Source organism: Calonectris borealis, unplaced genomic scaffold (assembly GCF_964195595.1).
Source record: "Calonectris borealis unplaced genomic scaffold, bCalBor7.hap1.2 HAP1_SCAFFOLD_92, whole genome shotgun sequence".
NCBI classification, from domain to species: domain Eukaryota; kingdom Metazoa; phylum Chordata; class Aves; order Procellariiformes; family Procellariidae; genus Calonectris; species Calonectris borealis.
Genome location: NW_027441485.1, coordinates 47634 through 118388, shown reverse-complemented (window position 1 = coordinate 118388; position 70755 = coordinate 47634). Strand labels below are relative to the sequence as shown.

The window sequence follows — 70755 nt, the reverse complement described above, 5'->3', positions numbered from 1 at the left end:
CCTCTACTTGAACAAGCAAGACCCCTGCCAAATAGCTGAGCTGTGCGCAGTGATAGGCGGCTGCCTGTGACCGACACCTTTTTCTGCTAAAACCAGAGCACGCTTCCCTTGTGAAGAGCCATCGGCAGTACAGAACGGACCTGAGCTCTCCTTGCACCGGCTCCCCAGAGAACGGCGTCTCAGTTCGACTGAAGCGTGCAGCAGCCTGTCGTCATCCCAGCCCCTCGCCCTCGAGCAAGCGGCTGCCTGTAGCAGCGGCAGAACCGCTGCTGCGCAGAGGGGAAAGGAACGGCTTGGCGTCAAGCTCTGCGGGCTGCCTGTGGCCCCTGCGGAGCCGACGACCTCGGCAGCCCATACAAAGGGCGAAGCTAGCAGCCTGAGAAGGAGTCACAGGGTGCTGCAGCTCCTGCCACAACCCTCCTTCCCAGCCTGCTGCTGGAGCACAAGGCACTTGAAAGCAGCAGGAAAGAACAAGGAGGGCAAGATGGCAGGAATAACACGGAGAGCCTAAAGCGTTTAGCCAGCAGGGCTTGCAACTCACCTTGTGCCGTGGTTTAATCCCAGCTGGCAACTCAGCACCACGCAACCGCTCACTCGCTCCCCCCTCAGTGGGAGGGGGGAGAGAATTGGAAGGGCAAAAGTGAAAAAACTCCACTTGTAAGGAAAAGGGGGGAAAAAAACCCCAAACAACAGAGCGAAAAACCCCAGACAGACAAGCGGTACAAATGAAAACAACGGCTCACCGCCAACCGCCCGATGCCCAGCCAGCCGCAGCCCAGCAGCGGCCCCCCCGCCAACCGCTCCCCGAGTTTTATTTCCTGACGTCACAGGGTCTGGAACATCCCCTGGGTCCGCCGGGGTCAGCTCTCCCAGCGGTGCCCCCTCCCAGGCCCTCGCGCACCCCCAGCCCGCTCGCCGGCAGGGCGGGGCGAGGAGCAGCACAGCCCCCGGCGCCGTGCAAGTGCTGCGCAGCGGGAACTCACGCAGCCCCGCGTCACCGACGCCGTTTGCAGCACAAACCCAAAACGCAGGAGGAGGGAGAGCGGGGTGGGAGTGGGGTGCGGGGGAGCGGGAGGGGGGTGCCAGAGTTTGGGCGGGGGGCAACAGGCAGGTTGGCGGGGCAGGCAGCACCCCAGGGGTCCGGGGCAGAGGGGTTACGGGGAGGCAGTGCGGAACACGGGGGGTGGGAGGAGGGAGAGGAGAGAGGAGGGCAGTGCGGGCACGAGGTAGGAGGGCAGGGGATACGGGGGGCGCGTCACGGGGAAAACCTCGCACGGGAAAGGCGGGGCGGACACCGGGAGGGGCGGGGGGGGACATGCGTGGGGGTGACCTACGCCAGGGGGTCCACCCGGGACCACCCACAGCAGAAAACTCACCTGGGATGACCCGCAACAGATAATCCGTTCCCGATGACTGACCCTCGCTGGATAACCACGAGCGATGCCCCTCAAGTGGCTGGTGTTTCACCCCAAATCTTCCCCAAATCGGGGGGTTTTTTGCTTTTCCATAATATCAAAATTGGGGTTTTTTCCTTTTCCAAAACATTCCACCATTTGGAGGTTTTTCAACGCTTTTTCACAACAAAAATTGGTGGTTTTTGCTTTTTTGTTTTGTGCGTGAAAATGGGGTTTTTTTTGCTTTCCGGCTGCCCAAATCCAGGCGGATTTGGCTTTCCCGGGAGCTCCAAGTTGGGTATTTTTCCCCCAAAATTGCGGGCTTTTTTTTCCCCACCCCTTGCAGGCCCCGAATTAGGGGTTTTGTGGTATTTTTAGGCCATGGCGGCAGGTCCCGCTCTGCGTGCGCAGCCCTGCAGGGGAAAGTCCCTGTTGGGGGAACTGGCCCCCAATCAGGATGGGAACAGGCGGAAAAGGAGAACAGGGAAGAGGCAGCTTTTGAAAGCGCTTTTATATCTTCAATAGAGAGGTGTTTCGGGGCGGGGTGTGTGTGTGTGTGTGTGTGTGTGTGTGTGTGTCGAATTTTAAAATCCTTTCTGTAAACAGGGTTTCTTTGCATTTTAAAAACCTTATTATCAGAGACATTTACACTTAATGTATTTACACATATCTCTCTATATATATTTAGTGAATATATTTATGTTTCACTTATACCCCCCTATTTCCCACTTCTTATATATAATACCTGCTCAGACTATGGATCTGTTGACTTACATATTTTGAACACTTAAATGTCTTTATAGACTTCTCTATTTACACTTACATATATTTACACCTATATCTTTATAGACTTAGGTTTTAGACTTAGATGTCTATTTACACTTGTACATAATCTCTTAGATTACATATAATGTCTATGTAGACTCTCTATGTAACACGTAGTAAGTGTAGATAGCGGTATCTATTCAGACCTTTTTCTATTTTAAATTCCTTCATGTATAAAATGTATCATCCTTTTTGCATTTGGAAGTTCTTTATTTTTTAATTTATACAGACGTGAGTTATTTTTGTATCTTAAAACCCTATATACATCTTTCGAATTTTTTTATACTCTAAAATCCTTTATATAATAGGGCAGATATAGGTCCTTATTTTGAAATCCTTTTGTACGTATAAATTAATATTATTTTTCAATATACGTAACAAGGAGAGATTTTTTTCTATTTCGAGGCCTCACAGATATATTTACAGTTTTTAAAAATTTTTGAACCCCCCCCCATGAATTTTCAGGCAATTTGGGCTGTGACCCCCTTGGGGGGGGGGGGGGGACACGGACCCCCATGACCCCCCATTCCCCACTCACCTGCTCCTCCACGGCATCATCACCCCCGTGGTGATGCTGGGGTGCCCCAAATGACATCATCACCCCTCCAGGCCCCCCAACCCCCCCTTTTTATTCACCCCCCCAAAAAGACACAAAACGAGGGAAACGGCCCCAACCGGCAGCTCGTTACTTTAATAATGCCGTTTACGTATGTACGCACGCACCCCCGCCAAAAAGGGGGGCTCTGCTAGAAAGGTAAAGGAGGGGCGGCCCCCCCAAACGCTTGCAGCCCCCCCCAGCCCCCGTCCCGCAGGCTGCCAGCCGGCCCCTCACCCTCAGCACGCCCAACGACCGGCAGGCAAACCTGGGCCGGGGGTCTCTCCTGAGCACCACGGGACGCTCACAGCGAGGCATCTGAAAAACAAAAATCCCAACGGATATTTCAGCACGTTAAAAAAACAGCACCGAAGGCAGCAGAGGAATTCGGTCAGGGCAAGGGAGAGGGTAGCAGTCGAGCTAAAGGAGGGTGCCAGGCAAACGGGTCAGCTCGAAATACAACGCCGCCTTTAAAAGCTCGAGCGATTCGAACGCTTAAAATCCGCGTGAAGACTAATTGACACAATTCTGAACACGTTCTTCGCAGAGAAGTAAACGCTCTCGCTGGTGTCGGAAAACGCCTCGTCCCTTCCTTACAGCACCGCTGCAGGGAGATAACCCCGTGAGGCTGCAGGACAAGGGCGCGCCGTAATCAGCATCTACGCTCACGGATCCACCGCCGCAGCTCCAGCCCTTGCGCTGCTGCTGCTGCTGCTGCGCATCTCGCTCGCTTGGCCGATAAAGCTGAAAGTGAAGCGTAAAACTTTGAAGAGTAAAATGAAAAAGAAAGAACAAATCTCAGCAATTCATTTTATGCTAAAAAGGCGTGCGCACGCTTACATACGTACAATGAGAAGACTCGTACTATAAAAATATTTGATTTTCCTTTTGCGTTCATTGAAATTGCGTAGCTGTGAATTCATACCGTTAAATTATCTACCTCCAAGCTACACAGCTATCGTTTGACCAGGGGTTTTGCGTGTATGACATGACTAGGAGGGACGCCTGGCCAGCTGCGCCGAGACCGATGCTACCGAACTGCCAGGGAAACGCGCCGTCGAAAGCGAGACAGAAATAAAGTGCTTCAGAGCACTCTGCCAAAAGATCGGGAAAAAAGCCCCTAACGTTCAGTTGCCTCTCTTTTTAAACGCTTAGAGCAACTACCCAACTGCTTAAGCACACCTAATAAATTATACGCTACAGCTATTTGGCAGTTGCAGTTTAAACAACGCAAGTCAGTTTGGAAATTAGACAATTTTAACTTTCTTTTTAAAATTTCATTTATGATAGAAAAATCAGTGAGATAAGAGATCTCCCATACGGTTTTACTTTTTGGGGGGGGGGGGGGGGGGGGGAGGGGGGGCAGGCGGTGGGGAATATCAAATCCCCGGTGCTGCAATACATCAGGCTACCAAAAAGGACTGGCAGGTTTGCTAACGCTGTTGGCTGTACCCAAGCGTGCGGAGGAACGCGTCTTTACGATCTCTCGACCGTTACACCCGAGAACCAAAGATCAGCCATACGTCGACTATTGGAAGATGTGCTGCGCTTGGGTCCTTGCAAGGAAATCGACTTAACTCCTTTTTTTTTTTCCAGAGAGAGTGAAAAGTCTCCTTGCGGATGACTTCTACTGCCAAGCACGTCATCTCTGAAGATCCATTCTGATGGGAAGTTTGTAAAAGGCAACTCCTTTGAATGAAAAAGATTTCCATTCTGGAAAATCTCTTTCCACCCGAAGTCAAAATTACGCGCTGCAGGTTAGGAAAAAGGACATTAGAGAATCAGTAACTCACCGAAAACACATCAGGACTCTCTGTCGCTAGTTACGAGGCTGCTACCGCTTCTCGGGAAAGCCTGGAAAACACACCGAAGCGACGCCGATTTGTCCCGTGTTGTCCACGCCTCTTCTTTAACCTTGATTGCTTTTAGCACAGATGCCAGTATCTCAGTAAGGTTTTCGAGTGCTCCTGTAAGGTATTTTAAACACTGACTGACTGAAAAAGCATAAAGCTTTTATCGTGAAAACAAAGCCTGTTTCTCCCGAACGTCCGAACTCTTACAAACAGTTCCTTTCCTCTTCTAGTCCAACATTATTTTCACAGCACCCTTTAATAGCAAGCGCACAGAAACAGAAGACTCTGCTTTCAGGAAGAGAAAATAGACGAAGGAAAGCAAGCCTTGAATAGGCGTACCACGCTCCAGAACAGACCTTTATTTTTAGTATTTGTGTTAAAATATTTCATGTTAAAAAAATCAGATAGAAGGAGAGCTGCCACATTCTTCGTGTTAACTGTAAAGTCCACACTACAAGCACCTTAGGAAAAATGCAGACACACATCACAGGCATACCTTGTACTTGCAGACCACTATGGATCCTTTCCATCCGTCTCGTACTTTCACGGCAGTTGACATTCTGCTGAGAGGAAAGGAAAAAAAAAAAAAAAAAAAACACGTTTAGCACAAAGCTTCCTTTTCTGTGAAGACTACAACTGAGTGGAGGAGAAAGTATTTTGCATCATCTTTGGTGCAGTTGTTGAGACAGGCCACTAGAGCTTCTGCATGTTTTAGACAACCGTGCCTTTTCTTTTGGCTCATCGGCAGCTTTAGAACTCACTTGCCTAGAGACGCGCAGGTGACAGGCACAGACACCTACGTACGTTTTCTCAAGCCTAAGTAGAGCCGCGATTTCCTCACCCGATACGTCCCAAGTTGAGTATTTTTGTTAAAGAGTACGGCAACCCGTCTGTCCTCGCGAACTCGCTGCAAGAGAGGAATCCTTTTTTCCAGGCCGTTTCTCCAAACGGTTGAGATCTTTGAAAACTGCAGTTGTGCCACCAAACCTGCTCAGGGTCCCTCCCAAGCTTCGACCATCGTTAGATTTAACAGGCACACGCTCTATTCCGTCTTCCAACAGCAAAAATACATAACGCCCCCAGACCCCTAGCGCAACCCTACGGACGTCCACACACACCTCGCTGTTTTGATGAGGAGCCACTGAGCACCCCTGCGAGCACAGCAGGATCATGCGCAAGACCAGCGTCCTGGTTTCGGCTGGGATAGAGTTAATTCTCTTCCTGGTAACTGGTATAGCGCTGTGTTTTAGATTTAGGACGAGAAAAACGTGGATAACACGCTGATGTTTTAGTTGTGGCTAAGTAGCGCTTACGCTAGTCGGGGACTTTTCAGCTTCTCATGCCCTGCCAGCGAGAAGCTGGGAGGGACCTTAGCCAGGACAGATGACCCAAACCGGCCAAAGGGACAGTCCGTACCATATGACGTCACGCTCAGTACATAAGCTGGGGGAGTTGGCCGGGCGGCGGCGACTGCCGCTCGGGGACCGGCTGGGCATCAGTCGGCGGGCGGTGAGCAATCGCATTGTGCGCCGCTTATTTTGTATATTCTTTTATCGTTACGATTGTTTCCCCTTCCTGTTCTGTCCCATTAAACTGTCTTTACTTCACCCCACGCACTTCACTTTTTTTTCCGATTCTCTCCCCCACCCCACTTTGGGGGCAGGGGGAGCGAGCGAGCAGCTGCGTGGTGTTTAGCTGCCTGCCGGGTTAAACCACAACAACCAGCTTCACCTACGCCGATTTCAGCGAATGCAGCTTCTGAAGCTTTAAACTGAAAACCGTATCTTGACACTTTGCCGCGGCAGAAACGATCCGTAACTAGAACTCTACAAAAACGCAGTAACGCACATTGCAAACCCACAGCAGCGACAGCTTCAGAAATATTTCTACCGGGAACAAGGGAGAAAAACAATACAGTTTCATCTCACGCACAGGAAAGCAGCAGGCAGAGAAAAGGGTCGGCATTCGTAGCCCTTGCAGAACGCAGGCATTCTCCTTCCATTCCTAAACCCGCCTCTTAGGTCGAAATATCACAACACTACTACGGCAATATCGAGAGCAGGGAACAGCAGCCCTGCCGCTGGATGTGCTACTGACTGATGCTATTTACGTAGCAGGACACCTAGACAGAGGGGCACGTTTTTCCACACACAACCCTGAACTTCCTGAAAATTTATGTTTACCAAAACGAGCCATTTGGAACACATTGCCAAACAATGTTTGGCAATAAAACTTTGATGTGTTTGACACACACAAATTTGGGGTAACTCGCTACTTGCTTCCTGCTGTTGTTGTTCTTCCTTCAGAAATTCTACTTGTAGCCAAGTTATTCGCTACCGGTTCAAGCATTTACCTTCCAGGTATTACCAGCACATCTACACAGGCGAGGAACTAAATCGCTCTTCTAAAACTACCCGAGTGAAAATTACAGCCACGAAAGAGGAGTGACAGAGAAGAAAAGGAGAGGTCAGGCAGCAAGAGAGCTCTGCAGGCTGCCACCAGTCAACATCGCACTCTTTTTAAAAAAAAAACAAACACAAACCAAAAAATAACACAAACACAAAAAGCCCACAAAAACCAACAACAAAACAAAACCTTGACGTTGTACCTTTTTTTTCTTTTGGAGCTCGTCCCTGTCTCAGCAGATTGTCTCGTCAGAGCATGAAATGCAGGTGATCCGTATCCCGATGACATCTGCACGCGATGAACACGTGTTCAGAAATAGTCCAGATCTGTAAGACCGGTGTCATTTGTGTGGTTTTAATAATCATAACTCCGTTTTATTGACCGATGCATTTGCGAGGAAACTAAGTAACTTTTAAACGTAGCCTCTCCTTGGGGAGAAAAATGCGTTAGGGAGTGAAAAAAATGATGATTCAGAGCTCCCAACCATGACGGAGCAGCGGGGAAATTAACGAAAGTGAAGGCCAACAGCAGCAACACGAAGCGACATTTGGCTTTAATTCTGATCACGTACTTAAGCGGCTCTCCAAGTCTATGCCTCGAGCCTATGAATGACTAGCCCTTTTTTGGAAGGACCAACTTTTTTCCTTAAAAGTCCTAGACTGAAGACTCCACTGAACAGAACGTGGATTGAGCCACAGGACAACGTGCCGTCAACACTCTCAGGAAAAAAAAAATATCAAGTAAAAATCAAGTTTAAATATCAGTTTCCATCGTGTCTCATTCATTCCGTTTCTAGTGATACCTGGGTGCTCCAAAATTCACTCTCCTGACACCACGTAGTACTACAAATTGAGTTATGCCTATAAAAATAAAAGGCTATTTCCAACCTGCCCATAAAATCAGTAAGAACAAACAGAAGAGAAACACTTGAACTTAAAGAAGGACACAGGCAGCTCTTAATTTTTCGTAGATGAAAGCTCATTCTTTTCCCTGAAAGGAAAACACTCGTAACTACCCAGGGTTAGTTACGCTAACGAGGGTACGTAGGCACGCTCTGTTCACAGCAATTGTTCATCAGCTTTTCTGCACCAGCAGCAAATTTGCCTTTTCCCTGGGTTTGACGTGGAGCACCTGCAGCGACCTTGAACGCGCCAATGTTTCTCCCGGCTCCCCCGGCCCCACACGTGCCATCACCTGAGCAGCAAGCGGCGTCAACCACGCAGGATTTTCTTCACGTGACGCAGAAGGTGACGCTGGGAAAAGAGGAGGCACAAAATGAACCTGTTTGTCACACCCAGCCAACGGCGAAAACCCAGGGAAGGATTCTGCCGTGCGGGGCCGGGCTGTGCACCCCGGGAGCTCCAGCCGGCCGGTTTCGCTCCCCTTTGCCGGGTACCGGGGAGACACCGCCGCCTCGTGCTGCCGCCTGCCCCCCGGGGGACCTCGCTTCAGCCCTCGGGAACGGGACCGGGAGAGACCCTCCACGCAAAGAGAGCGGATCCACGCGTGGCGTGGATTTAATCCCTGAGGGAAGAGGCCAGGCTCCCCGCTAGCAGAAGGACAACTCGCCTCCCTGCCGCTCGGAGCGCCTTGCCGGGGACAGCCCTGCCTGCGCCTGGCTGCTCTTCAGCCGTGCTGGGAGTGCAGTCTGGCCGACGGATGCTCCGGCAAACAGACACTGCAGCGAATCGCAGCTCCCGCTCGTTACAGCTGCTGGTAATTTTGCCCCTGGCTAAGGCATGCCCCAGACAGCGGACACCCCGTCTCGTTCCAGCTCCTGCTTGCGACGGTTCTGGCTAATTGAAGCTCCAGCTCTGCACCGTTGATTTCAGCTCCTTCTCCTTACAAGCTCCAGCTATTTGCAACAGCCTGGGCTTTTGACAAGGTCGTAAACCAATCGCCGTCAAAACTCGACTATTAGGATTAAATATCATAGTTGGACATTGTATAAACATTAATTAGTTTGTACGACTAATCAGTTAATAACTATTCGAAGCAGTCGACAAGCAAGAGCTGGACTCGAAGAGGGCGTGCGGGGTCTGAAAAGCAGAGACCACCTCTTCCCCCCAGAGACCACCGCAGACGTTGAGTTGGGCCTGGTGCGTGCCGGCCTCCCGCACTTCGGGGTCCAGCAGGACCAGAGCCCCTCCCCCCGGGGAGGGTCCACGCACCCTGCCCACCCCCTGCTTTCCCCCGCAGCCCCCAATGCCCTCCCAGCCCCCCGCACAAACGGCCAAACCGGCTTCTGCTTTGGGCCCCCAAACCAGCTCACTTGGCACCCATTTCTGAGCCCAAAAACCCAGCTGCTGCGCCTGTTCTCAAGGCCCAAAGATGCCCCCGGGGAGGGCAAGCGCTTGTGTGATGCTTCTGGCAGAAACGGGGCTGAAAGGTCCGATCCCGGTGCCGGGGGAGCAGAGGCGAGCTGGCTGGGACCAGCTTTTGCTCCTGGAACGACCCCAAGTCCCTGCTCCGAGGGCTTCCCCTTGGGGCCCTGGGGTGGACCTGTCCCTCCCCTTCAAATGCTCCAGCAGTTTCGGGAGCAGAAGGCCGTTTCTAAGCCCTCTCTCCAGCAGCTCCTCCCTCGACTCGGCCCGTGAAGCCCCCAGGCTCGAGCACCTCGCTGGGGCGGGCGGCCTCCATTGCCTACAGGCTGCCCGTCTGCCTGCAGGGAGGGCTGGGGGGTGCCCGGCCCCACGGGGCGACAGTGGGGACTCGCAGGGAGGGTCTGTTTGCACACAGCGCCCACCCCGCCCCCCCGCCCCGGCCCCACTGCGCGGCGCCCCTAGGGCACGCAGCCCCGCCCCCCAGCCCCACTCCCCAGATGCTCACAGCCCCTCCTCCGCCTGGAGCCCCCCCAGACCCCGTCCCCGGAGCCTGCAGGACCGCCCCCCCCCCCGCCACAGCCCCACTCCTCGGCTCCCCGGGCCCGCGGCCCCTCACACTCACGCTGCGCCGCCGCCTCGGTGCAGAGCCCGCCGCGCGCCCCGTTGAAATACCCTCCGCAGCCAATCAGCGCGCGGCTCCACCGGACCGCCCGCGCGGGGCACGCCGGGAGTTGTAGTCCCCGCCCCGGGACCGCGCATGCGCACGGCGCCTCGTGCAGCCCGGCTGGCTGTACATCGACACCCGTACAATGGAGGTGATCGTGCACCGACCCTGGTGCAACCCTTGTGCCCCCCATGCTCGCAGCCCCTCCCCGGTGTTTGCAAGCGCCTCCCAGCCCCAGGACCCCCGGTGCTCACAGCACCCGACCACACCATTTTCCAGCCCCGTGGGAGCCCCAAGCCCCACTCTCAAGCCCCGCCAGGACCCACAGCCCCACTCCCCAGCTCCTTGGGGGACTGCAGCCCCCGCCCCCAGCCCCACTCCCCAGCCCCCCTAGGACGAACAGCCCCCCCTCCCCGGCCCCCTCCGGGACGCACAGCCCCCCCCAGCCCCCCTCCCCGGCCCCCCCGGGACGCACAGCCCCCCCCCAGCCCCCCTCCGGGACGCACAGCCCCCCCCAGCCCCCCTCCCCGGCCCCCTCCGGGACGCACAGCCCCCCCCCCGGCCCCCTCCGGGACGCACAGCCCCCCCCCCGGCCCCCCTCCCCGGCCCCCTCCGGGACGCACAGCCCCCCCCCCGGCCCCCCTCCCCGGCCCCCTCCGGGACGCACAGCCCCCCCCGGCCCCCCCCCCCGGCCCCCTCCGGGACGCACAGCCCCCCCCGGCCCCCCTCCCCGGTCCCCCCGAGACGCACAGCCCCCCTCCTCAGTCCCCCGGGGGGTCCCCAGCCTCCCGCCAGCCCGCCGTGCCCGCGGCACCTCAGACTGCCGCCGCCGCCGCCGCCGCCGCCGCCGCCGCCGCCGCCGCCGCCGCCGCCGCCGCCGCCGCCGCCGCCGCCGCCGCCGCCGCCGCCGCCGCCGCCTGGGTGCAGAGCCCGCCGCGCGCCCCGTTGAAATATCCTCCGCAGCCAATCAGCGCGCGGCTCCTCCGGGCCGCCCGCGGGGGGCACGCCGGGAGTTGTAGTCCCCGCCCCGGAAGTGCGCATGCGCACGGCGCCTTGTGCACTGCGGGTGCCTGCGCAGGGACCTCCCTGCAACGGTGGGGATTGTGCAGGGACCTTTGCGCAGCGGGGGGTCGGTGTGTGGAGACACCCATGCAATGGGGGGGGCAGTGCAGGAAGACCCTTATGCAATTGGTTGGTGTGCAGGGGACCCTCGTGCAATGGCGGGCAGGTGCACGGGGACCCTTGTGCGATGGTGGGGAATGTGCAGGACCCTCGTGTGACAGTGGTGGTTATTTTTCTCGGCAGTACCCTTGGGTTCGGGAGCAAAACAGCCGGTGCCTGAAACCACTGGGGTGTTTTGACTGCTGCTGAGCAGCCTCGAGGCCGCCTCTGGTTCCCACATGGCTCCCATGGTGCGCGTGGACCCTCCTGCAACGGGTGCAGGTGTGCAAGGAGGGTGATCCGGGGTAGGGGTCCCTCTCTGGAGGCACCCAGCTCGAGCTGGCACCTAAGAACTAATCAAGGAGTAATGAGGAACCTTCTCTTGCACCTGACGTTAACCAGCGGGATCCCAGGGTCAGACCCTGTTACGGTGATTGGACCCTGGGGAGGTGGCAGAGGGTGCCCTGGACAGGTTGGGGGGGTTCCCTGGGGAGGAGGGGAGCCCCCACCCCCCTGACTGTGGGCACTCCCCCCAAGGAGCAGAGCATGGTGCAAGACTTTAGGGAGGATGAGGGCTAGCAGGTCCCCGAGATGGCAGTGCCGGCTCTTCCCAGTGTCTCCCCAGTGCTGGAGGGGGTGTGCGTGTGTGTGTCTCATGACCATGGGGATGGGGGGGGGGGGCGGCCTCAGGATGGGGCAGGGGGGGAATCCTGGGGTCCGGGAGGGACCCTGGGAGTGGGGTAGGTAGGGGGACATTGGGGGACAGAGGTGTTTCTCGGGAGATTGAGGACACCATGTGGGGAGTTGAGACTGGGAGGGATGACCCTGGGGAGGTGGGGGGCACCGCGGGGAGAAGGGATCCCACCCCCGACACCTGCAGCCACCCCCAGGGGCAGCTGGGACCCCGACCCACTGGGGGACCAGGATGGGAACGATGGGGACTCACTCATGGATACTGCACAGGTAATAAAATAGTTCATGCTGCACCCTGTTGTAGGGTCTCTGGGGTGCCCTGGGCGCCGAGTCCCCATGACAGCCGGCCCTTCCCGGGGGTCCCCAGGCTGCCGGGTTCCTCTGGCCCCAGCCGGCGGGAGCTGTGTCCTCCCAGCCGCTGGCCACGCAATGGCAGCACCGACCCACGGCCACGCGGAGACAGGGCTGGGGACAGGGCCGGGGTTGCCTGCGCTCCACCTGGGTCTGCAGGGCTCGGGCAGGGGGGACCCGGCATCCTGCAGCTCCGCTCCCACCCTGGGGACCCCAAACACCCCCGGGGGTGCGTCGCTGTCCCTGTCGCTGGTGGCAACCGGCATGGGGGGAAGGTGACAGTGAGGGTCCCCGCCAGTGGCCCGGAGTTCGTCACCGCTGGGGGGACAGGGGACAAGCAGGGCCAGCACCGAGGAGCGACGGCAGCACAGCCTACTCTCTGGGGGTCCCCACCCCCTGTCCCCAGGGGTCCCCTCCGTCCCCGTGGTTTATTGGGGGAACACAGAGCCCAACGACCAGCCGCAGGGACAGGGGACGGGGAGCTGCCCCAGGGATGGGGACAGCACCGGGACACGCCGATACTCTTGGGGGTGCTGGCATGCGGGGGGGGGGGCACCCTAACCATTGCCGCCCGGGATGACGAATGCACCGGGATGAGGGAGGCACCGGGATGGGGACGGCGCATGGAGGGGCCAGAGCCGGCGCGCGAACGCCGGGCTGCAGGACCACGCTTCGGCTTCGGGGCGGCAGCAGCGAAGGCGGCGGCGGCGGCGGCGCTGCTGCGCGCCTGAGCGGTGCCGGCGCTGCAGTACCGCGATTCGGCCACGGGGCGGCAGCAGCGAGCAGCCGCCGGGCGGCGCGTGCACGGGGGCGGCACCGGCGCTGCAGGTCCGCGCTTTGCAGGCCCAGCGCCCGCCGGCACCGCGCACGTGGGGCGGCAGCGGCGTTTCCTTACCGGGACGAACCAACGAACGCGGCGGCATCACCCCGCAGGCACCACAGTACGGCATTGCCGTTACCGGCGGACGGCAGCGCGGAGAAAGGGGGCGCCACCGCGCATGCGCGGCTCAAGAGCTGCAGTACCCAGTTTTGGTCGCTCGGTGGCAGCAGCGAACAAAGGAGAGCGCGCCACTGCGCATGCGCGGCTGAAGCACTGCAGTACCGAATTCTGGTCGCTCGGTGGCAGCAGCGAGCAAAGAAAGGCGCGCCACTGCGCATGCGCGGCTCAAGAGCTGCAGTACCGAATTCTGGTCGCTCGGTGGCAGCAGCGAGCAAAGGAGAGCGCGCCACCGCGCATGCGCCGCTCAAGAGCCGCAGTACCCAGCTTTGGTCGCTCGGTGGCAGCAGCGAGCAAAGGAGAGCGCGCCACCGCGCATGCGCAGCTGAAGAGCTGCAATACCGAATTCTGGTCGCTCGGTGGCAGCAGCGAGCAAAGAAAGGCGCGCCACTGCGCATGCGCGGCTCAAGAGCTGCAGTACCCAGTTTTGGTCACAGGGTGGCAGCAGCGAGCAAATAAAAGCGCGCCACCGCGCATGCGCGGCTCAAGAGCTGCAGTACCCAGCTTTGATCGCTCGGTGGCAGCAGCGAGCAGAGGAGAGCGCCCCACCGCGCATGCGCGGCTCAAGAGCTGCAGTACCCAATTCCGCCCGCCGGGTGCCACCGTCGCCTCACCGGCCCTTTCCCCTTCTCTCCGCCCAGTTCGTACCATCGAAAGACGGTAACTGCTTACTGGCGGTACTGGGCTTAGATTTCCCTGCCCTTTTCCCACTCGCGGCCCGGGCACTAATCTTCATCGCCTCTGTACCAAAAAGCACCCCGTGGCTCCAGCATTTCAGTCCTTTCCCTTTGGCCGCTTTACAAGTCCCGTGGTGGTTTCTGCCCGTGCCCCCCAGCCCATTACCCGGGGAGGAGAAGCAGCACAGGGAACCTGTGGAACAGGTTTCTTTCTAACCCGGAGGAAGCCCCAGGGATCGCTGTCTCGGTCTGCAGGTGGCATCGGGGTTGTGGGAGTGACAGCGGCGACTCAACAGATGCTGGAGAGAGATTTAAAAAAAATAAGGCCACACGGGTGACACCCTGAGAGCAGGGGAGGGGCAGCTATGTCCATCAGGAAACCGCGCTTCTGAGCAGACCCGGTGCCAGTGGCTGACCTGCAAACAACGAGCGATACGCTGGTGGTCCTGGGGCTGTGTTGCGGTGTTTGCACCTTTCCTCGCCTCTGTGCTATCAGCACTCTGCTCTCCTCATCCTGCACACGCGCAGGGCTTGCCACTTGGAGGAGAGACACTGCACGACGTCACTTACCACCCTGCCCTCCAGCGTGCAAAGGAATTAGAAATGAGGCAGGGAAAGCCAAGAGGCCTGCTGGTGTATTAGGCGTCCTCAGCAGTTGACCGTAGAGCCCGGCAGGTTCCATCCTTGCTCTGTGCTTTTGTAGCTTGAACCCCCGATTGTTTTGCCATCGAGACTGCAAGGCGAGGAATACGCCTCTACTTGAACAAGCAAGACCCCTGCCAAATAGCTGAGCTGTGCGCAGTGATAGGCGGCTGCCTGTGACCGACACCTTTTTCTGCTAAAACCAGAGCACGCTTCCCTTGTGAAGAGCCATCGGCAGTACAGAACGGACCTGAGCTCTCCTTGCACCGGCTCCTCAGAGAACGGCGTCTCAGTTCGACTGAAGCGTGCAGCAGCCTGTCGTCATCCCAGCCCCTCGCCCTCGAGCAAGCGGCTGCCTGTAGCAGCGGCAGAACCGCTGCTGCGCAGAGGGGAAAGGAACGGCTTGGCGTCAAGCTCTGCGGGCTGCCTGTGGCCCCTGCGGAGCCGACGACCTCGGCAGCCCATACAAAGGGCGAAGCTAGCAGCCTGAGAAGGAGTCACAGGGTGCTGCAGCTCCTGCCACAACCCTCCTTCCCAGCCTGCTGCTGGAGCACAAGGCACTTGAAAGCAGCAGGAAAGAACAAGGATGGCAAGATGGCAGGAATAACACGGAGAGCCTAAAGCGTTTAGCCAGCAGGGCTTGCAACTCACCTTGTGCCGTGGTTTAATCCCAGCTGGCAACTCAGCACCACACAACCGCTCACTCGCTCCCCCCTCAGTGGGAGGGGGGAGAGAATTGGAAGGGCAAAAGTGAAAAAACTCCACTTGTAAGGAAAAGGGGGGAAAAAACCCCCAAACAACAGAGCGAAAAACCCCAGACAGACAAGCGGTACAAATGAAAACAACGGCTCACCGCCAACCGCCCGATGCCCAGCCAGCCGCAGCCCAGCAGCGGCCCCCCCGCCAACCGCCCCCCGAGTTTTATTTCCTGACGTCACAGGGTCTGGAACATCCCCTGGGTCCGCCGGGGTCAGCTCTCCCAGCGGTGCCCCCTCCCAGGCCCTCGCGCACCCCCAGCCCGCTCGCCGGCAGGGCGGGGCGAGGAGCAGCACAGCCCCCGGCGCCGTGCAAGCGCTGCGCAGCGGGAACTCACGCAGCCCCGCGTCACCGACGCCGTTTGCAGCACAAACCCAAAACGCAGGAGGAGGGAGAGCGGGGTGGGAGTGGGGTGCGGGGGAGCGGGAGGGGGGTGCCAGAGTTTGGGCGGGGGGCAACGGGCAGGTTGGCGGGGCAGGCAGCACCCCAGGGGTCCGGGGCAGAGGGGTTACGGGGAGGCAGTGCGGAACACGGGGGGTGGGAGGAGGGAGAGGAGAGAGGAGGGCAGTGCGGGCACGAGGTAGGAGGGCAGGGGATACGGGGGGCGCGTCACGGGGAAAACCTCGCACGGGAAAGGCGGGGCGGACACCAGGAGGGGCGGGGGGGGACATGCGTGGGGGTGACCTACGCCAGGGGGTCCACCCGGGACCACCCACAGCAGAAAACTCACCTGGGATGACCCGCAACAGATAATCCGTTCCCGATGACTGACCCTCGCTGGATAACCACGAGCGATGCCCCTCAAGTGGCTGGTGTTTCACCCCAAATCTTCCCCAAATCGGGGGGTTTTTTGCTTTTCCATAATATCAAAATTGGGGTTTTTTCCTTTTCCAAAACATTCCACCATTTGGAGGTTTTTCAACGCTTTTTCACAACAAAAATTGGTGGTTTTTGCTTTTTTGTTTTGTGCGTGAAAATGGGGTTTTTTTTGCTTTCCGGCTGCCCAAATCCAGGCGGATTTGGCTTTCCCGGGAGCTCCAAGTTGGGTATTTTTCCCCCAAAATTGCGGGCTTTTTTTTCCCCACCCCTTGCAGGCCCCGAATTAGGGGTTTTGTGGTATTTTTAGGCCATGGCAGCAGGTCCCGCTCTGCGTGCGCAGCCCTGCAGGGGAAAGTCCCTGTTGGGGGAACTGGCCCCCAATCAGGATGGGAACAGGCGGAAAAGGAGAACAGGGAAGAGGCAGCTTTTGAAAGCGCTTTTATATCTTCAATAGAGAGGTGTTTCGGGGCAGGGGGGGTGTGTGTGTGTGTGTGTGTGTGTGTGTGTGTGTGTGTAATTTTAAAATCCTTTCTGTAAACAGGGTTTCTTTGCATTTTAAAAACCTTATTATCAGAGACATTTACACTTAATGTATTTACACATATCTCTCTATATATATTTAGTGAATATATTTATGTTTCACTTATACCCCCCTATTTCCCACTTCTTATATATAATACCTGCTCCGACTATGGATCTGTTGACTTACATATTTTGAACACTTAAATGTCTTTATAGACTTCTCTATTTACACTTACATATATTTACACCTATATCTTTATAGACTTAGGTTTTAGACTTAGATGTCTATTTACACTTGTACATAATCTCTTAGATTACATATAATGTCTATGTAGACTCTCTATGTAACACGTAGTAAGTGTAGATAGCGGTATCTATTCAGACCTTTTTCTATTTTAAATTCCTTCATGTATAAAATGTATCATCCTTTTTGCATTTGGAAGTTCTTTATTTTTTGATTTATAGAGACGTGAGTTACTTTTGTATCTTAAAACCCTATATACATCTTTCGAATTTTTTTATACTCTAAAATCCTTTATATAATAGGGCAGATATAGGTCCTTATTTTGAAATCCTTTTGTACGTATAAATTAATATTATTTTTCAATATATGTAACAAGGAGAGATTTTTTTCTATTTCGAGGCCTCACAGATATATTTACAGTTTTTAAAAATTTTTGAACCCCCCCCCATGAATTTTCAGGCAATTTGGGCTGTGACCCCCTTTGGGGGAGGGGGAGGGGGGGACACGGACCCCCATGACCCCCCATTCCCCACTCACCTGCTCCTCCACGGCATCATCACCCCCGTGGTGATGCTGGGGTGCCCCAAATGACATCATCACCCCTCCAGGCCCCCCAACCCCCCCTTTTTATTCACCCCCCCAAAAAGACACAAAACGAGGGAAACGGCCCCAACCGGCAGCTCGTTACTTTAATAATGCCGTTTACGTATGTACGCACGCACCCCCGCCAAAAAGGGGGGCTCTGCTAGAAAGATAAAGGAGGGGCGGCCCCCCCAAACGCTTGCAGCCCCCCCCAGCCCCCGTCCCGCAGGCTGCCAGCCGGCCCCTCACCCTCAGCACGCCCAACGACCGGCAGGCAAACCTGGGCCGGGGGTCTCTCCTGAGCACCACGGGACGCTCACAGCGAGGCATCTGAAAAACAAAAATCCCAACGGATATTTCAGCACGTTAAAAAAACAGCACCGAAGGCAGCAGAGGAATTCGGTCAGGACAAGGGAGAGGGTAGCAGTCGAGCTAAAGGAGGGTGCCAGGCAAACGGGTCAGCTCGAAATACAACGCCGCCTTTAAAAGCTCGAGCGATTCGAACGCTTAAAATCAGCGTGAAGACTAATTGACACGATTCTGAACACGTTCTTCGCAGAGAAGTAAACGCTCTCGCTGGTGTCGGAAAACGCCTCGTCCCTTCCTTACAGCACCGCTGCCGGGAGATAACCCCGTGAGGCTGCAGGACAAGGGCGCGCCGTAATCAGCATCTACGCTCACAGACCCACCGCCGCAGCTCCAGCCCTTGCGCTGCTGCTGCTGCGCATCTCGCTCGCTTGGCCGATAAAGCTGAAAGTGAAGCGTAAAACTTTGAAGAGTAAAATGAAAAAGAAAGAACAAATCTCAGCAATTCATTTTATGCTAAAAAGGCGTGCGCACGCTTACATACGTACAATGAGAACACTCGTACTATAAAAATATTTGATTTTCCTTTTGCGTTCATTGAAATTGCGTAGCTGTGAATTCATACCGTTAAATTATCTACCTCCAAGCTACACAGCTATCGTTTGACCAGGGGTTTTGCGTGTGTGACATGACTAGGAGGGACGCCTGGCCAGCTGCGCCGAGACCGATGCTACCGAACTGCCGGGGAAACGCGCCGTCGAAAGCGAGACAGAAATAAAGTGCTTCAGAGCACTCTGCCAAAAGATCAGGAAAAAAGCCCCTAACGTTCAGTTGCCTCTCTTTTTAAACGTTTAGAGCAACTACCCAACTGCTTAAGCACACCTAATAAATTATACGCTACAGCTATTTGGCAGTTGCAGTTTAAACAACGCAAGTCAGTTTGGAAATTAGACAATTTTAACTTTCTTTTTAAAATTTCATTTATGATAGAAAAATCAGTGAGATAAGAGATCTCCCATACGGTTTTACTTTTTTTGGGGGGGGGGGGAGGGCAGGCGGTGGGGAATATCAAATCCCCGGTGCTGCAATACATCAGGCTACCAAAAAGGACTGGCAGGTTTGCTAACGCTGTTGGCTGTACCCAAGCGTGCGGAGGAACGCGTCTTTACGATCTCTCGACCGTTACACCCGAGAACCAAAGATCAGCCATACGTCGACTATTGGAAGATGTGCTGCGCTTGGGTCCTTGCAAGGAAATCGACTTAACTCCTTTTTTTTTTTCCAGAGAGAGTGAAAAGTCTCCTTGCGGATGACTTCTACTGCCAAGCACGTCATCTCTGAAGATCCATTCTGATGGGAAGTTTGTAAAAGGCAACTCCTTTGAATGAAAAAGATTTCCATTCTGGAAAATCTCTTTCCAACCGAAGTCAAAATTACGCGCTGCAGGTTAGGAAAAAGGACATTAGAGAATCAGTAACTCACCGAAAACACATCAGGACTCTCTGTCGCTAGTTACGAGGCTGCTACCGCTTCTCGGGAAAGCCTGGAAAACACACCGAAGCGACGCCGATTTGTCCCGTGTTGTCCACGCCTCTTCTTTGACCTTGATTGCTTTTAGCACAGATGCCAGTATCTCAGTAAGGTTTTCGAGTGCTCCTGTAAGGTATTTTAAACACTGACTGACTGAAAAAGCATAAAGCTTTTATCGTGAAAACAAAGCCTGTTTCTCCCGAACGTCCGAACTCTTACAAACGGTTCCTTTCCTCTTCTAGTCCAACATTATTTTCACAGCACCCTTTCACAGCAAGCGCACAGAAACAGAAGACTCTGCTTTCAGGAAGAGAAAATAGACGAAGGAAAGCAAGCCTTGAATAGGCGTACCACGCTCCAGAACAGACCTTTATTTTTAGTATTTGTGTTAAAATATTTCATGTTAAAAAAATCAGATAGAAGGAGAGCTGCCACATTCTTCGTGTTAACTGTAAAGTCCACACTACAAGCACCTTAGGAAAAATGCAGACACACATCACAGGCATACCTTGTACTTGCAGACCACTATGGATCCTTTCCATCCGTCTCGTACTTTCACGGCAGTTGACATTCTGCTGAGAGGAAAGGAAAAAAAAAAAAAAAAACCAAACACGTTTAGCACAAAGCTTCCTTTTCTGTGAAGACTACAACTGAGTGGAGGAGAAAGTATTTTGCATCATCTTTGGTGCAGTTGTTGAGACAGGCCACTAGAGCTTATGCATGTTTTAGACAACCGTGCCTTTTCTTTTGGCTCATCGGCAGCTTTAGTTTCGCTAGAACTCACTTGCCTAGAGACGCGCAGGTGACAGGCACAGACACCTACGTACGTTTTCTCAAGCCTAAGTAGAGCCGCGATTTCCTCACCCGATACGTCCCAAGTTGAGTATTTTTGTTAAAGAGTACGGCAACCCGTCTGTCCTCGCGAACTCGCTGCAAAAGAGGAATCCTTTTTTCCAGGCCGTTTCTCCAAACGGTCGAGATCTTTGAAAAGCGCAGTTGTGCCACCAAACCTGCTCAGGGTCCCTCCCAAGCTTCGACCATCGTTAGATTTAACAGGCACACGCTCTATTCCGTCTTCCAACAGCAAAAATACATAACGCCCCCAGACCCCTAGCGCAACCCTACGGACGTCCACACACACCTCGCTGTTTTGATGAGGAGCCACTGAGCACCCCTGCGAGCACAGCGGGATCATGCGCAAGACCAGCGTCCTGGTTTCGGCTGGGATAGAGTTAATTCTCTTCCTGGTAACTGGTATAGCGCTGTGTTTTAGATTTAGGACGAGAAAAACGTGGATAACGCGCTGATGTTTTAGTTGTGGCTAAGTAGCGCTTACGCTAGTCGGGGACTTTTCAGCTTCTCATGCCCTGCCAGCGAGAAGCTGGGAGGGACCTTAGCCAGGACAGATGACCCAAACCGGCCAAAGGGACAGTCCGTACCATATGACGTCACGCTCAGTACATAAGCTGGGGGAGTTGGCCGGGCGGCGGCGACTGCCGCTCGGGGACCGGCTGGGCATCAGTCGGCGGGCGGTGAGCAATCGCATTGTGCGCCGCTTATTTTGTATATTCTTTTATCGTTACGATTGTTTCCCCTTCCTGTTCTGTCCCATTAAACTGTCTTTACTTCACCCCACGAACTTCACTTTTTTTTCCGATTCTCTCCCCCACCCCACTTTGGGGGCAGGGGGAGCAAGCGAGCAGCTGCGTGGTGTTTAGCTGCCTGCCGGGTTAAACCACAACAACCAGCTTCACCTACGCCGATTTCAGCGAATGCAGCTTCTGAAGCTTTAAACTGAAAACCGTATCTTGACACTTTGCCGCGGCAGAAACGATCCGTAACTAGAACTCTACAAAAACGCAGTAACGCACATTGCAAACCCACAGCAGCGACAGCTTCAGAAATATTTCTACCGGGAACAAGGGAGAAAAACAATACAGTTTCATCTCACGCACAGGAAAGCAGCAGGCAGAGAAAAGGGTCGGCATTCGTAGCCCTTGCAGAACGCAGGCATTCTCCTTCCATTCCTAAACCCGCCTCTTAGGTCGAAATATCACAACACTACTACGGCAATATCGAGAGCAGGGAACAGCAGCCCTGCCGCTGGATGTGCTACTGACTGATGCTATTTACGTAGCAGGACACCTAGACAGAGGGGCACGTTTTTCCACACACAACCCTGAACTTCCTGAAAATTTATGTTTACCAAAACGAGCCATTTGGAACACATTGCCAAACAATGTTTGGCAATAAAACTTTGATGTGTTTGACACACACAAATTTGGGGTAACTCGCTACTTGCTTCCTGCTGTTGTTGTTCTTCCTTCAGAAATTCTACTTGTAGCCAAGTTATTCGCTACCGGTTCAAGCATTTACCTTCCAGGTATTACCAGCACATCTACACAGGCGAGGAACTAAATCGCTCTTCTAAAACTACCCGAGTGAAAATTACAGCCACGAAAGAGGAGTGACAGAGAAGAAAAGGAGAGGTCAGGCAGCAAGAGAGCTCTGCAGGCTGCCACCAGTCAACATCGCACTCTTTTTAAAAAAAAAAAAAAACACAAACCAAAAAATAACACAAACACAAAAAGCCCACAAAAACCAACAACAAAACAAAACCTTGACGTTGTACCTTTTTTTTCTTTTGGAGCTCGTCCCTGTCTCAGCAGATTGTCTCGTCAGAGCATGAAATGCAGGTGATCCGTATCCCGATGACATCTGCACGCGATGAACACGTGTTCAGAAATAGTCCAGATCTGTAAGACCGGTGTCATTTGTGTGGTTTTAATAATCATAACTCCGTTTTATTGACCGATGCATTTGCGAGGAAACTAAGTAACTTTTAAACGTAGCCTCTCCTTGGGGAGAAAAATGCGTTAGGGAGTGAAAAAAATGATGATTCAGAGCTCCCAACCATGACGGAGCAGCGGGGAAATTAACGAAAGTGAAGGCCAACAGCAGCAACACGAAGCGACATTTGGCTTTAATTCTGATCACGTACTTAAGCGGCTCTCCAAGTCTATGCCTCGAGCCTATGAATGACTAGCCCTTTTTCGGAAGGACCAACTTTTTTCCTTAAAAGTCCTAGACTGAAGACTCCACTGAACAGAACGTGGATTGAGCCACAGGACAACGTGCCGTCAACACTCTCAGGAAAAAAAAAATATCAAGTAAAAATCAAGTTTAAATATCAGTTTCCATCGTGTCTCATTCATTCCGTTTCTAGTGATACCTGGGTGCTCCAAAATTCACTCTCCTGACACCACGTAGTACTACAAATTGAGTTATGCCTATAAAAATAAAAGGCTATTTCCAACCTGCCCATAAAATCAGTAAGAACAAACAGAAGAGAAACACTTGAACTTAAAGAAGGACACAGGCAGCTCTTAATTTTTCGTAGATGAAAGCTCATTCTTTTCCCTGAAAGGAAAACACTCGTAACTACCCAGGGTTAGTTACGCTAACGAGGGTACGTAGGCACACTCTGTTCACAGCAATTGTTCATCAGCTTTTCTGCACCGGCAGCAAATTTGCCTTTTCCCTGGGTTTAACGGGGAGCACCTGCAGCGACCTTGAACACGCCAATGTTTCTCCCGGCTCCCCCGGCCCCACACGTGCCATCACCTGAGCAGCAAGCGGCATCAACCACGCAGGATTTTCTTCACGTGACGCAGAAGGTGACGCTGGGAAAAGAGGAGGCACAAAATGAACCTGTTTGTTACACCCAGCCAACGGTGAAAACCCAGGGAAGGATTCTGCCGTGCGGGGCCGGGCTGTGCACCCCGGGAGCTCCAGCCGGCCGGTTTCGCTCCCCTTTGCCGGGTACCGGGGAGACACCGCCGCCTCGTGCTGCCGCCTGCCCCCCGGGGGACCTCGCTTCAGCCCTCGGGAACGGGACCGGGAGAGACCCTCCACGCAAAGAGAGCGGATCCACGCGTGGCGTGGATTTAATCCCCGAGGGAAGAGGCCGGGCTCCCCGCTAGCAGAAGGACAACTCGCCTCCCTGCCGCTCGGAGCGCCTTGCCGGGGACAGCCCTGCCTGCGCCTGGCTGCTCTTCAGCCGTGCTGGGAGTGCAGTCTGGCCGACGGATGCTCCGGCAAACAGACACTGCAGCAAATCGCAGCTCCCGCTCGTTACAGCTGCTGGTAATTTTGCCTCTGGCTAAGGCATGCCCCAGACAGCGGACACCCCGTCTCGTTCCAGCTCCTGCTTGCGACGGTTCTGGCTAATTGAAGCTCCAGCTCTGCACCGTTGATTTCAGCTCCTTCTCCTTACAAGCTCCAGCTATTTGCAACAGCCTGGGCTTTTGACAAGGTCGTAAACCAATCGCCGTCAAAACTCGACTATTAGGATTAAATATCATAGTTGGACATTGTATAAATATCAATTAGTTTGTACGACTAATCAGTTAATAACTATTCGAAGCAGTCGACAAGCAAGAGCTGGACTCGAAGAGGGCGTGCGGGGTCTGAAAAGCAGAGACCACCTCTTCCCCCCAGAGACCACCGCAGACGTTGAGTTGGGCCTGGTGCGTGCCGGCCTCCCGCACTTCAGGGTCCAGCAGGACCAGAGCCCCTCCCCCCGGGGAGGCTCCACGCACCCTGCCCACCCCCTGCTTTCCCCCGCAGCCCCCAATGCCCTCCCAGCCCCCCGCACAAACGGCCAAACCGGCTTCTGCTTTGGGCCCCCAAACCAGCTCACTTGGCACCCATTTCTGAGCCCAAAAACCCAGCTGCTGCGCCTGTTCTCAAGGCCCAAAGATGCCCCCGGGGAGGGCAAGCGCTTGTGTGATGCTTCTGGCAGAAACGGGGCTGAAAGGTCCGATCCCGGTGCCGGGGGAGCAGAGGCGAGCTGGCTGGGACCAGCTTTTGCTCCTGGAACGACCCCAAGTCCCTGCTCCGAGGGCTTCCCCTTGGGGCCCTGGGGTGGACCTGTCCCTCCCCTTCAAATGCTCCAGCAGTTTCGGGGGCAGAAGGCCGTTTCTAAGCCCTCTCTCCAGCAGCTCCTCCCCCTCGACTCGGCCCGTGAAGCCCCCAGGCTCGAGCACCTCGCTGGGGCGGGCGGCCTCCATTGCCTACAGGCTGCCCGTCTGCCTGCAGGGAGGGCTGGGGGGTGCCCGGCCCCACGGGGCGACAGTGGGGACTCGCAGGGAGGGTCTGTTTGCACACAGCGCCCACCCCGCCCCGGCCCCACTGCGCGGCCCCCCTAGGGCACACAGCCCCGCCCCCCAGCCCCACTCCCCAGATGCTCACAGCCCCTCCCCCGCCTGGAGCCCCCCCAGCCCCCGTCCCCGGAGCCTGCAGGACCGCCCCCCCCCCCGCCACAGCCCCACTCCTCGGCTCCCCGGGCCCGCGGCCCCTCACACTCACGCTGCGCCGCCGCCTCGGTGCAGAGCCCGCCGCGCGCCCCGTTGAAATACCCTCCGCAGCCAATCAGCGCGCGGCTCCACCGGACCGCCCGCGCGGGGCACGCCGGGAGTTGTAGTCCCCGCCCCGGGACCGCGCATGCGCACGGCGCCTCGTGCAGCCCGGCTGGCTGTACATCGACACCCGTACAATGGAGGTGATCGTGCACCGACCCTGGTGCAACCCTTGTGCCCCCCATGCTCGCAGCCCCTCCCCGGTGTTTGCAAGCGCCTCCCAGCCCCAGGACCCCCGGTGCTCACAGCACCCGACCACACCATTTTCCAGCCCCGTGGGAGCCCCAAGCCCCACTCTCAAGCCCCGCCAGGACCCACAGCCCCACTCCCCAGCTCCTTGGGGGACTGCAGCCCCCGCCCCCAGCCCCACTCCCCAGCCCCCCTAGGACGAACAGTCCCCCCTCCCCGGCCCCCTCCGGGACGCACAGCCCCCCCCGGCCCCCCTCCCCGGCCCCCTCCGGGACGCACAGCCCCCCCCCGGCCCCCCTCCCCGGCCCCCTCCGGGACGCACAGCCCCCCCCCGGGCCCCCTCCGGGACGCACAGCCCCCCCCCCGGGCCCCCTCCCCGGCCCCCTCCGGGACGTACAGCCCCGCCCCGGCCCCCCTCCGGGACGCACAGCCCCCCCCGGCCCCCTCCGGGACGCACAGCCCCCCCCGGCCCCCCTCCCCGGCCTCCTCCGGGACGCACAGCCCCCCCGGGCCCCCTCCCCGGCCCCCTCCGGGACGCACAGCCCCCCCCGGCCCCCCTCCCCGGTCCCCCCGAAACGCACAGCCCCCCTCCTCAGTCCCCCGGGGGGTCCCCAGCCTCCCGCCAGCCCGCCGTGCCCGCGGCACCTCAGACTGCCGCCGCCGCCGCCGCCGCCGCCGCCGCCGCCGCCGCCGCCGCCGCCGCCGCCGCCGCCGCCGCCGCCGCCGCCGCCGCCGCCGCCTGGGTGCAGAGCCCGCCGCGCGCCCCGTTGAAATATCCTCCGCAGCCAATCAGCGCGCGGCTCCTCCGGGCCGCCCGCGGGGGGCACGCCGGGAGTTGTAGTCCCCGCCCCGGAAGTGCGCATGCGCACGGCGCCTTGTGCACTGCGGGTGCCTGCGCAGGGACCTCCCTGCAACGGTGGGGATTGTGCAGGGACCTTTGCGCAGCGGGGGGTCGGTGTGTGGAGACACCCATGCAATGGGGGGGGCAGTGCAGGAAGACCCTTATGCAATTGGTTGGTGTGCAGGGGACCCTCGTGCAATGGCGGGCAGGTGCCCGGGGACCCTTGTGCGATGGTGGGGATTGTGCAGGACCCTCGTGTGACAGTGGTGGTTATTTTTCTCGGCAGTACCCTTGGGTTCGGGAGCAAAACAGCCGGTGCCTGAAACCACTGGGGTGTTTTGACTGCTGCTGAGCAGCCTCGAGGCCGCCTCTGGTTCCCACATGGCTCCCATGGTGCGCGTGGACCCTCCTGCAACGGGTGCAGGTGTGCAAGGAGGGTGATCCGGGGTAGGGGTCCCTCTCTGGAGGCACCCAGCTCGAGCTGGCACCTAAGAACTAATCAAGGAGTAATGAGGAACCTTCTCTTGCACCTGACGTTAACCAGCGGGATCCCAGGGTCAGACCCTGTTACGGTGATTGGACCCTGGGGAGGTGGCAGAGGGTGCCCTGGACAGGTTGGGGGGGTTCCCTGGGGAGGAGGGGAGCCCCCACCCCCCTGACTGTGGGCACTCCCCCCAAGGAGCAGAGCATGGTGCAAGACTTTAGGGAGGATGAGGGCTAGCAGGTCCCCGAGATGGCAGTGCCGGCTCTTCCCAGTGTCTCCCCAGTGCTGGAGGGGGTGTGCGTGTGTGTGTCTCATGACCATGGGGATGGGGGGGGGGGCGGCCTCAGGATGGGGCAGGGGGGGAATCCTGGGGTCCGGGAGGGACCCTGGGAGTGGGGTAGGTAGGGGGACATTGGGGGACAGAGGTGTTTCTCGGGAGATTGAGGACACCATGTGGGGAGTTGAGACTGGGAGGGATGACCCTGGGGAGGTGGGGGGCACCGCGGGGAGAAGGGATCCCACCCCCGACACCTGCAGCCACCCCCAGGGGCAGCTGGGACCCCGACCCACTGGGGGACCAGGATGGGAACGATGGGGACTCACTCATGGATACTGCACAGGTAATAAAATAGTTCATGCTGCACCCTGTTGTAGGGTCTCTGGGGTGCCCTGGGCGCCGAGTCCCCATGACAGCCGGCCCTTCCCGGGGGTCCCCAGGCTGCCGGGTTCCTCTGGCCCCAGCCGGCGGGAGCTGTGTCCTCCCAGCCGCTGGCCACGCAATGGCAGCACCGACCCACGGCCACGCGGAGACAGGGCTGGGGACAGGGCCGGGGTTGCCTGCGCTCCACCTGGGTCTGCAGGGCTCGGGCAGGGGGGACCCGGCATCCTGCAGCTCCGCTCCCACCCTGGGGACCCCAAACACCCCCGGGGGTGCGTCGCTGTCCCTGTCGCTGGTGGCAACCGGCATGGGGGGAAGGTGACAGTGAGGGTCCCCGCCAGTGGCCCGGAGTTCGTCACCGCTGGGGGGACAGGGGACAAGCAGGGCCAGCACCGAGGAGCGACGGCAGCACAGCCTACTCTCTGGGGGTCCCCACCCCCTGTCCCCAGGGGTCCCCTCCGTCCCCGTGGTTTATTGGGGGAACACAGAGCCCAACGACCAGCCGCAGGGACAGGGGACGGGGAGCTGCCCCAGGGATGGGGACAGCACCGGGACACGCCGATACTCTTGGGGGTGCTGGCATGCGGGGGGGGGGGCACCCTAACCATTGCCGCCCGGGATGACGAATGCACCGGGATGAGGGAGGCACCGGGATGGGGACGGCGCATGGAGGGGCCAGAGCCGGCGCGCGAACGCCGGGCTGCAGGACCACGCTTCGGCTTCGGGGCGGCAGCAGCGAAGGCGGCGGCGGCGGCGGCGCTGCTGCGCGCCTGAGCGGTGCCGGCGCTGCAGTACCGCGATTCGGCCACGGGGCGGCAGCAGCGAGCAGCCGCCGGGCGGCGCGTGCACGGGGGCGGCACCGGCGCTGCAGGTCCGCGCTTTGCAGGCCCAGCGCCCGCCGGCACCGCGCACGTGGGGCGGCAGCGGCGTTTCCTTACCGGGACGAACCAACGAACGCGGCGGCATCACCCCGCAGGCACCACAGTACGGCATTGCCGTTACCGGCGGACGGCAGCGCGGAGAAAGGGGGCGCCACCGCGCATGCGCGGCTCAAGAGCTGCAGTACCCAGTTTTGGTCGCTCGGTGGCAGCAGCGAACAAAGGAGAGCGCGCCACTGCGCATGCGCGGCTGAAGCACTGCAGTACCGAATTCTGGTCGCTCGGTGGCAGCAGCGAGCAAAGAAAGGCGCGCCACTGCGCATGCGCGGCTCAAGAGCTGCAGTACCGAATTCTGGTCGCTCGGTGGCAGCAGCGAGCAAAGGAGAGCGCGCCACCGCGCATGCGCCGCTCAAGAGCCGCAGTACCCAGCTTTGGTCGCTCGGTGGCAGCAGCGAGCAAAGGAGAGCGCGCCACCGCGCATGCGCAGCTGAAGAGCTGCAGTACCGAATTCTGGTCGCTCGGTGGCAGCAGCGAGCAAAGAAAGGCGCGCCACTGCGCATGCGCGGCTCAAGAGCTGCAGTACCCAGTTTTGGTCACAGGGTGGCAGCAGCGAGCAAATAAAAGCGCGCCACCGCGCATGCGCGGCTCAACAGCTGCAGTACCCAGCTTTGATCGCTCGGTGGCAGCAGCGAGCAGAGGAGAGCGCCCCACCGCGCATGCGCGGCTCAAGAGCTGCAGTACCCAATTCCGCCCGCCGGGTGCCACCGTCGCCTCACCGGCCCTTTCCCCTTCTCTCCGCCCAGTTCGTACCATCGAAAGACGGTAACTGCTTACTGGCGGTACTGGGCTTAGATTTCCCTGCCCTTTTCCCACTCGCGGCCCGGGCACTAATCTTCACCGCCTCTGTACCAAAAAGCACCCGGTGGCTCCAGCATTTCAGTCCTTTCCCTTTGGCCGCTTTACAAGTCCCGTGGTGGTTTCTGCCCGTGCCCCCCAGCCCATTACCCGGGGAGGAGAAGCAGCACAGGGAACCTGTGGAACAGGTTTCTTTCTAACCCGGAGGAAGCCCCAGGGATCGCTGTCTCGGTCTGCAGGTGGCATCGGGGTTGTGGGAGTGACAGCGGCGACTCAACAGATGCTGGAGAGAGATTTAAAAAAAATAAGGCCACACGGGTGACACCCTGAGAGCAGGGGAGGGGCAGCTATGTCCATCAGGAAACCGCGCTTCTGAGCAGACCCGGTGCCAGCGGCTGACCTGCAAACAACGAGCGATACGCTGGTGGTCCCGGGGCTGTGTTGCGGTGTTTGCACCTTTCCTCGCCTCTGTGCTATCAGCACTCTGCTCTCCTCATCCTGCACACGCGCAGGGCTTGCCACTTGGAGGAGAGACACTGCACGACGTCACTTACCACCCTGCCCTCCAGCGTGCAAAGGAATTAGAAATGAGGCAGGGAAAGCCAAGAGGCCTGCTGGTGTATTAGGCGTCCTCAGCAGTTGACCGTAGAGCCCGGCAGGTTCCATCCTTGCTCTGTGCTTTTGTAGCTTGAACCCCCGATTGTTTTGCCATCGAGACTGCAAGGCGAGGAATACGCCTCTACTTGAACAAGCAAGACCCCTGCCAAATAGCTGAGCTGTGCGCAGTGATAGGCGGCTGCCTGTGACCGACACCTTTTTCTGCTAAAACCAGAGCACGCTTCCCTTGTGAAGAGCCATCGGCAGTACAGAACGGACCTGAGCTCTCCTTGCACCGGCTCCTCAGAGAACGGCGTCTCAGTTCGACTGAAGCGTGCAGCAGCCTGTCGTCATCCCAGCCCCTCGCCCTCGAGCAAGCGGCTGCCTGTAGCAGCGGCAGAACCGCTGCTGCGCAGAGGGGAAAGGAACGGCTTGGCGTCAAGCTCTGCGGGCTGCCTGTGGCCCCTGCGGAGCCGACGACCTCGGCAGCCCATACAAAGGGCGAAGCTAGCAGCCTGAGAAGGAGTCACAGGGTGCTGCAGCTCCTGCCACAACCCTCCTTCCCAGCCTGCTGCTGGAGCACAAGGCACTTGAAAGCAGCAGGAAAGAACAAGGATGGCAAGATGGCAGGAATAACACGGAGAGCCTAAAGCGTTTAGCCAGCAGGGCTTGCAACTCACCTTGTGCCGTGGTTTAATCCCAGCTGGCAACTCAGCACCACACAACCGCTCACTCGCTCCCCCCTCAGTGGGAGGGGGGAGAGAATTGGAAGGGCAAAAGTGAAAAAACTCCACTTGTAAGGAAAAGGGGGGAAAAAACCCCCAAACAACAGAGCGAAAAACCCCAGACAGACAAGCGGTACAAATGAAAACAACGGCTCACCGCCAACCGCCCGATGCCCAGCCAGCCGCAGCCCAGCAGCGGCCCCCCCGCCAACCGCCCCCCGAGTTTTATTTCCTGACGTCACAGGGTCTGGAACATCCCCTGGGTCCGCCGGGGTCAGCTCTCCCAGCGGTGCCCCCTCCCAGGCCCTCGCGCACCCCCAGCCCGCTCGCCGGCAGGGCGGGGCGAGGAGCAGCACAGCCCCCGGCGCCGTGCAAGCGCTGCGCAGCGGGAACTCACGCAGCCCCGCGTCACCGACGCCGTTTGCAGCACAAACCCAAAACGCAGGAGGAGGGAGAGCGGGGTGGGAGTGGGGTGCGGGGGAGCGGGAGGGGGGTGCCAGAGTTTGGGCGGGGGGCAACGGGCAGGTTGGCGGGGCAGGCAGCACCCCAGGGGTCCGGGGCAGAGGGGTTACGGGGAGGCAGTGCGGAACACGGGGGGTGGGAGGAGGGAGAGGAGAGAGGAGGGCAGTGCGGGCACGAGGTAGGAGGGCAGGGGATACGGGGGGCGCGTCACGGGGAAAACCTCGCACGGGAAAGGCGGGGCGGACACCGGGAGGGGCGGGGGGGGACATGCGTGGGGGTGACCTACGCCAGGGGGTCCACCCGGGACCACCCACAGCAGAAAACTCGCCTGGGATGACCCGCAACAGATAATCCGTTCCCGATGACTGACCCTCGCTGGATAACCACGAGCGATGCCCCTCAAGTGGCTGGTGTTTCACCCCAAATCTTCCCCAAATCGGGGGGTTTTTTGCTTTTCCATAATATCAAAATTGGGGTTTTTTCCTTTTCCAAAACATTCCACCATTTGGAGGTTTTTCAACGCTTTTTCACAACAAAAATTGGTGGTTTTTGCTTTTTCGTTTTGTGCGTGAAAATGGGTTTTTTTTTGCTTTCCGGCTGCCCAAATCCAGGCAGATTTGGCTTTCCCGGGAGCTCCAAGTTGGGTATTTTTCCCCCAAAATTGCGGGCTTTTTTTTCCCCACCCCTTGCAGGCCCCGAATTAGGGGTTTTGTGGTATTTTTAGGCCATGGCGGCAGGTCCCGCTCTGCGTGCGCAGCCCTGCAGGGGAAAGTCCCTGTTGGGGGAACTGGCCCCCAATCAGGATGGGAACAGGCGGAAAAGGAGAACAGGGAAGAGGCAGCTTTTGAAAGCGCTTTTATATCTTCAATAGAGAGGTGTTTCGGGGCGGGGTGTGTGTGTGTGTGTGTGTGTGTGTCGAGTTTTAAAATCCTTTCTGTAAACAGGGTTTCTTTGCATTTTAAAAACCTTATTATCAGAGACATTTACACTTAATGTATTTACACATATCTCTCTCTATATATTTAGTGAATATATTTATGTTTCACTTATACCCCCCTATTTCCCACTTCTTATATATAATACCTGCTCCGACTATGGATCTGTTGACTTACATATTTTGAACACTTAAATGTCTTTATAGACTTCTCTATTTACACTTACATATATTTACACCTATATCTTTATAGACTTAGGTTTTAGACTTAGATGTCTATTTACACTTGTACATAATCTCTTAGATTACATATAATGTCTATGTAGACTCTCTATGTAACACGTAGTAAGTGTAGATAGCGGTATCTATTCAGACCTTTTTCTATTTTAAATTCCTTCATGTATAAAATGTATCATCCTTTTTGCATTTGGAAGTTCTTTATTTTTTGATTTATAGAGACGTGAGTTACTTTTGTATCTTAAAACCCTATATACATCTTTCGAATTTTTTTATACTCTAAAATCCTTTATATAATAGGGCAGATATAGGTCCTTATTTTGAAATCCTTTTGTACGTATAAATTAATATTATTTTTCAATATATGTAACAAGGAGAGATTTTTTTCTATTTCGAGGCCTCACAGATATATTTACAGTTTTTAAAAATTTTTGAACCCCCCCCCATGAATTTTCAGGCAATTTGGGCTGTGACCCCCTTTGGGGGAGGGGGAGGGGGGGACACGGACCCCCATGACCCCCCATTCCCCACTCACCTGCTCCTCCACGGCATCATCACCCCCGTGGTGATGCTGGGGTGCCCCAAATGACATCATCACCCCTCCAGGCCCCCCAACCCCCCCTTTTTATTCACCCCCCCAAAAAGACACAAAACGAGGGAAACGGCCCCAACCGGCAGCTCGTTACTTTAATAATGCCGTTTACGTATGTACGCACGCACCCCCGCCAAAAAGGGGGGCTCTGCTAGAAAGATAAAGGAGGGGCGGCCCCCCCAAACGCTTGCAGCCCCCCCCAGCCCCCGTCCCGCAGGCTGCCAGCCGGCCCCTCACCCTCAGCACGCCCAACGACCGGCAGGCAAACCTGGGCCGGGGGTCTCTCCTGAGCACCACGGGACGCTCACAGCGAGGCATCTGAAAAACAAAAATCCCAACGGATATTTCAGCACGTTAAAAAAACAGCACCGAAGGCAGCAGAGGAATTCGGTCAGGACAAGGGAGAGGGTAGCAGTCGAGCTAAAGGAGGGTGCCAGGCAAACGGGTCAGCTCGAAATACAACGCCGCCTTTAAAAGCTCGAGCGATTCGAACGCTTAAAATCAGCGTGAAGACTAATTGACACGATTCTGAACACGTTCTTCGCAGAGAAGTAAACGCTCTCGCTGGTGTCGGAAAACGCCTCGTCCCTTCCTTACAGCACCGCTGCCGGGAGATAACCCCGTGAGGCTGCAGGACAAGGGCGCGCCGTAATCAGCATCTACGCTCACAGACCCACCGCCGCAGCTCCAGCCCTTGCGCTGCTGCTGCTGCGCATCTCGCTCGCTTGGCCGATAAAGCTGAAAGTGAAGCGTAAAACTTTGAAGAGTAAAATGAAAAAGAAAGAACAAATCTCAGCAATTCATTTTATGCTAAAAAGGCGTGCGCACGCTTACATACGTACAATGAGAACACTCGTACTATAAAAATATTTGATTTTCCTTTTGCGTTCATTGAAATTGCGTAGCTGTGAATTCATACCGTTAAATTATCTACCTCCAAGCTACACAGCTATCGTTTGACCAGGGGTTTTGCGTGTGTGACATGACTAGGAGGGACGCCTGGCCAGCTGCGCCGAGACCGATGCTACCGAACTGCCGGGGAAACGCGCCGTCGAAAGCGAGACAGAAATAAAGTGCTTCAGAGCACTCTGCCAAAAGATCAGGAAAAAAGCCCCTAACGTTCAGTTGCCTCTCTTTTTAAACGTTTAGAGCAACTACCCAACTGCTTAAGCACACCTAATAAATTATACACTACAGCTATTTGGCAGTTGCAGTTTAAACAACGCAAGTCAGTTTGGAAATTAGACAATTTTAACTTTCTTTTTAAAATTTCATTTATGATAGAAAAATCAGTGAGATAAGAGATCTCCCATACGGTTTTACTTTTTTTGGGGGGGGGGGGGAGGGCAGGCGGTGGGGAATATCAAATCCCCGGTGCTGCAATACATCAGGCTACCAAAAAGGACTGGCAGGTTTGCTAACGCTGTTGGCTGTACCCAAGCGTGCGGAGGAACGCGTCTTTACGATCTCTCGACCGTTACACCCGAGAACCAAAGATCAGCCATACGTCGACTATTGGAAGATGTGCTGCGCTTGGGTCCTTGCAAGGAAATCGACTTAACTCCTTTTTTTTTTTCCAGAGAGAGTGAAAAGTCTCCTTGCGGATGACTTCTACTGCCAAGCACGTCATCTCTGAAGATCCATTCTGATGGGAAGTTTGTAAAAGGCAACTCCTTTGAATGAAAAAGATTTCCATTCTGGAAAATCTCTTTCCAACCGAAGTCAAAATTACGCGCTGCAGGTTAGGAAAAAGGACATTAGAGAATCAGTAACTCACCGAAAACACATCAGGACTCTCTGTCGCTAGTTACGAGGCTGCTACCGCTTCTCGGGAAAGCCTGGAAAACACACCGAAGCGACGCCGATTTGTCCCGTGTTGTCCACGCCTCTTCTTTGACCTTGATTGCTTTTAGCACAGATGCCAGTATCTCAGTAAGGTTTTCGAGTGCTCCTGTAAGGTATTTTAAACACTGACTGACTGAAAAAGCATAAAGCTTTTATCGTGAAAACAAAGCCTGTTTCTCCCGAACGTCCGAACTCTTACAAACGGTTCCTTTCCTCTTCTAGTCCAACATTATTTTCACAGCACCCTTTCACAGCAAGCGCACAGAAACAGAAGACTCTGCTTTCAGGAAGAGAAAATAGACGAAGGAAAGCAAGCCTTGAATAGGCGTACCACGCTCCAGAACAGACCTTTATTTTTAGTATTTGTGTTAAAATATTTCATGTTAAAAAAATCAGATAGAAGGAGAGCTGCCACATTCTTCGTGTTAACTGTAAAGTCCACACTACAAGCACCTTAGGAAAAATGCAGACACACATCACAGGCATACCTTGTACTTGCAGACCACTATGGATCCTTTCCATCCGTCTCGTACTTTCACGGCAGTTGACATTCTGCTGAGAGGAAAGGAAAAAAAAAAAAAAAAAAAACCACGTTTAGCACAAAGCTTCCTTTTCTGTGAAGACTACAACTGAGTGGAGGAGAAAGTATTTTGCATCATCTTTGGTGCAGTTGTTGAGACAGGCCACTAGAGCTTATGCATGTTTTAGACAACCGTGCCTTTTCTTTTGGCTCATCGGCAGCTTTAGTTTCGCTAGAACTCACTTGCCTAGAGACGCGCAGGTGACAGGCACAGACACCTACGTACGTTTTCTCAAGCCTAAGTAGAGCCGCGATTTCCTCACCCGATACGTCCCAAGTTGAGTATTTTTGTTAAAGAGTACGGCAACCCGTCTGTCCTCGCGAACTCGCTGCAAAAGAGGAATCCTTTTTTCCAGGCCGTTTCTCCAAACGGTCGAGATCTTTGAAAACTGCAGTTGTGCCACCAAACCTGCTCAGGGTCCCTCCCAAGCTTCGACCATCGTTAGATTTAACAGGCACACGCTCTATTCCGTCTTCCAACAGCAAAAATACATAACGCCCCCAGACCCCTAGCGCAACCCTACGGACGTCCACACACACCTCGCTGTTTTGATGAGGAGCCACTGAGCACCCCTGCGAGCACAGCGGGATCATGCGCAAGACCAGCGTCCTGGTTTCGGCTGGGATAGAGTTAATTCTCTTCCTGGTAACTGGTATAGCGCTGTGTTTTAGATTTAGGACGAGAAAAACGTGGATAACGCGCTGATGTTTTAGTTGTGGCTAAGTAGCGCTTACGCTAGTCGGGGACTTTTCAGCTTCTCATGCCCTGCCAGCGAGAAGCTGGGAGGGACCTTAGCCAGGACAGATGACCCAAACCGGCCAAAGGGACAGTCCGTACCATATGACGTCACGCTCAGTACATAAGCTGGGGGAGTTGGCCGGGCGGCGGCGACTGCCGCTCGGGGACCGGCTGGGCATCAGTCGGCGGGCGGTGAGCAATCGCATTGTGCGCCGCTTATTTTGTATATTCTTTTATCGTTACGATTGTTTCCCCTTCCTGTTCTGTCCCATTAAACTGTCTTTACTTCACCCCACGAACTTCACTTTTTTTTCCGATTCTGTCCCCCACCCCACTTTGGGGGCAGGGGGAGCAAGCGAGCAGCTGCGTGGTGTTTAGCTGCCTGCCGGGTTAAACCACAACAACCAGCTTCACCTACGCCGATTTCAGCGAATGCAGCTTCTGAAGCTTTAAACTGAAAACCGTATCTTGACACTTTGCCGCGGCAGAAACGATCCGTAACTAGAACTCTACAAAAACGCAGTAACGCACATTGCAAACCCACAGCAGCGACAGCTTCAGAAATATTTCTACCGGGAACAAGGGAGAAAAACAATACAGTTTCATCTCACGCACAGGAAAGCAGCAGGCAGAGAAAAGGGTCGGCATTCGTAGCCCTTGCAGAACGCAGGCATTCTCCTTCCATTCCTAAACCCGCCTCTTAGGTCGAAATATCACAACACTACTACGGCAATATCGAGAGCAGGGAACAGCAGCCCTGCCGCTGGATGTGCTACTGACTGATGCTATTTACGTAGCAGGACACCTAGACAGAGGGGCACGTTTTTCCACACACAACCCTGAACTTCCTGAAAATTTATGTTTACCAAAACGAGCCATTTGGAACACATTGCCAAACAATGTTTGGCAATAAAACTTTGATGTGTTTGACACACACAAATTTGGGGTAACTCGCTACTTGCTTCCTGCTGTTGTTGTTCTTCCTTCAGAAATTCTACTTGTAGCCAAGTTATTCGCTACCGGTTCAAGCATTTACCTTCCAGGTATTACCAGCACATCTACACAGGCGAGGAACTAAATCGCTCTTCTAAAACTACCCGAGTGAAAATTACAGCCACGAAAGAGGAGTGACAGAGAAGAAAAGGAGAGGTCAGGCAGCAAGAGAGCTCTGCAGGCTGCCACCAGTCAACATCGCACTCTTTTTAAAAAAAAAAAAAAACACAAACCAAAAAATAACACAAACACAAAAAGCCCACAAAAACCAACAACAAAACAAAACCTTGACGTTGTACCTTTTTTTTCTTTTGGAGCTCGTCCCTGTCTCAGCAGATTGTCTCGTCAGAGCATGAAATGCAGGTGATCCGTATCCCGATGACATCTGCACGCGATGAACACGTGTTCAGAAATAGTCCAGATCTGTAAGACCGGTGTCATTTGTGTGGTTTTAATAATCATAACTCCGTTTTATTGACCGATGCATTTGCGAGGAAACTAAGTAACTTTTAAACGTAGCCTCTCCTTGGGGAGAAAAATGCGTTAGGGAGTGAAAAAAATGATGATTCAGAGCTCCCAACCATGACGGAGCAGCGGGGAAATTAACGAAAGTGAAGGCCAACAGCAGCAACACGAAGCGACATTTGGCTTTAATTCTGATCACGTACTTAAGCGGCTCTCCAAGTCTATGCCTCGAGCCTATGAATGACTAGCCCTTTTTCGGAAGGACCAACTTTTTTCCTTAAAAGTCCTAGACTGAAGACTCCACTGAACAGAACGTGGATTGAGCCACAGGACAACGTGCCGTCAACACTCTCAGGAAAAAAAAAATATCAAGTAAAAATCAAGTTTAAATATCAGTTTCCATCGTGTCTCATTCATTCCGTTTCTAGTGATACCTGGGTGCTCCAAAATTCACTCTCCTGACACCACGTAGTACTACAAATTGAGTTATGCCTATAAAAATAAAAGGCTATTTCCAACCTGCCCATAAAATCAGTAAGAACAAACAGAAGAGAAACACTTGAACTTAAAGAAGGACACAGGCAGCTCTTAATTTTTCGTAGATGAAAGCTCATTCTTTTCCCTGAAAGGAAAACACTCGTAACTACCCAGGGTTAGTTACGCTAACGAGGGTACGTAGGCACGCTCTGTTCACAGCAATTGTTCATCAGCTTTTCTGCACCGGCAGCAAATTTGCCTTTTCCCTGGGTTTAACGGGGAGCACCTGCAGCGACCTTGAACGCGCCAATGTTTCTCCCGGCTCCCCCGGCCCCACACGTGCCATCACCTGAGCAGCAAGCGGCGTCAACCACGCAGGATTTTCTTCACGTGACGCAGAAGGTGACGCTGGGAAAAGAGGAGGCACAAAATGAACCTGTTTGTTACACCCAGCCAACGGTGAAAACCCAGGGAAGGATTCTGCCGTGCGGGGCCGGGCTGTGCACCCCGGGAGCTCCAGCCGGCCGGTTTCGCTCCCCTTTGCCGGGTACCGGGGAGACACCGCCGCCTCGTGCTGCCGCCTGCCCCCCGGGGGACCTCGCTTCAGCCCTCGGGAACGGGACCGGGAGAGACCCTCCACGCAAAGAGAGCGGATCCACGCGTGGCGTGGATTTAATCCCCGAGGGAAGAGGCCGGGCTCCCCGCTAGCAGAAGGACAACTCGCCTCCCTGCCGCTCGGAGCGCCTTGCCGGGGACAGCCCTGCCTGCGCCTGGCTGCTCTTCAGCCGTGCTGGGAGTGCAGTCTGGCCGACGGATGCTCCGGCAAACAGACACTGCAGCGAATCGCAGCTCCCGCTCGTTACAGCTGCTGGTAATTTTGCCTCTGGCTAAGGCATGCCCCAGACAGCGGACACCCCGTCTCGTTCCAGCTCCTGCTTGCGACGGTTCTGGCTAATTGAAGCTCCAGCTCTGCACCGTTGATTTCAGCTCCTTCTCCTTACAAGCTCCAGCTATTTGCAACAGCCTGGGCTTTTGACAAGGTCGTAAACCAATCGCCGTCAAAACTCGACTATTAGGATTAAATATCATAGTTGGACATTGTATAAATATCAATTAGTTTGTACGACTAATCAGTTAATAACTATTCGAAGCAGTCGACAAGCAAGAGCTGGACTCGAAGAGGGCGTGCGGGGTCTGAAAAGCAGAGACCACCTCTTCCCCCCAGAGACCACCGCAGACGTTGAGTTGGGCCTGGTGCGTGCCGGCCTCCCGCACTTCAGGGTCCAGCAGGACCAGAGCCCCTCCCCCCGGGGAGGCTCCACGCACCCTGCCCACCCCCTGCTTTCCCCCGCAGCCCCCAATGCCCTCCCAGCCCCCCGCACAAACGGCCAAACCGGCTTCTGCTTTGGGCCCCCAAACCAGCTCACTTGGCACCCATTTCTGAGCCCAAAAACCCAGCTGCTGCGCCTGTTCTCAAGGCCCAAAGATGCCCCCGGGGAGGGCAAGCGCTTGTGTGATGCTTCTGGCAGAAACGGGGCTGAAAGGTCCGATCCCGGTGCCGGGGGAGCAGAGGCGAGCTGGCTGGGACCAGCTTTTGCTCCTGGAACGACCCCAAGTCCCTGCTCCGAGGGCTTCCCCTTGGGGCCCTGGGGTGGACCTGTCCCTCCCCTTCAAATGCTCCAGCAGTTTCGGGGGCAGAAGGCCGTTTCTAAGCCCTCTCTCCAGCAGCTCCTCCCCCTCGACTCGGCCCGTGAAGCCCCCAGGCTCGAGCACCTCGCTGGGGCGGGCGGCCTCCATTGCCTACAGGCTGCCCGTCTGCCTGCAGGGAGGGCTGGGGGGTGCCCGGCCCCACGGGGCGACAGTGGGGACTCGCAGGGAGGGTCTGTTTGCACACAGCGCCCACCCCGCCCCGGCCCCACTGCGCGGCCCCCCTAGGGCACACAGCCCCGCCCCCCAGCCCCACTCCCCAGATGCTCACAGCCCCTCCCCCGCCTGGAGCCCCCCCAGCCCCCGTCCCCGGAGCCTGCAGGACCGCCCCCCCCCCGCCACAGCCCCACTCCTCGGCTCCCCGGGCCCGCGGCCCCTCACACTCACGCTGCGCCGCCGCCTCGGTGCAGAGCCCGCCGCGCGCCCCGTTGAAATACCCTCCGCAGCCAATCAGCGCGCGGCTCCACCGGACCGCCCGCGCGGGGCACGCCGGGAGTTGTAGTCCCCGCCCCGGGACCGCGCATGCGCACGGCGCCTCGTGCAGCCCGGCTGGCTGTACATCGACACCCGTACAATGGAGGTGATCGTGCACCGACCCTGGTGCAACCCTTGTGCCCCCCATGCTCGCAGCCCCTCCCCGGTGTTTGCAAGCGCCTCCCAGCCCCAGGACCCCCGGTGCTCACAGCACCCGACCACACCATTTTCCAGCCCCGTGGGAGCCCCAAGCCCCACTCTCAAGCCCCGCCAGGACCCACAGCCCCACTCCCCAGCTCCTTGGGGGACTGCAGCCCCCGCCCCCAGCCCCACTCCCCAGCCCCCCTAGGACGAACAGTCCCCCCTCCCCGGCCCCCTCCGGGACGCACAGCCCCCCCCGGCCCCCCTCCCCGGCCCCCCCGGGACGCACAGCCCCCCCCCCCCGGCCCCCTCCGGGACGCACAGCCCCCCCCCGGCCCCCCTCCCCGGCCCCCTCCGGTACGCACAGCCCCCCCCCGGGCCCCCTCCGGGACGCACAGCCCCCCCCCCGGGCCCCCTCCCCGGCCCCCTCCGGGACGTACAGCCCCGCCCCGGCCCCCCTCCGGGACGCACAGCCCCCCCCGGCCCCCTCCGGGACGCACAGCCCCCCCCGGCCCCCCTCCCCGGCCTCCTCCGGGACGCACAGCCCCCCCGGGCCCCCTCCCCGGCCCCCTCCGGGACGCACAGCCCCCCCCGGCCCCCCTCCCCGGTCCCCCCGAAACGCACAGCCCCCCTCCTCAGTCCCCCGGGGGGTCCCCAGCCTCCCGCCAGCCCGCCGTGCCCGCGGCACCTCAGACTGCCGCCGCCGCCGCCGCCGCCGCCGCCGCCGCCGCCGCCGCCGCCGCCGCCGCCGCCGCCGCCGCCGCCGCCGCCGCCGCCGCCGCCGCCGCCGCCGCCGCCGCCGCCGCCTGGGTGCAGAGCCCGCCGCGCGCCCCGTTGAAATATCCTCCGCAGCCAATCAGCGCGCGGCTCCTCCGGGCCGCCCGCGGGGGGCACGCCGGGAGTTGTAGTCCCCGCCCCGGAAGTGCGCATGCGCACGGCGCCTTGTGCACGGCGGGTGCCTGCGCACGGACCCCCCTGCAACGGTGGGGATTGTGCAGGGACCTTTGCGCAGCGGGGGGTCGGTGTGTGGAGACACCCATGCAATGGGGGGGGCAGTGCAGGAAGACCCTTATGCAATTGGTTGGTGTGCAGGGGACCCTCGTGCAATGGCGGGCAGGTCCACGGGGACCCTTGTGCGATGGTGGGGAATGTGCAGGACCCTCGTGTGACAGTGGTGGTTATTTTTCTCGGCAGTACCCTTGGGTTCGGGAGCAAAACAGCCGGTGCCTGAAACCACTGGGGTGTTTTGACTGCTGCTGAGCAGCCTCGAGGCCGCCTCTGGTTCCCACATGGCTCCCATGGTGCGCGTGGACCCTCCTGCAACGGGTGCAGGTGTGCAAGGAGGGTGATCCGGGGTAGGGGTCCCTCTCTGGAGGCACCCAGCTCGAGCTGGCACCTAAGAACTAATCAAGGAGTAATGAGGAACCTTCTCTTGCACCTGACGTTAACCAGCGGGATCCCAGGGTCAGACCCTGTTACGGTGATTGGACCCTGGGGAGGTGGCAGAGGGTGCCCTGGACAGGTTGGGGGGGTTCCCTGGGGAGGAGGGGAGCCCCCACCCCCCTGACTGTGGGCACTCCCCCCAAGGAGCAGAGCATGGTGCAAGACTTTAGGGAGGATGAGGGCTAGCAGGTCCCCGAGATGGCAGTGCCGGCTCTTCCCAGTGTCTCCCCAGTGCGGGAGGGGGTGTGCGTGTGTGTGTCTCATGACCATGGGGATGGGGGGGGGGTGGCCTCAGGATGGGGCAGGGGGGGAATCCTGGGGTCCGGGAGGGACCCTGGGAGTGGGGTAGGTAGGGGGACATTGGGGGACAGAGGTGTTTCTCGGGAGATTGAGGACACCATGTGGGGAGTTGAGATTGGGAGGGATGACCCTGGGGAGGTGGGGGGCACCGCGGGGAGAAGGGATCCCACCCCCGACACCTGCAGCCACCCCCAGGGGCAGCTGGGACCCCGACCCACTGGGGGACCAGGATGGGAACGATGGGGACTCACTCATGGATACTGCACAGGTAATAAAATAGTTCATGCTGCACCCTGTTGTAGGGTCTCTGGGGTGCCCTGGGCCCTGGGCGCCGAGTCCCCATGACAGCCAGCCCTTCCCGGGGGTCCCCAGGCTGCCGGGCTCCTCTGGCCCCAGCCGGCGGGAGCTGTGTCCTCCCAGCCGCTGGCCACGCAATGGCAGCACCGACCCACGGCCACGCGGAGACAGGGCTGGGGACAGGGCCGGGGTTGCCTGCGCTCCACCTGGGTGGGTCTGCAGGGCTCGGGCAGGGGGGACCCGGCATCCTGCAGCTCCGCTCCCACCCTGGGGACCCCAAACACCCCCGGGGGTGCGTCGCTGTCCCTGTCGCTGGTGGCAACCGGCATGGGGGGAAGGTGACAGTGAGGGTCCCCGCCAGTGGCCCGGAGTTCGTCACCGCTGGGGGGACAGGGGACAAGCAGGGCCAGCACCGAGGAGCGACGGCAGCACAGCCTACTCTCTGGGGGTCCCCACCCCCTGTCCCCAGGGGTCCCCTCCGTCCCCGTGGTTTATTGGGGGAACACAGAGCCCAACGACCAGCCGCAGGGACAGGGGACGGGGAGCTGCCCCAGGGATGGGGACAGCACCGGGACACGCCGATACTCTTGGGGGTGCTGGCATGCGGGGGGGGGGGCACCCTAACCATTGCCGCCCGGGATGACGAATGCACCGGGATGAGGGAGGCACCGGGATGGGGACGGCGCATGGAGGGGCCAGAGCCGGCGCGCGAACGCCGGGCTGCAGGACCACGCTTCGGCTTCGGGGCGGCAGCAGCGAAGGCGGCGGCGGCGGCGGCGCTGCTGCGCACCTGAGCGGTGCCGGCGCTGCAGTACCGCGATTCGGCCACGGGGCGGCAGCAGCGAGCAGCCGCCGGGCGGCGCGTGCACGGGGGCGGCACCGGCGCTGCAGGTCCGCGCTTTGCAGGCCCAGCGCCCGCCGGCACCGCGCACGTGGGGCGGCAGCGGCGTTTCCTTACCGGAACGAACCAACGAACGCGGCGGCATCACCCCGCAGGCACCACAGTACGGCATTGCCGTTACCGGCGGACGGCAGCGCGGAGAAAGGGGGCGCCACCGCGCATGCGCGGCTCAAGAGCTGCAGTACCGAATTTTGGTCGCTCGGTGGCAGCAGCGAGCAAAGGAGAGCGCGCTACTGCGCATGCGCGGCTCAAGAGCTGCAGTACCCAATTCTGGTCGCTCGGTGGCAGCGGCGAGCAAAGAAAGGCGCGCCACTGCGCATGCGCGGCTCAAGAGCTGCAGTACCGAATTCTGGTCGCTCGGTGGCAGCAGCGAGCAAAGAAAGGCGCGCTACCGCGCATGCGCGGCTCAAGAGCTGCAGTACCGAATTCTGGTCGCTCGGTGGCAGCAGCGAGCAAAGGAGAGCGCGCCACCGCGCATGCGCAGCTCAAGAGCTGCAGTACCGAATTCTGGTCGCTCGGTGGCAGCAGCGAGCAAAGAAAGGCGCGCCACCGCGCATGCGCGGCTCAAGAGCTGCAGTACCGAATTCTGGTCGCTCGGTGGCAGCAGCGAGAAAAGGAGAGCGCGCCACCGCGCATGCGCGGCTCAAGAGCTGCAGTACCGAATTCTTGTCGCTCGGTGGCAGCAGCGAGCAAAGAAAGGCGCGCCACTACGCATGCGCGGCTCAAGAGCTGCAGTACCCAATTCTGGTCGCTCGGTGGCAGCAGCGAGCAAAGAAAGGCGCGCCACCGCGCATGCGCGGCTCAAGAGCTGCAGTACCCGGCTTTGGTCGCTTGGTGGCAGCAGCGAGCAAAGAAAAGCGCGCCACTGCGCATGCGCGGCTCAACAGCTGCAGTACCGAATTCTGGTCGCTCGGTGGCAGCAGCGAGCAAAGGGGAGCGCGCCACTGCGCATGCGCGGCTCAAGAGCTGCAGTACCCAATTCCGCCCGCCGGGTGCCACCGTCGCCACACCGGCCCTTTCCCCTTGTCTCCGCCCAGTTCGTACCATCGAAAGACGGTAACTGCTTACTGGCGGTACTGGGCTTAGATTTCCCTGCCCTTTTCCCACTCGCGGCCCGGGCACTAATCTTCATCGCCTCTGTACGATGCCACACGGGTGACACCCTGAGAGCAGGGGAGGGGCAGCTATGTCCATCAGGAAACCGCGCTTCTGAGCAGACCCGGTGCCAGTGGCTGACCTGCAAACAACGAGCGATACGCTGGTGGTCCCGGGGCTGTGTTGCGGTGTTTGCACCTTTCCTCGCCTCTGTGCTATCAGCACTCTGCTCTCCTCATCCTGCACACGCGCAGGGCTTGCCACTTGGAGGAGAGACACTGCACGACGTCACTTACCACCCTGCCCTCCAGCGTGCAAAGGAATTAGAAATGAGGCAGGGAAAGCCAAGAGGCCTGCTGGTGTATTAGGCGTCCTCAGCAGTTGACCGTAGAGCCCGGCAGGTTCCATCCTTGCTCTGTGCTTTTGTAGCTTGAACCCCCGATTGTTTTGCCATCGAGACTGCAAGGCGAGGAATACGCCTCTACTTGAACAAGCAAGACCCCTGCCAAATAGCTGAGCTGTGCGCAGTGATAGGCGGCTGCCTGTGACCGACACCTTTTTCTGCTAAAACCAGAGCACGCTTCCCTTGTGAAGAGCCATCGGCAGTACAGAACGGACCTGAGCTCTCCTTGCACCGGCTCCTCAGAGAACGGCGTCTCAGTTCGACTGAAGCGTGCAGCAGCCTGTCGTCATCCCAGCCCCTCGCCCTCGAGCAAGCGGCTGCCTGTAGCAGCGGCAGAACCGCTGCTGCGCAGAGGGGAAAGGAACGGCTTGGCGTCAAGCTCTGCGGGCTGCCTGTGGCCCCTGCGGAGCCGACGACCTCGGCAGCCCATACAAAGGGCGAAGCTAGCAGCCTGAGAAGGAGTCACAGGGTGCTGCAGCTCCTGCCACAACCCTCCTTCCCAGCCTGCTGCTGGAGCACAAGGCACTTGAAAGCAGCAGGAAAGAACAAGGATGGCAAGATGGCAGGAATAACACGGAGAGCCTAAAGCGTTTAGCCAGCAGGGCTTGCAACTCACCTTGTGCCGTGGTTTAATCCCAGCTGGCAACTCAGCACCACACAACCGCTCACTCGCTCCCCCCTCAGTGGGAGGGGGGAGAGAATTGGAAGGGCAAAAGTGAAAAAACTCCACTTGTAAGGAAAAGGGGGGAAAAAACCCCCAAACAACAGAGAGAAAAACCCCAGACAGACAAGCGGTACAAATGAAAACAACGGCTCACCGCCAACCGCCCGATGCCCAGCCAGCCGCAGCCCAGCAGCGGCCCCCCCGCCAACCGCCCCCCGAGTTTTATTTCCTGACGTCACAGGGTCTGGAACATCCCCTGGGTCCGCCGGGGTCAGCTCTCCCAGCGGTGCCCCCTCCCAGGCCCTCGCGCACCCCCAGCCCGCTCGCCGGCAGGGCGGGGCGAGGAGCAGCACAGCCCCCGGCGCCGTGCAAGCGCTGCGCAGCGGGAACTCACGCAGCCCCGCGTCACCGACGCCGTTTGCAGCACAAACCCAAAACGCAGGAGGAGGGAGAGCGGGGTGGGAGTGGGGTGCGGGGGAGCGGGAGGGGGGTGCCAGAGTTTGGGCGGGGGGCAACGGGCAGGTTGGCGGGGCAGGCAGCACCCCAGGGGTCCGGGGCAGAGGGGTTACGGGGAGGCAGTGCGGAACACGGGGGGTGGGAGGAGGGAGAGGAGAGAGGAGGGCAGTGCGGGCACGAGGTAGGAGGGCAGGGGATACGGGGGGCGCGTCACGGGGAAAACCTCGCACGGGAAAGGCGGGGCGGACACCGGGAGGGGCGGGGGGGCACATGCGTGGGGGTGACCTACGCCAGGGGGTCCACCCGGGACCACCCACAGCAGAAAACTCGCCTGGGATGACCCGCAACAGATAATCCGTTCCCGATGACTGACCCTCGCTGGATAACCACGAGCGATGCCCTCAAGTGGCTGGTGTTTCACCCCAAATCTTCCCCAAATCAGGGGGTTTTTTGCTTTTCCATAATATCAAAATTGGGGTTTTTTCCTTTTCCAAAACATTCCACCATTTGGAGGTTTTTCAACGCTTTTTCACAACAAAAATTGGTGGTTTTTGCTTTTTTGTTTTGTGCGTGAAAATGGGGTTTTTTTTGCTTTCCGGCTGCCCAAATCCAGGCGGATTTGGCTTTCCCGGGAGCTCCAAGTTGGGTATTTTTCCCCCAAAATTGCGGGCTTTTTTTTCCCCACCCCTTGCAGGCCCCGAATTAGGGGTTTTGTGGTATTTTTAGGCCATGGCGGCAGGTCCCGCTCTGCGTGCGCAGCCCTGCAGGGGAAAGTCCCTGTTGGGGGAACTGGCCCCCAATCAGGATGGGAACAGGCGGAAAAGGAGAACAGGGAAGAGGCAGCTTTTGAAAGCGCTTTTATATCTTCAATAGAGAGGTGTTTCGGGGCGGGGGTGTGTGTGTGTGTGTGTGTGTGTGTGTGTGTGTGTGTGTCGAGTTTTAAAATCCTTTCTGTAAACAGGGTTTCTTTGCATTTTAAAAACCTTATTATCAGAGACATTTACACTTAATGTATTTACACATATCTCTCTCTATATATTTAGTGAATATATTTATGTTTCACTTATACCCCCCTATTTCCCACTTCTTATATATAATACCTGCTCCGACTATGGATCTGTTGACTTACATATTTTGAACACTTAAATGTCTTTATAGACTTCTCTATTTACACTTACATATATTTACACCTATATCTTTATAGACTTAGGTTTTAGACTTAGATGTCTATTTACACTTGTACATAATCTCTTAGATTACATATAATGTCTATGTAGACTCTCTATGTAACACGTAGTAAGTGTAGATAGCGGTATCTATTCAGACCTTTTTCTATTTTAAATTCCTTCATGTATAAAATGTATCATCCTTTTTGCATTTGGAAGTTCTTTATTTTTTAATTTATAGAGACGTGAGTTACTTTTGTATCTTAAAACCCTATATACATCTTTCGAATTTTTTTATACTCTAAAATCCTTTATATAATAGGGCAGATATAGGTCCTTATTTTGAAATCCTTTTGTACGTATAAATTAATATTATTTTTCAATATATGTAACAAGGAGAGATTTTTTTCTATTTCGAGGCCTCACAGATATATTTACAGTTTTTAAAAATTTTTGAAACCCCCCCCATGAATTTTCAGGCAATTTGGGCTGTGACCCCCTTTGGGGGAGGGGGAGGGGGGGACACGGACCCCCATGACCCCCCATTCCCCACTCACCTGCTCCTCCACGGCATCATCACCCCCGTGGTGATGCTGGGGTGCCCCAAATGACATCATCACCCCTCCAGGCCCCCCAACCCCCCCTTTTTATTCACCCCCCCAAAAAGACACAAAACGAGGGAAACGGCCCCAACCGGCAGCTCGTTACTTTAATAATGCCGTTTACGTATGTACGCACGCACCCCCGCCAAAAAGGGGGGCTCTGCTAGAAAGATAAAGGAGGGGCGGCCCCCCCAAACGCTTGCAGCCCCCCCCAGCCCCCGTCCCGCAGGCTGCCAGCCGGCCCCTCACCCTCAGCACGCCCAACGACCGGCAGGCAAACCTGGGCCGGGGGTCTCTCCTGAGCACCACGGGACGCTCACAGCGAGGCATCTGAAAAACAAAAATCCCAACGGATATTTCAGCACGTTAAAAAAACAGCACCGAAGGCAGCAGAGGAATTCGGTCAGGGCAAGGGAGAGGGTAGCAGTCGAGCTAAAGGAGGGTGCCAGGCAAACGGGTCAGCTCGAAATACAACGCCGCCTTTAAAAGCTCGAGCGATTCGAACGCTTAAAATCAGCGTGAAGACTAATTGACACGATTCTGAACACGTTCTTCGCAGAGAAGTAAACGCTCTCGCTGGTGTCGGAAAACGCCTCGTCCCTTCCTTACAGCACCGCTGCAGGGAGATAACCCCGTGAGGCTGCAGGACAAGGGCGCGCCGTAATCAGCATCTACGCTCACGGATCCACCGCCGCAGCTCCAGCCCTTGCGCTGCTGCTGCTGCTGCTGCGCATCTCGCTCGCTTGGCCGATAAAGCTGAAAGTGAAGCGTAAAACTTTGAAGAGTAAAATGAAAAAGAAAGAACAAATCTCAGCAATTCATTTTATGCTAAAAAGGCGTGCGCACGCTTACATACGTACAATGAGAAGACTCGTACTATAAAAATATTTGATTTTCCTTTTGCGTTCATTGAAATTGCGTAGCTGTGAATTCATACCGTTAAATTATCTACCTCCAAGCTACACAGCTATCGTTTGACCAGGGGTTTTGCGTGTGTGACATGACTAGGAGGGACGCCTGGCCAGCTGCGCCGAGACCGATGCTACCGAACTGCCGGGGAAACGCGCCGTCGAAAGCGAGACAGAAATAAAGTGCTTCAGAGCACTCTGCCAAAAGATCGGGAAAAAAGCCCCTAACGTTCAGTTGGCTCTCTTTTTAAACGCTTAGAGCAACTACCCAACTGCTTAAGCACACCTAATAAATTATACGCTACAGCTATTTGGCAGTTGCAGTTTAAACAACGCAAGTCAGTTTGGAAATTAGACAATTTTAACTTTCTTTTTAAAATTTCATTTATGATAGAAAAATCAGTGAGATAAGAGATCTCCCATACGGTTTTACTTTTTTGGGGGGGGGGGGGGGGGGAGGGGGGGCAGGCGGTGGGGAATATCAAATCCCCGGTGCTGCAATACATCAGGCTACCAAAAAGGACTGGCAGGTTTGCTAACGCTGTTGGCTGTACCCAAGCGTGCGGAGGAACGCGTCTTTACGATCTCTCGACCGTTACACCCGAGAACCAAAGATCAGCCATACGTCGACTATTGGAAGATGTGCTGCGCTTGGGTCCTTGCAAGGAAATCGACTTAACTCCTTTTTTTTTTTCCAGAGAGAGTGAAAAGTCTCCTTGCGGATGACTTCTACTGCCAAGCACGTCATCTCTGAAGATCCATTCTGATGGGAAGTTTGTAAAAGGCAACTCCTTTGAATGAAAAAGATTTCCATTCTGGAAAATCTCTTTCCACCCGAAGTCAAAATTACGCGCTGCAGGTTAGGAAAAAGGACATTAGAGAATCAGTAACTCACCGAAAACACATCAGGACTCTCTGTCGCTAGTTACGAGGCTGCTACCGCTTCTCGGGAAAGCCTGGAAAACACACCGAAGCGACGCCGATTTGTCCCGTGTTGTCCACGCCTCTTCTTTAACCTTGATTGCTTTTAGCACAGATGCCAGTATCTCAGTAAGGTTTTCGAGTGCTCCTGTAAGGTATTTTAAACACTGACTGACTGAAAAAGCATAAAGCTTTTATCGTGAAAACAAAGCCTGTTTCTCCCGAACGTCCGAACTCTTACAAACGGTTCCTTTCCTCTTCTAGTCCAACATTATTTTCACAGCACCCTTTAATAGCAAGCGCACAGAAACAGAAGACTCTGCTTTCAGGAAGAGAAAATAGACGAAGGAAAGCAAGCCTTGAATAGGCGTACCACGCTCCAGAACAGACCTTTATTTTTAGTATTTGTGTTAAAATATTTCATGTTAAAAAAATCAGATAGAAGGAGAGCTGCCACATTCTTCGTGTTAACTGTAAAGTCCACACTACAAGCACCTTAGGAAAAATGCAGACACACATCACAGGCATACCTTGTACTTGCAGACCACTATGGATCCTTTCCATCCGTCTCGTACTTTCACGGCAGTTGACATTCTGCTGAGGGGAAAGGAAAAAAAAAAAAAAAACCAAACACGTTTAGCACAAAGCTTCCTTTTCTGTGAAGACTACAACTGAGTGGAGGAGAAACTATTTTGCATCATCTTTGGTGCAGTTGTTGAGACAGGCCACTAGAGCTTCTGCATGTTTTAGACAACCGTGCCTTTTCTTTTGGCTCATCGGCAGCTTTAGAACTCACTTGCCTAGAGACGCGCAGGTGACAGGCACAGACACCTACGTACGTTTTCTCAAGCCTAAGTAGAGCCGCGATTTCCTCACCCGATACGTCCCAAGTTGAGTATTTTTGTTAAAGAGTACGGCAACCCGTCTGTCCTCGCGAACTCGCTGCAAAAGAGGAATCCTTTTTTCCAGGCCGTTTCTCCAAACGGTCGAGATCTTTGAAAACTGCAGTTGTGCCACCAAACCTGCTCAGGGTCCCTCCCAAGCTTCGACCATCGTTAGATTTAACAGGCACACGCTCTATTCCGTCTTCCAACAGCAAAAATACATAACGCCCCCAGACCCCTAGCGCAACCCTACGGACGTCCACACACACCTCGCTGTTTTGATGAGGAGCCACTGAGCACCCCTGCGAGCACAGCGGGATCATGCGCAAGACCAGCGTCCTGGTTTCGGCTGGGATAGAGTTAATTCTCTTCCTGGTAACTGGTATAGCGCTGTGTTTTAGATTTAGGACGAGAAAAACGTGGATAACGCGCTGATGTTTTAGTTGTGGCTAAGTAGCGCTTACGCTAGTCGGGGACTTTTCAGCTTCTCATGCCCTGCCAGCGAGAAGCTGGGAGGGACCTTAGCCAGGACAGATGACCCAAACCGGCCAAAGGGACAGTCCGTACCATATGACGTCACGCTCAGTACATAAGCTGGGGGAGTTGGCCGGGCGGCGGCGACTGCCGCTCGGGGACCGGCTGGGCATCAGTCGGCGGGCGGTGAGCAATCGCATTGTGCGCCGCTTATTTTGTATATTCTTTTATCGTTACGATTGTTTCCCCTTCCTGTTCTGTCCCATTAAACTGTCTTTACTTCACCCCACGAACTTCACTTTTTTTTCCGATTCTCTCCCCCACCCCACTTTGGGGGCAGGGGGAGCGAGCGAGCAGCTGCGTGGTGTTTAGCTGCCTGCCGGGTTAAACCACAACAACCAGCTTCACCTACGCCGATTTCAGCGAATGCAGCTTCTGAAGCTTTAAACTGAAAACCGTATCTTGACACTTTGCCGCGGCAGAAACGATCCGTAACTAGAACTCTACAAAAACGCAGTAACGCACATTGCAAACCCACAGCAGCGACAGCTTCAGAAATATTTCTACCGGGAACAAGGGAGAAAAACAATACAGTTTCATCTCACGCACAGGAAAGCAGCAGGCAGAGAAAAGGGTCGGCATTCGTAGCCCTTGCAGAACGCAGGCATTCTCCTTCCATTCCTAAACCCGCCTCTTAGGTCGAAATATCACAACACTACTACGGCAATATCGAGAGCAGGGAACAGCAGCCCTGCCGCTGGATGTGCTACTGACTGATGCTATTTACGTAGCAGGACACCTAGACAGAGGGGCACGTTTTTCCACACACAACCCTGAACTTCCTGAAAATTTATGTTTACCAAAACGAGCCATTTGGAACACATTGCCAAACAATGTTTGGCAATAAAACTTTGATGTGTTTGACACACACAAATTTGGGGTAACTCGCTACTTGCTTCCTGCTGTTGTTGTTCTTCCTTCAGAAATTCTACTTGTAGCCAAGTTATTCGCTACCGGTTCAAGCATTTACCTTCCAGGTATTACCAGCACATCTACACAGGCGAGGAACTAAATCGCTCTTCTAAAACTACCCGAGTGAAAATTACAGCCACGAAAGAGGAGTGACAGAGAAGAAAAGGAGAGGTCAGGCAGCAAGAGAGCTCTGCAGGCTGCCACCAGTCAACATCGCACTCTTTTTAAAAAAAAAAAAAAACACAAACCAAAAAATAACACAAACACAAAAAGCCCACAAAAACCAACAACAAAACAAAACCTTGACGTTGTACCTTTTTTTTCTTTTGGAGCTCGTCCCTGTCTCAGCAGATTGTCTCGTCAGAGCATGAAATGCAGGTGATCCGTATCCCGATGACATCTGCACGCGATGAACACGTGTTCAGAAATAGTCCAGATCTGTAAGACCGGTGTCATTTGTGTGGTTTTAATAATCATAACTCCGTTTTATTGACCGATGCATTTGCGAGGAAACTAAGTAACTTTTAAACGTAGCCTCTCCTTGGGGAGAAAAATGCGTTAGGGAGTGAAAAAAATGATGATTCAGAGCTCCCAACCATGACGGAGCAGCGGGGAAATTAACGAAAGTGAAGGCCAACAGCAGCAACACGAAGCGACATTTGGCTTTAATTCTGATCACGTACTTAAGCGGCTCTCCAAGTCTATGCCTCGAGCCTATGAATGACTAGCCCTTTTTCGGAAGGACCAACTTTTTTCCTTAAAAGTCCTAGACTGAAGACTCCACTGAACAGAACGTGGATTGAGCCACAGGACAACGTGCCGTCAACACTCTCAGGAAAAAAAAAATATCAAGTAAAAATCAAGTTTAAATATCAGTTTCCATCGTGTCTCATTCATTCCGTTTCTAGTGATACCTGGGTGCTCCAAAATTCACTCTCCTGACACCACGTAGTACTACAAATTGAGTTATGCCTATAAAAATAAAAGGCTATTTCCAACCTGCCCATAAAATCAGTAAGAACAAACAGAAGAGAAACACTTGAACTTAAAGAAGGACACAGGCAGCTCTTAATTTTTCGTAGATGAAAGCTCATTCTTTTCCCTGAAAGGAAAACACTCGTAACTACCCAGGGTTAGTTACGCTAACGAGGGTACGTAGGCACGCTCTGTTCACAGCAATTGTTCATCAGCTTTTCTGCACCGGCAGCAAATTTGCCTTTTCCCTGGGTTTAACGGGGAGCACCTGCAGCGACCTTGAACGCGCCAATGTTTCTCCCGGCTCCCCCGGCCCCACACGTGCCATCACCTGAGCAGCAAGCGGCGTCAACCACGCAGGATTTTCTTCACGTGACGCAGAAGGTGACGCTGGGAAAAGAGGAGGCACAAAATGAACCTGTTTGTTACACCCAGCCAACGGTGAAAACCCAGGGAAGGATTCTGCCGTGCGGGGCCGGGCTGTGCACCCCGGGAGCTCCAGCCGGCCGGTTTCGCTCCCCTTTGCCGGGTACCGGGGAGACACCGCCGCCTCGTGCTGCCGCCTGCCCCCCGGGGGACCTCGCTTCAGCCCTCGGGAACGGGACCGGGAGAGACCCTCCACGCAAAGAGAGCGGATCCACGCGTGGCGTGGATTTAATCCCCGAGGGAAGAGGCCGGGCTCCCCGCTAGCAGAAGGACAACTCGCCTCCCTGCCGCTCGGAGCGCCTTGCCGGGGACAGCCCTGCCTGCGCCTGGCTGCTCTTCAGCCGTGCTGGGAGTGCAGTCTGGCCGACGGATGCTCCGGCAAACAGACACTGCAGCGAATCGCAGCTCCCGCTCGTTACAGCTGCTGGTAATTTTGCCTCTGGCTAAGGCATGCCCCAGACAGCGGACACCCCGTCTCGTTCCAGCTCCTGCTTGCGACGGTTCTGGCTAATTGAAGCTCCAGCTCTGCACCGTTGATTTCAGCTCCTTCTCCTTACAAGCTCCAGCTATTTGCAACAGCCTGGGCTTTTGACAAGGTCGTAAACCAATCGCCGTCAAAACTCGACTATTAGGATTAAATATCATAGTTGGACATTGTATAAATATCAATTAGTTTGTACGACTAATCAGTTAATAACTATTCGAAGCAGTCGACAAGCAAGAGCTGGACTCGAAGAGGGCGTGCGGGGTCTGAAAAGCAGAGACCACCTCTTCCCCCCAGAGACCACCGCAGACGTTGAGTTGGGCCTGGTGCGTGCCGGCCTCCCGCACTTCAGGGTCCAGCAGGACCAGAGCCCCTCCCCCCGGGGAGGCTCCACGCACCCTGCCCACCCCCTGCTTTCCCCCGCAGCCCCCAATGCCCTCCCAGCCCCCCGCACAAACGGCCAAACCGGCTTCTGCTTTGGGCCCCCAAACCAGCTCACTTGGCACCCATTTCTGAGCCCAAAAACCCAGCTGCTGCGCCTGTTCTCAAGGCCCAAAGATGCCCCCGGGGAGGGCAAGCGCTTGTGTGATGCTTCTGGCAGAAACGGGGCTGAAAGGTCCGATCCCGGTGCCGGGGGAGCAGAGGCGAGCTGGCTGGGACCAGCTTTTGCTCCTGGAACGACCCCAAGTCCCTGCTCCGAGGGCTTCCCCTTGGGGCCCTGGGGTGGACCTGTCCCTCCCCTTCAAATGCTCCAGCAGTTTCGGGGGCAGAAGGCCGTTTCTAAGCCCTCTCTCCAGCAGCTCCTCCCCCTCGACTCGGCCCGTGAAGCCCCCAGGCTCGAGCACCTCGCTGGGGCGGGCGGCCTCCATTGCCTACAGGCTGCCCGTCTGCCTGCAGGGAGGGCTGGGGGGTGCCCGGCCCCACGGGGCGACAGTGGGGACTCGCAGGGAGGGTCTGTTTGCACACAGCGCCCACCCCGCCCCGGCCCCACTGCGCGGCCCCCCTAGGGCACACAGCCCCGCCCCCCAGCCCCACTCCCCAGATGCTCACAGCCCCTCCCCCGCCTGGAGCCCCCCCAGCCCCCGTCCCCGGAGCCTGCAGGACCGCCCCCCCCCCCGCCACAGCCCCACTCCTCGGCTCCCCGGGCCCGCGGCCCCTCACACTCACGCTGCGCCGCCGCCTCGGTGCAGAGCCCGCCGCGCGCCCCGTTGAAATACCCTCCGCAGCCAATCAGCGCGCGGCTCCACCGGACCGCCCGCGCGGGGCACGCCGGGAGTTGTAGTCCCCGCCCCGGGACCGCGCATGCGCACGGCGCCTCGTGCAGCCCGGCTGGCTGTACATCGACACCCGTACAATGGAGGTGATCGTGCACCGACCCTGGTGCAACCCTTGTGCCCCCCATGCTCGCAGCCCCTCCCCGGTGTTTGCAAGCGCCTCCCAGCCCCAGGACCCCCGGTGCTCACAGCACCCGACCACACCATTTTCCAGCCCCGTGGGAGCCCCAAGCCCCACTCTCAAGCCCCGCCAGGACCCACAGCCCCACTCCCCAGCTCCTTGGGGGACTGCAGCCCCCGCCCCCAGCCCCACTCCCCAGCCCCCCTAGGACGAACAGTCCCCCCTCCCCGGCCCCCTCCGGGACGCACAGCCCCCCCCGGCCCCCCTCCCCGGCCCCCCCGGGACGCACAGCCCCCCCCCCCCGGCCCCCTCCGGGACGCACAGCCCCCCCCCGGCCCCCCTCCCCGGCCCCCTCCGGGACGCACAGCCCCCCCCCGGGCCCCCTCCGGGACGCACAGCCCCCCCCCCGGGCCCCCTCCCCGGCCCCCTCCGGGACGTACAGCCCCGCCCCGGCCCCCCTCCGGGACGCACAGCCCCCCCCGGCCCCCTCCGGGACGCACAGCCCCCCCCGGCCCCCCTCCCCGGCCTCCTCCGGGACGCACAGCCCCCCCGGGCCCCCTCCCCGGCCCCCTCCGGGACGCACAGCCCCCCCCGGCCCCCCTCCCCGGTCCCCCCGAAACGCACAGCCCCCCTCCTCAGTCCCCCGGGGGGTCCCCAGCCTCCCGCCAGCCCGCCGTGCCCGCGGCACCTCAGACTGCCGCCGCCGCCGCCGCCGCCGCCGCCGCCGCCGCCGCCGCCGCCGCCGCCGCCGCCGCCGCCGCCGCCGCCGCCGCCGCCGCCGCCGCCTGGGTGCAGAGCCCGCCGCGCGCCCCGTTGAAATATCCTCCGCAGCCAATCAGCGCGCGGCTCCTCCGGGCCGCCCGCGGGGGGCACGCCGGGAGTTGTAGTCCCCGCCCCGGAAGTGCGCATGCGCACGGCGCCTTGTGCACGGCGGGTGCCTGCGCACGGACCCCCCTGCAACGGTGGGGATTGTGCAGGGACCTTTGCGCAGCGGGGGGTCGGTGTGTGGAGACACCCATGCAATGGGGGGGGCAGTGCAGGAAGACCCTTATGCAATTGGTTGGTGTGCAGGGGACCCTCGTGCAATGGCGGGCAGGTGCACGGGGACCCTTGTGCGATGGTGGGGACTGTGCAGGACCCTCGTGTGACAGTGGTGGTTATTTTTCTCGGCAGTACCCTTGGGTTCGGGAGCAAAACAGCCGGTGCCTGAAACCACTGGGGTGTTTTGACTGCTGCTGAGCAGCCTCGAGGCCGCCTCTGGTTCCCACATGGCTCCCATGGTGCGCGTGGACCCTCCTGCAACGGGTGCAGGTGTGCAAGGAGGGTGATCCGGGGTAGGGGTCCCTCTCTGGAGGCACCCAGCTCGAGCTGGCACCTAAGAACTAATCAAGGAGTAATGAGGAACCTTCTCTTGCACCTGACGTTAACCAGCGGGATCCCAGGGTCAGACCCTGTTACGGTGATTGGACCCTGGGGAGGTGGCAGAGGGTGCCCTGGACAGGTTGGGGGGGTTCCCTGGGGAGGAGGGGAGCCCCCACCCCCCTGACTGTGGGCACTCCCCCCAAGGAGCAGAGCATGGTGCAAGACTTTAGGGAGGATGAGGGCTAGCAGGTCCCCGAGATGGCAGTGCCGGCTCTTCCCAGTGTCTCCCCAGTGCGGGAGGGGGTGTGCGTGTGTGTGTCTCATGACCATGGGGATGGGGGGGGGGTGGCCTCAGGATGGGGCAGGGGGGGAATCCTGGGGTCCGGGAGGGACCCTGGGAGTGGGGTAGGTAGGGGGACATTGGGGGACAGAGGTGTTTCTCGGGAGATTGAGGACACCATGTGGGGAGTTGAGATTGGGAGGGATGACCCTGGGGAGGTGGGGGGCACCGCGGGGAGAAGGGATCCCACCCCCGACACCTGCAGCCACCCCCAGGGGCAGCTGGGACCCCGACCCACTGGGGGACCAGGATGGGAACGATGGGGACTCACTCATGGATACTGCACAGGTAATAAAATAGTTCATGCTGCACCCTGTTGTAGGGTCTCTGGGGTGCCCTGGGCCCTGGGCGCCGAGTCCCCATGACAGCCAGCCCTTCCCGGGGGTCCCCAGGCTGCCGGGCTCCTCTGGCCCCAGCCGGCGGGAGCTGTGTCCTCCCAGGCGCTGGCCACGCAATGGCAGCACCGACCCACGGCCACGCGGAGACAGGGCTGGGGACAGGGCCGGGGTTGCCTGCGCTCCACCTGGGTGGGTCTGCAGGGCTCGGGCAGGGGGGACCCGGCATCCTGCAGCTCCGCTCCCACCCTGGGGACCCCAAACACCCCCGGGGGTGCGTCGCTGTCCCTGTCGCTGGTGGCAACCGGCATGGGGGGAAGGTGACAGTGAGGGTCCCCGCCAGTGGCCCGGAGTTCGTCACCGCTGGGGGGACAGGGGACAAGCAGGGCCAGCACCGAGGAGCGACGGCAGCACAGCCTACTCTCTGGGGGTCCCCACCCCCTGTCCCCAGGGGTCCCCTCCGTCCCCGTGGTTTATTGGGGGAACACAGAGCCCAACGACCAGCCGCAGGGACAGGGGACGGGGAGCTGCCCCAGGGATGGGGACAGCACCGGGACACGCCGATACTCTTGGGGGTGCTGGCATGCGGGGGGGGGGGCACCCTAACCATTGCCGCCCGGGATGACGAATGCACCGGGATGAGGGAGGCACCGGGATGGGGACGGCGCATGGAGGGGCCAGAGCCGGCGCGCGAACGCCGGGCTGCAGGACCACGCTTCGGCTTCGGGGCGCCAGCAGCGAAGGCGGCGGCGGCGGCGGCGCTGCTGCGCACCTGAGCGGTGCCGGCGCTGCAGTACCGCGATTCGGCCACGGGGCGGCAGCAGCGAGCAGCCGCCGGGCGGCGCGTGCACGGGGGCGGCACCGGCGCTGCAGGTCCGCGCTTTGCAGGCCCAGCGCCCGCCGGCACCGCGCACGTGGGGCGGCAGCGGCGTTTCCTTACCGGAACGAACCAACGAACGCGGCGGCATCACCCCGCAGGCACCACAGTACGGCATTGCCGTTACCGGCGGACGGCAGCGCGGAGAAAGGGGGCGCCACCGCGCATGCGCGGCTCAAGAGCTGCAGTACCGAATTTTGGTCGCTCGGTGGCAGCAGCGAGCAAAGGAGAGCGCGCTACTGCGCATGCGCGGCTCAAGAGCTGCAGTACCCAATTCTGGTCGCTCGGTGGCAGCGGCGAGCAAAGAAAGGCGCGCCACTGCGCATGCGCGGCTCAAGAGCTGCAGTACCGAATTCTGGTCGCTCGGTGGCAGCAGCGAGCAAAGAAAGGCGCGCTACCGCGCATGCGCGGCTCAAGAGCTGCAGTACCGAATTCTGGTCGCTCGGTGGCAGCAGCGAGCAAAGGAGAGCGCGCCACCGCGCATGCGCGGCTCAAGAGCTGCAGTACCGAATTCTGGTCGCTCGGTGGCAGCAGCGAGCAAAGAATGGCGCGCCACCGCGCATGCGCGGCTCAAGAGCTGCAGTACCGAATTCTGGTCGCTCGGTGGCAGCAGCGAGCAAAGGAGAGCGCGCCACCGCGCATGCGCGGCTCAAGAGCTGCAGTACCGAATTCTGGTCGCTCGGTGGCAGCAGCGAGCAAAGAAAGGCGCGCCACTACGCATGCGCGGCTCAAGAGCTGCAGTACCCAATTCTGGTCGCTCGGTGGCAGCAGCGAGCAAAGAAAGGCGCGCCACCGCGCATGCGCGGCTCAAGAGCTGCAGTACCCGGCTTTGGTCGCTTGGTGGCAGCAGCGAGCAAAGAAAAGCGCGCCACCGCGCATGCGCGGCTCAAGAGCTGCAGTACCGAATTCTGGTCGCTCGGTGGCAGCAGCGAGCAAAGGGGAGCGCGCCACTGCGCATGCGCGGCTCAAGAGCTGCAGTACCCAATTCCGCCCGCCGGGTGCCACCGTCGCCACACCGGCCCTTTCCCCTTGTCTCCGCCCAGTTCGTACCATCGAAAGACGGTAACTGCTTACTGGCGGTACTGGGCTTAGATTTCCCTGCCCTTTTCCCACTCGCGGCCCGGGCACTAATCTTCATCGCCTCTGTAGGATGCCACACGGGTGACACCCTGAGAGCAGGGGAGGGGCAGCTATGTCCATCAGGAAACCGCGCTTCTGAGCAGACCCGGTGCCAGTGGCTGACCTGCAAACAACGAGCGATACGCTGGTGGTCCTGGGGCTGTGTTGCGGTGTTTGCACCTTTCCTCGCCTCTGTGCTATCAGCACTCTGCTCTCCTCATCCTGCACACGCGCAGGGCTTGCCACTTGGAGGAGAGACACTGCACGACGTCACTTACCACCCTGCCCTCCAGCGTGCAAAGGAATTAGAAATGAGGCAGGGAAAGCCAAGAGGCCTGCTGGTGTATTAGGCGTCCTCAGCAGTTGACCGTAGAGCCCGGCAGGTTCCATCCTTGCTCTGTGCTTTTGTAGCTTGAACCCCCGATTGTTTTGCCATCGAGACTGCAAGGCGAGGAATACGCCTCTACTTGAACAAGCAAGACCCCTGCCAAATAGCTGAGCTGTGCGCAGTGATAGGCGGCTGCCTGTGACCGACACCTTTTTCTGCTAAAACCAGAGCACGCTTCCCTTGTGAAGAGCCATCGGCAGTACAGAACGGACCTGAGCTCTCCTTGCACCGGCTCCTCAGAGAACGGCGTCTCAGTTCGACTGAAGCGTGCAGCAGCCTGTCGTCATCCCAGCCCCTCGCCCTCGAGCAAGCGGCTGCCTGTAGCAGCGGCAGAACCGCTGCTGCGCAGAGGGGAAAGGAATGGCTTGGCGTCAAGCTCTGCGGGCTGCCTGTGGCCCCTGCGGAGCCGACGACCTCGGCAGCCCATACAAAGGGCGAAGCTAGCAGCCTGAGAAGGAGTCACAGGGTGCTGCAGCTCCTGCCACAACCCTCCTTCCCAGCCTGCTGCTGGAGCACAAGGCACTTGAAAGCAGCAGGAAAGAACAAGGATGGCAAGATGGCAGGAATAACACGGAGAGCCTAAAGCGTTTAGCCAGCAGGGCTTGCAACTCACCTTGTGCCGTGGTTTAATCCCAGCTGGCAACTCAGCACCACGCAACCGCTCACTCGCTCCCCCCTCAGTGGGAGGGGGGAGAGAATTGGAAGGGCAAAAGTGAAAAAACTCCACTTGTAAGGAAAAGGGGGGAAAAAACCCCCAAACAACAGAGAGAAAAACCCCAGACAGACAAGCGGTACAAATGAAAACAACGGCTCACCGCCAACCGCCCGATGCCCAGCCAGCCGCAGCCCAGCAGCGGCCCCCCCGCCAACCGCCCCCCGAGTTTTATTTCCTGACGTCACAGGGTCTGGAACATCCCCTGGGTCCGCCGGGGTCAGCTCTCCCAGCGGTGCCCCCTCCCAGGCCCTCGCGCACCCCCAGCCCGCTCGCCGGCAGGGCGGGGCGAGGAGCAGCACAGCCCCCGGCGCCGTGCAAGCGCTGCGCAGCGGGAACTCACGCAGCCCCGCGTCACCGACGCCGTTTGCAGCACAAACCCAAAACGCAGGAGGAGGGAGAGCGGGGTGGGAGTGGGGTGCGGGGGAGCGGGAGGGGGGTGCCAGAGTTTGGGCGGGGGGCAACGGGCAGGTTGGCGGGGCAGGCAGCACCCCAGGGGTCCGGGGCAGAGGGGTTACGGGGAGGCAGTGCGGAACACGGGGGGTGGGAGGAGGGAGAGGAGAGAGGAGGGCAGTGCGGGCACGAGGTAGGAGGGCAGGGGATACGGGGGGCGCGTCACGGGGAAAACCTCGCACGGGAAAGGCGGGGCGGACACCGGGAGGGGCGGGGGGGCACATGCGTGGGGGTGACCTACGCCAGGGGGTCCACCCGGGACCACCCACAGCAGAAAACTCGCCTGGGATGACCCGCAACAGATAATCCGTTCCCGATGACTGACCCTCGCTGGATAACCACGAGCGATGCCCCTCAAGTGGCTGGTGTTTCACCCCAAATCTTCCCCAAATCAGGGGGTTTTTTGCTTTTCCATAATATCAAAATTGGGGTTTTTTCCTTTTCCAAAACATTCCACCATTTGGAGGTTTTTCAACGCTTTTTCACAACAAAAATTGGTGGTTTTTGCTTTTTTGTTTTGTGCGTGAAAATGGGGTTTTTTTTGCTTTCCGGCTGCCCAAATCCAGGCGGATTTGGCTTTCCCGGGAGCTCCAAGTTGGGTATTTTTCCCCCAAAATTGCGGGCTTTTTTTTCCCCACCCCTTGCAGGCCCCGAATTAGGGGTTTTGTGGTATTTTTAGGCCATGGCGGCAGGTCCCGCTCTGCGTGCGCAGCCCTGCAGGGGAAAGTCCCTGTTGGGGGAACTGGCCCCCAATCAGGATGGGAACAGGCGGAAAAGGAGAACAGGGAAGAGGCAGCTTTTGAAAGCGCTTTTATATCTTCAATAGAGAGGTGTTTCGGGGCGGGGTGTGTGTGTGTGTGTGTGTGTGTGTGTGTGTGTGTGTGTGTCGAGTTTTAAAATCCTTTCTGTAAACAGGGTTTCTTTGCATTTTAAAAACCTTATTATCAGAGACATTTACACTTAATGTATTTACACATATCTCTCTCTATATATTTAGTGAATATATTTATGTTTCACTTATACCCCCCTATTTCCCACTTCTTATATATAATACCTGCTCCGACTATGGATCTGTTGACTTACATATTTTGAACACTTAAATGTCTTTATAGACTTCTCTATTTACACTTACATATATTTACACCTATATCTTTATAGACTTAGGTTTTAGACTTAGATGTCTATTTACACTTGTACATAATCTCTTAGATTACATATAATGTCTATGTAGACTCTCTATGTAACACGTAGTAAGTGTAGATAGCGGTATCTATTCAGACCTTTTTCTATTTTAAATTCCTTCATGTATAAAATGTATCATCCTTTTTGCATTTGGAAGTTCTTTATTTTTTAATTTATAGAGACGTGAGTTACTTTTGTATCTTAAAACCCTATATACATCTTTCGAATTTTTTTATACTCTAAAATCCTTTATATAATAGGGCAGATATAGGTCCTTATTTTGAAATCCTTTTGTACGTATAAATTAATATTATTTTTCAATATATGTAACAAGGAGAGATTTTTTTCTATTTCGAGGCCTCACAGATATATTTACAGTTTTTAAAAATTTTTGAAACCCCCCCCATGAATTTTCAGGCAATTTGGGCTGTGACCCCCTTTGGGGGAGGGGGAGGGGGGGACACGGACCCCCATGACCCCCCATTCCCCACTCACCTGCTCCTCCACGGCATCATCACCCCCGTGGTGATGCTGGGGTGCCCCAAATGACATCATCACCCCTCCAGGCCCCCCAACCCCCCCTTTTTATTCACCCCCCCAAAAAGACACAAAACGAGGGAAACGGCCCCAACCGGCAGCTCGTTACTTTAATAATGCCGTTTACGTATGTACGCACGCACCCCCGCCAAAAAGGGGGGCTCTGCTAGAAAGATAAAGGAGGGGCGGCCCCCCCAAACGCTTGCAGCCCCCCCCAGCCCCCGTCCCGCAGGCTGCCAGCCGGCCCCTCACCCTCAGCACGCCCAACGACCGGCAGGCAAACCTGGGCCGGGGGTCTCTCCTGAGCACCACGGGACGCTCACAGCGAGGCATCTGAAAAACAAAAATCCCAACGGATATTTCAGCACGTTAAAAAAACAGCACCGAAGGCAGCAGAGGAATTCGGTCAGGGCAAGGGAGAGGGTAGCAGTCGAGCTAAAGGAGGGTGCCAGGCAAACGGGTCAGCTCGAAATACAACGCCGCCTTTAAAAGCTCGAGCGATTCGAACGCTTAAAATCCGCGTGAAGACTAATTGACACAATTCTGAACACGTTCTTCGCAGAGAAGTAAACGCTCTCGCTGGTGTCGGAAAACGCCTCGTCCCTTCCTTACAGCACCGCTGCAGGGAGATAACCCCGTGAGGCTGCAGGACAAGGGCGCGCCGTAATCAGCATCTACGCTCACGGATCCACCGCCGCAGCTCCAGCCCTTGCGCTGCTGCTGCTGCTGCTGCGCATCTCGCTCGCTTGGCCGATAAAGCTGAAAGTGAAGCGTAAAACTTTGAAGAGTAAAATGAAAAAGAAAGAACAAATCTCAGCAATTCATTTTATGCTAAAAAGGCGTGCGCACGCTTACATACGTACAATGAGAAGACTCGTACTATAAAAATATTTGATTTTCCTTTTGCGTTCATTGAAATTGCGTAGCTGTGAATTCATACCGTTAAATTATCTACCTCCAAGCTACACAGCTATCGTTTGACCAGGGGTTTTGCGTGTGTGACATGACTAGGAGGGACGCCTGGCCAGCTGCGCCGAGACCGATGCTACCGAACTGCCGGGGAAACGCGCCGTCGAAAGCGAGACAGAAATAAAGTGCTTCAGAGCACTCTGCCAAAAGATCAGGAAAAAAGCCCCTAACGTTCAGTTGGCTCTCTTTTTAAACGCTTAGAGCAACTACCCAACTGCTTAAGCACACCTAATAAATTATACGCTACAGCTATTTGGCAGTTGCAGTTTAAACAACGCAAGTCAGTTTGGAAATTAGACAATTTTAACTTTCTTTTTAAAATTTCATTTATGATAGAAAAATCAGTGAGATAAGAGATCTCCCATACGGTTTTACTTTTTTGGGGGGGGGGGGGGGGGGGGGAGGGGGGGCAGGCGGTGGGGAATATCAAATCCCCGGTGCTGCAATACATCAGGCTACCAAAAAGGACTGGCAGGTTTGCTAACGCTGTTGGCTGTACCCAAGCGTGCGGAGGAACGCGTCTTTACGATCTCTCGACCGTTACACCCGAGAACCAAAGATCAGCCATACGTCGACTATTGGAAGATGTGCTGCGCTTGGGTCCTTGCAAGGAAATCGACTTAACTCCTTTTTTTTTTTCCAGAGAGAGTGAAAAGTCTCCTTGCGGATGACTTCTACTGCCAAGCACGTCATCTCTGAAGATCCATTCTGATGGGAAGTTTGTAAAAGGCAACTCCTTTGAATGAAAAAGATTTCCATTCTGGAAAATCTCTTTCCACCCGAAGTCAAAATTACGCGCTGCAGGTTAGGAAAAAGGACATTAGAGAATCAGTAACTCACCGAAAACACATCAGGACTCTCTGTCGCTAGTTACGAGGCTGCTACCGCTTCTCGGGAAAGCCTGGAAAACACACCGAAGCGACGCCGATTTGTCCCGTGTTGTCCACGCCTCTTCTTTAACCTTGATTGCTTTTAGCACAGATGCCAGTATCTCAGTAAGGTTTTCGAGTGCTCCTGTAAGGTATTTTAAACACTGACTGACTGAAAAAGCATAAAGCTTTTATCGTGAAAACAAAGCCTGTTTCTCCCGAACGTCCGAACTCTTACAAACGGTTCCTTTCCTCTTCTAGTCCAACATTATTTTCACAGCACCCTTTAATAGCAAGCGCACAGAAACAGAAGACTCTGCTTTCAGGAAGAGAAAATAGACGAAGGAAAGCAAGCCTTGAATAGGCGTACCACGCTCCAGAACAGACCTTTATTTTTAGTATTTGTGTTAAAATATTTCATGTTAAAAAAATCAGATAGAAGGAGAGCTGCCACATTCTTCGTGTTAACTGTAAAGTCCACACTACAAGCACCTTAGGAAAAATGCAGACACACATCACAGGCATACCTTGTACTTGCAGACCACTATGGATCCTTTCCATCCGTCTCGTACTTTCACGGCAGTTGACATTCTGCTGAGGGGAAAGGAAAAAAAAAAAAAAAACCAAACACGTTTAGCACAAAGCTTCCTTTTCTGTGAAGACTACAACTGAGTGGAGGAGAAACTATTTTGCATCATCTTTGGTGCAGTTGTTGAGACAGGCCACTAGAGCTTCTGCATGTTTTAGACAACCGTGCCTTTTCTTTTGGCTCATCGGCAGCTTTAGAACTCACTTGCCTAGAGACGCGCAGGTGACAGGCACAGACACCTACGTACGTTTTCTCAAGCCTAAGTAGAGCCGCGATTTCCTCACCCGATACGTCCCAAGTTGAGTATTTTTGTTAAAGAGTACGGCAACCCGTCTGTCCTCGCGAACTCGCTGCAAAAGAGGAATCCTTTTTTCCAGGCCGTTTCTCCAAACGGTCGAGATCTTTGAAAACTGCAGTTGTGCCACCAAACCTGCTCAGGGTCCCTCCCAAGCTTCGACCATCGTTAGATTTAACAGGCACACGCTCTATTCCGTCTTCCAACAGCAAAAATACATAACGCCCCCAGACCCCTAGCGCAACCCTACGGACGTCCACACACACCTCGCTGTTTTGATGAGGAGCCACTGAGCACCCCTGCGAGCACAGCGGGATCATGCGCAAGACCAGCGTCCTGGTTTCGGCTGGGATAGAGTTAATTCTCTTCCTGGTAACTGGTATAGCGCTGTGTTTTAGATTTAGGACGAGAAAAACGTGGATAACGCGCTGATGTTTTAGTTGTGGCTAAGTAGCGCTTACGCTAGTCGGGGACTTTTCAGCTTCTCATGCCCTGCCAGCGAGAAGCTGGGAGGGACCTTAGCCAGGACAGATGACCCAAACCGGCCAAAGGGACAGTCCGTACCATATGACGTCACGCTCAGTACATAAGCTGGGGGAGTTGGCCGGGCGGCGGCGACTGCCGCTCGGGGACCGGCTGGGCATCAGTCGGCGGGCGGTGAGCAATCGCATTGTGCGCCGCTTATTTTGTATATTCTTTTATCGTTACGATTGTTTCCCCTTCCTGTTCTGTCCCATTAAACTGTCTTTACTTCACCCCACGAACTTCACTTTTTTTTCCGATTCTGTCCCCCACCCCACTTTGGGGGCAGGGGGAGCGAGCGAGCAGCTGCGTGGTGTTTAGCTGCCTGCCGGGTTAAACCACAACAACCAGCTTCACCTACGCCGATTTCAGCGAATGCAGCTTCTGAAGCTTTAAACTGAAAACCGTATCTTGACACTTTGCCGCGGCAGAAACGATCCGTAACTAGAACTCTACAAAAACGCAGTAACGCACATTGCAAACCCACAGCAGCGACAGCTTCAGAAATATTTCTACCGGGAACAAGGGAGAAAAACAATACAGTTTCATCTCACGCACAGGAAAGCAGCAGGCAGAGAAAAGGGTCGGCATTCGTAGCCCTTGCAGAACGCAGGCATTCTCCTTCCATTCCTAAACCCGCCTCTTAGGTCGAAATATCACAACACTACTACGGCAATATCGAGAGCAGGGAACAGCAGCCCTGCCGCTGGATGTGCTACTGACTGATGCTATTTACGTAGCAGGACACCTAGACAGAGGGGCACGTTTTTCCACACACAACCCTGAACTTCCTGAAAATTTATGTTTACCAAAACGAGCCATTTGGAACACATTGCCAAACAATGTTTGGCAATAAAACTTTGATGTGTTTGACACACACAAATTTGGGGTAACTCGCTACTTGCTTCCTGCTGTTGTTGTTCTTCCTTCAGAAATTCTACTTGTAGCCAAGTTATTCGCTACCGGTTCAAGCATTTACCTTCCAGGTATTACCAGCACATCTACACAGGCGAGGAACTAAATCGCTCTTCTAAAACTACCCGAGTGAAAATTACAGCCACGAAAGAGGAGTGACAGAGAAGAAAAGGAGAGGTCAGGCAGCAAGAGAGCTCTGCAGGCTGCCACCAGTCAACATCGCACTCTTTTTAAAAAAAAAAAAAAACACAAACCAAAAAATAACACAAACACAAAAAGCCCACAAAAACCAACAACAAAACAAAACCTTGACGTTGTACCTTTTTTTTCTTTTGGAGCTCGTCCCTGTCTCAGCAGATTGTCTCGTCAGAGCATGAAATGCAGGTGATCCGTATCCCGATGACATCTGCACGCGATGAACACGTGTTCAGAAATAGTCCAGATCTGTAAGACCGGTGTCATTTGTGTGGTTTTAATAATCATAACTCCGTTTTATTGACCGATGCATTTGCGAGGAAACTAAGTAACTTTTAAACGTAGCCTCTCCTTGGGGAGAAAAATGCGTTAGGGAGTGAAAAAAATGATGATTCAGAGCTCCCAACCATGACGGAGCAGCGGGGAAATTAACGAAAGTGAAGGCCAACAGCAGCAACACGAAGCGACATTTGGCTTTAATTCTGATCACGTACTTAAGCGGCTCTCCAAGTCTATGCCTCGAGCCTATGAATGACTAGCCCTTTTTCGGAAGGACCAACTTTTTTCCTTAAAAGTCCTAGACTGAAGACTCCACTGAACAGAACGTGGATTGAGCCACAGGACAACGTGCCGTCAACACTCTCAGGAAAAAAAAAATATCAAGTAAAAATCAAGTTTAAATATCAGTTTCCATCGTGTCTCATTCATTCCGTTTCTAGTGATACCTGGGTGCTCCAAAATTCACTCTCCTGACACCACGTAGTACTACAAATTGAGTTATGCCTATAAAAATAAAAGGCTATTTCCAACCTGCCCATAAAATCAGTAAGAACAAACAGAAGAGAAACACTTGAACTTAAAGAAGGACACAGGCAGCTCTTAATTTTTCGTAGATGAAAGCTCATTCTTTTCCCTGAAAGGAAAACACTCGTAACTACCCAGGGTTAGTTACGCTAACGAGGGTACGTAGGCACGCTCTGTTCACAGCAATTGTTCATCAGCTTTTCTGCACCGGCAGCAAATTTGCCTTTTCCCTGGGTTTAACGGGGAGCACCTGCAGCGACCTTGAACGCGCCAATGTTTCTCCCGGCTCCCCCGGCCCCACACGTGCCATCACCTGAGCAGCAAGCGGCGTCAACCACGCAGGATTTTCTTCACGTGACGCAGAAGGTGACGCTGGGAAAAGAGGAGGCACAAAATGAACCTGTTTGTTACACCCAGCCAACGGTGAAAACCCAGGGAAGGATTCTGCCGTGCGGGGCCGGGCTGTGCACCCCGGGAGCTCCAGCCGGCCGGTTTCGCTCCCCTTTGCCGGGTACCGGGGAGACACCGCCGCCTCGTGCTGCCGCCTGCCCCCCGGGGGACCTCGCTTCAGCCCTCGGGAACGGGACCGGGAGAGACCCTCCACGCAAAGAGAGCGGATCCACGCGTGGCGTGGATTTAATCCCCGAGGGAAGAGGCCGGGCTCCCCGCTAGCAGAAGGACAACTCGCCTCCCTGCCGCTCGGAGCGCCTTGCCGGGGACAGCCCTGCCTGCGCCTGGCTGCTCTTCAGCCGTGCTGGGAGTGCAGTCTGGCCGACGGATGCTCCGGCAAACAGACACTGCAGCGAATCGCAGCTCCCGCTCGTTACAGCTGCTGGTAATTTTGCCTCTGGCTAAGGCATGCCCCAGACAGCGGACACCCCGTCTCGTTCCAGCTCCTGCTTGCGACGGTTCTGGCTAATTGAAGCTCCAGCTCTGCACCGTTGATTTCAGCTCCTTCTCCTTACAAGCTCCAGCTATTTGCAACAGCCTGGGCTTTTGACAAGGTCGTAAACCAATCGCCGTCAAAACTCGACTATTAGGATTAAATATCATAGTTGGACATTGTATAAATATCAATTAGTTTGTACGACTAATCAGTTAATAACTATTCGAAGCAGTCGACAAGCAAGAGCTGGACTCGAAGAGGGCGTGCGGGGTCTGAAAAGCAGAGACCACCTCTTCCCCCCAGAGACCACCGCAGACGTTGAGTTGGGCCTGGTGCGTGCCGGCCTCCCGCACTTCAGGGTCCAGCAGGACCAGAGCCCCTCCCCCCGGGGAGGCTCCACGCACCCTGCCCACCCCCTGCTTTCCCCCGCAGCCCCCAATGCCCTCCCAGCCCCCCGCACAAACGGCCAAACCGGCTTCTGCTTTGGGCCCCCAAACCAGCTCACTTGGCACCCATTTCTGAGCCCAAAAACCCAGCTGCTGCGCCTGTTCTCAAGGCCCAAAGATGCCCCCGGGGAGGGCAAGCGCTTGTGTGATGCTTCTGGCAGAAACGGGGCTGAAAGGTCCGATCCCGGTGCCGGGGGAGCAGAGGCGAGCTGGCTGGGACCAGCTTTTGCTCCTGGAACGACCCCAAGTCCCTGCTCCGAGGGCTTCCCCTTGGGGCCCTGGGGTGGACCTGTCCCTCCCCTTCAAATGCTCCAGCAGTTTCGGGGGCAGAAGGCCGTTTCTAAGCCCTCTCTCCAGCAGCTCCTCCCCCTCGACTCGGCCCGTGAAGCCCCCAGGCTCGAGCACCTCGCTGGGGCGGGCGGCCTCCATTGCCTACAGGCTGCCCGTCTGCCTGCAGGGAGGGCTGGGGGGTGCCCGGCCCCACGGGGCGACAGTGGGGACTCGCAGGGAGGGTCTGTTTGCACACAGCGCCCACCCCGCCCCGGCCCCACTGCGCGGCCCCCCTAGGGCACACAGCCCCGCCCCCCAGCCCCACTCCCCAGATGCTCACAGCCCCTCCCCCGCCTGGAGCCCCCCCAGCCCCCGTCCCCGGAGCCTGCAGGACCGCCCCCCCCCCGCCACAGCCCCACTCCTCGGCTCCCCGGGCCCGCGGCCCCTCACACTCACGCTGCGCCGCCGCCTCGGTGCAGAGCCCGCCGCGCGCCCCGTTGAAATACCCTCCGCAGCCAATCAGCGCGCGGCTCCACCGGACCGCCCGCGCGGGGCACGCCGGGAGTTGTAGTCCCCGCCCCGGGACCGCGCATGCGCACGGCGCCTCGTGCAGCCCGGCTGGCTGTACATCGACACCCGTACAATGGAGGTGATCGTGCACCGACCCTGGTGCAACCCTTGTGCCCCCCATGCTCGCAGCCCCTCCCCGGTGTTTGCAAGCGCCTCCCAGCCCCAGGACCCCCGGTGCTCACAGCACCCGACCACACCATTTTCCAGCCCCGTGGGAGCCCCAAGCCCCACTCTCAAGCCCCGCCAGGACCCACAGCCCCACTCCCCAGCTCCTTGGGGGACTGCAGCCCCCGCCCCCAGCCCCACTCCCCAGCCCCCCTAGGACGAACAGTCCCCCCTCCCCGGCCCCCTCCGGGACGCACAGCCCCCCCCGGCCCCCCTCCCCGGCCCCCCCGGGACGCACAGCCCCCCCCCCCCGGCCCCCTCCGGGACGCACAGCCCCCCCCCGGCCCCCCTCCCCGGCCCCCTCCGGTACGCACAGCCCCCCCCCGGCCCCCTCCGGGACGCACAGCCCCCCCCCCGGGCCCCCTCCCCGGCCCCCTCCGGGACGTACAGCCCCGCCCCGGCCCCCCTCCGGGACGCACAGCCCCCCCCGGCCCCCTCCGGGACGCACAGCCCCCCCCGGCCCCCCTCCCCGGCCTCCTCCGGGACGCACAGCCCCCCCGGGCCCCCTCCCCGGCCCCCTCCGGGACGCACAGCCCCCCCCGGCCCCCCTCCCCGGTCCCCCCGAAACGCACAGCCCCCCTCCTCAGTCCCCCGGGGGGTCCCCAGCCTCCCGCCAGCCCGCCGTGCCCGCGGCACCTCAGACTGCCGCCGCCGCCGCCGCCGCCGCCGCCGCCGCCGCCGCCGCCGCCGCCGCCGCCGCCGCCGCCGCCGCCGCCGCCTGGGTGCAGAGCCCGCCGCGCGCCCCGTTGAAATATCCTCCGCAGCCAATCAGCGCGCGGCTCCTCCGGGCCGCCCGCGGGGGGCACGCCGGGAGTTGTAGTCCCCGCCCCGGAAGTGCGCATGCGCACGGCGCCTTGTGCACGGCGGGTGCCTGCGCACGGACCCCCCTGCAACGGTGGGGATTGTGCAGGGACCTTTGCGCAGCGGGGGGTCGGTGTGTGGAGACACCCATGCAATGGGGGGGGCAGTGCAGGAAGACCCTTATGCAATTGGTTGGTGTGCAGGGGACCCTCGTGCAATGGCGGGCAGGTCCACGGGGACCCTTGTGCGATGGTGGGGAATGTGCAGGACCCTCGTGTGACAGTGGTGGTTATTTTTCTCGGCAGTACCCTTGGGTTCGGGAGCAAAACAGCCGGTGCCTGAAACCACTGGGGTGTTTTGACTGCTGCTGAGCAGCCTCGAGGCCGCCTCTGGTTCCCACATGGCTCCCATGGTGCGCGTGGACCCTCCTGCAACGGGTGCAGGTGTGCAAGGAGGGTGATCCGGGGTAGGGGTCCCTCTCTGGAGGCACCCAGCTCGAGCTGGCACCTAAGAACTAATCAAGGAGTAATGAGGAACCTTCTCTTGCACCTGACGTTAACCAGCGGGATCCCAGGGTCAGACCCTGTTACGGTGATTGGACCCTGGGGAGGTGGCAGAGGGTGCCCTGGACAGGTTGGGGGGGTTCCCTGGGGAGGAGGGGAGCCCCCACCCCCCTGACTGTGGGCACTCCCCCCAAGGAGCAGAGCATGGTGCAAGACTTTAGGGAGGATGAGGGCTAGCAGGTCCCCGAGAT

General features: G+C 57.1%; 1 long non-coding RNA gene across 1 annotated transcript; it reads right to left on the bottom strand.

Moving 5' to 3' along the window:
- Window positions 1–46592: 46592 nt before the first annotated feature.
- On the bottom strand, window positions 46593–52027 carry LOC142076679 (uncharacterized). Its single transcript, XR_012671268.1, has 4 exons — window positions 51435–52027; window positions 49321–49384; window positions 48765–48938; window positions 46593–47717 (listed from the first exon to the last, which is right to left on the bottom strand). It is a non-coding gene; the product is annotated as an uncharacterized LOC142076679 (long non-coding RNA).
- Between the last annotated feature and the right edge of the window lie 18728 nt (window positions 52028–70755).